General features: G+C 35.1%; 1 protein-coding gene across 2 annotated transcripts; it reads left to right on the forward strand.

The window, feature by feature from the left end:
* The first annotated feature begins 17,870 nt into the window (after nt 1-17,870).
* Nucleotides 17,871-37,697, forward strand: LOC132300554 (cytochrome P450 72A397-like). Of its 2 annotated transcripts, XM_059797685.1 has the most exons (8): nt 17,871-18,265; nt 19,806-20,005; nt 24,289-24,918; nt 26,875-27,025; nt 30,881-31,042; nt 31,559-31,719; nt 31,994-32,026; nt 36,977-37,115. In XM_059797685.1, exons 1-7 carry the CDS (start codon nt 17,986-17,988, stop codon nt 31,997-31,999), a joined length of 1,590 nt encoding a protein of 529 aa, XP_059653668.1. In that variant the 5' UTR covers nt 17,871-17,985; the 3' UTR covers nt 32,000-32,026; nt 36,977-37,115. The 2 variants fall into 2 exon arrangements, with proteins under 2 accessions (XP_059653668.1, XP_059653667.1); XM_059797684.1 differs by lacking the exon at nt 31,994-32,026 and having other exon boundaries at nt 17,874-18,265; nt 36,977-37,697.
* Nucleotides 37,698-72,089: the final 34,392 nt, after the last annotated feature.

The following is a 72,089-nucleotide window of genomic DNA, read 5'->3' on the forward strand; positions in this document are numbered from 1 at the left end:
GTGATGGAGGGGGTTTAAAAATTTATGTTTGGTAAAAATTGTTGGAAGGAAAGGGAAAGGTTTGGAAGGATATCAGTAAGCTTCAATAGTAACTTTCTTAACCTCCCAAAAATGGGAGAAATTGGAAGGAAATGGAAGGAGAGACTTTCTGATGCCAAATTTACCTTTACACAAAATCAAAACAAGAATTACAGACCTTGATTAGTCGATTTAGAAAAAAAAAAAAAAAAAAAAAAACTAAACAAAATCCATACATACCCATTAGCAGTTGCAGAGAGAGAGGGGGGCAAGCTTGAGAGTTGACAGAGCCAGTGGCTGAAGCTTGCGAACGGCAAACCCGAACTGGATGGGTTCTGAGTTTTTGAACAATCTGAAATGATATGCCGATATGGGTGAAGTATACAGATTTTTATTCGTGTAGATTTTGTTGTTTGCAGTTGGAGAGAAAGAGAGAGAGAGAGGGTTGAGAACGAGAATAGAGATGAGGCTAAATTGGAGGCTTAAATGACTTGCCCAATTTTTTTTTTACTTTTCTGGTGGCCCATCATCCATAGGCCTTATAGCTTATGCCCATTTTTGCCTTTTTTTTTTTTTTTTTTTCCTTTTTTGGTGGCCTTATTAAATGTATAAATTTATCTTTTAAAATATAAAAGGGCAAAATAGTAAATTTATTAAAATAATTCTTTTTCCCTTCTTTTTCCAAACATGATTATTATTCTTCCCTTTCTTTTCTTTCATTAATCAACCAAACATGATAGGAGGTTAAAATTATCATTTCCTTCCCTTTCCCTCATAACTAATGTTATCCTTTCCTTTCAAACCCACCGTACCAACCGAACCCTTAGTGAGGGTTTGAGTCTTTAAAAAAATATAATTAATTATTTAAGTGGCACGTCAAACGTTGACCAAGTCAAATACAGAAAGGAATCAAATTTCACAATACTTGCACTAATGGGAGGAATATCAGTAAGGTTCACCCCACATAATCAATAATCAAAATCCCAACTTACATATAAAATCAAGAAGGAAAATAGGGCCAATCATTTGAATAATTGATGTATAAATATATAAAGAATCAATATTAAAAGATATACAAAATAGGGATTATATATGAAGAAGCAATACAGAGTGATATAAAAAAAATAGGGGGTGAATCCCTCATCAAAACTACGTTCAGCCTAATTCTCATATGCTCCATGTAGCTAGAATATGTAGGCTACCTAGACATCCAAGGTTTGGTCGCACCATCTTGGTATTCATAATACTTTTTTGCTTTATTTTTTAGTTTAATTAGTGTAAGAGTGTTCTGTTCTTACAAGTGAATTTTTGCACGTATACTTTGGCGCTATCTGTGCAATTGATTTTCTTCTTGAAGAAATATGGTTCTTACGCGATCCAACTTAGATGCAAGCAAAAATAGGATTAACTCGTCAAGAAAACACCTGATGTCCTAGACGATCATGAATGTAGTGTCATTCCCAATACTGCAACGATCGACACAACATTTCAGTCATCCAAATAAATAAAAAACTTGATATCATCCACCAGAAGAGTTCACAGCCAATAAAGTGGTGGCAAAGGTTAGTTTTCTGTTAGATATTTGACTGAATGAACAAGCTCATGTAACCCAGACGTGCCAATGGAAGGAAAAATGTATGTCACCGATTCAAACCTCTTTTGGTAGATATTTTTATCATTAAGCCATCACAACGATGAATTTGAAACATGATGCATGCCAACCGGGGGCAAAACATGATCTTTGAAAATATAGGTAAAATCATTACTACTAAAACTACAATTTATTTTGAACAAGTTGTTTTATGATTGATTCCCAAATCTTCTTATTTATTTATTATATACATACTTTTCTAAAGAAAAAATGGCTAATAAATGTTTAACAAACCGTATAATTCAGGTTTGGTGCTGAACAAGGGCGACCAAAGTCCAATGGAACGTGCCACAAGGGGCTGATCGCCAAATTACGAAGTAGCAGTAAGCTAACGGAGGATTAAATGCCACAAAGAGCCAATCGGCAAAATACAAAGTGGTAGCAAGTTAAATGAGGGTTAAATGTGCATGTGCCACAAAAGGTTGATCCCCAAGCTATGAAGTCGCAGTAAGCCAAAGGAGGGTTAAATGCCAAAAGAGTGGCATGTGCAACAAAGAGCCGATCGAAAAAAGGTCCAAGTGGCACTAAGAGCCGATCATTGAGACTTAACAAAAATTCCAAGTCTAAGTGGCAAGTGGCACCAAGAGCCGATCACCAAGACTTAGAAAAAATTCCAAGTCCAAGTGGCAAGTGGCACTAAGAGTCGATTGTCAGGACTTGACAAAAATCCAAGGGGCAAGTGGCACTAAGAGCCAATTGTCAAGACTTGACAAAAACCCAAGTGGCAAGTGGCACTAAGAGCTGATCGCTAAGACTTAGAAAAATTAGCTAAGTTGCAAATGGCACTAAAAGCCGATTGCTAGGATATACCAAAAAATAAATAAAAAGTCCAAGTGGCAATTGACACTAAGAACCGGTCGCCAACACTTACAAAAAAAAAAAAAAGGTCCAAGTGGCACTAACATCCTATCACCACGAATAACAAAGAAAAAAAAAATCAAAGTGGCAAGTGGCACCAAGAGCCAATCGCCAAAGATAAGAAATATTATCAAAAGGTTGAAAGGTAAACATCGCTACATGCCAAAGTAGGCTCAACACCATGGCAGAAGGCACAATACAAGTGGCTGACCTTCATATCTTCAATCCGATGCTCTCCTGACTAAGCTATGTTGTTTTATCAAAGCATGTGGTGACAAAAGACAATAAGAAATAATAGTATGCGGCAATAATCCAAAAAGATTGAAATGCGACCATCGCTACATGCCAACTGAAGGCCATAAGGCGAATAAAAGTGTCTGGCCTTCAAATCCTTAATCTTACGTTCTCTCAACTGAGCTATGCAACTTAATCAAAGCATATGGTGACTAATAATTAAAAAAATTGGTGACCAAATTGCCGAAAAAAGGAAGTGGTGATCTTTGCAAAAACGGATTACCAACAACGTAGGTGGATTGAGAAAAAAATGGCAGTAGGCATGAATAAGCCGGTCGCTAATAAAGTGCGGACATGATGAAGCCGATTGCCAACAAAGGTGCTGAAATCCCAATAAAAAGTGTCTGACCTTTAGATCCTCAGTCTCTGACACTCTTCTAACAGAGATATGTTGCAAGTGACAACCAAGCAAAAACTGATCACCAAAAAAGTACGCTGATCGCCAACTGTGACGGCCCAAGTTTTTCAAACCCGGTACGTCAGCGAGTGACCCGAAACTGACCCGATAAAGGGATTCCAATGCAGAAGCAAAAAAAAAAAAAAAAAATGAGGTCTCTAGAGACGTACGTCATCTCTAAGACAACAGTGTAACCTCCCAAGAAGTTACGAGACCAAATGGAAACAAATGCAGAAACTAGGATTTAAAACGAACAAAATGAACCACTAGGGGTAAAATGGTCATTTTAAATAGAAATGGATGTTACTGTGCATATCATTGAATAGACAATGAAAAATTAATAAATTTAGACTAAAAAATCACTTGATTTGGAGTCCGGATGAAGAAGATATGATCAAATGAAAAAATGACGAAAAAGTAACACAGGACCATCTAACCATCTAATCGATTAGATCATCCATATAATCGATTAGATGACAAAATAGAAAGGAAGAAAAACTGCAGGAAGCCATCTAATTGATTAGATGACCTCATCTATCATCTAATCGATTAGATGGTTAATCTAACGATCAGGTGGGTCTCGCAGCCAGGAAATGATGGAAAAATGCACTGTTTTGAGCGCCAAGATGGATTTTTTTAGAAAACATTGTGAAGTAACCCCCCCTAAAAATGTGTTTTCTAATCAATCATGGTCCAAACCACAATGGGAAAACAAAGCAAAATGATGAAAATGCCCCCAACAAAAACTATGTCATAGAAATAAAAACAAGTTGAAATTTGCATTCACTCTATTACATAAAAGTGAATGGCCCTTGGCCTCATTACACATATGTTGAAGTATAATCAAAATGATACATTCAAGTTACATTTCATGCCCAAATGGAAGTAAGCTATGCTTCTAAACAAGTTATACAATTACTACAATAAAAGATGAACAAAAAGGAAGCATGCTAACACCTGCATGTCAAATGTACACAAAAGTAATTCAAATGCTACCAAGCCAAGCAAAGGATGGTGAGCATCCAAAAACAATGTCTCATTTCTTAAAAAAGACCGAATTAACTAGGGTGAGTAAACGAGTTACTCAGTAGGATGAAGCGCATGCGTATACCCTAAAGTTTCAATGATTCTTTGTAAGTATAATACAAACCAAATACATATGGATAATGCCACCTAATGTCTAGTTTCAAGAGGGAAGCTAAAGGATCATCCTAAGCTATATTTGAAACATTATAAAAACAATCCACAATAGATGAAATAATCTATTACAATGGTAATATTCCATAAGATACAAGAAGTTACAAACCTTGGGTTATATCTACTTGTAAATGAACGCGAAATCAAACCATGTGGAAAACTTAGAGGCGGTATCTAGTTGTGAACTCACAACACAAGACAATAAAAGTTGTTTTAGGCATTAGCCCTCAAAGAACTACCTAAGTGCACACTATATTGTAGGGAGAACTCATATCCCCTGTACTAGGGCCTTACCTTAGCCATGTCACATTTTCATTGCCCCAAGTATTTCCAAAAATCAATCAAGTAAGTTATAACTATCAAGTAATGCGAAAAATGCAAGTAATCAACTTCTATACACATCCAATTTCGAACTACACACAAGATATGCTCTAAGTCCTCAAGCTATGATGGCATACTCAATGTCAAGTCCACAATGAATATCAATTCAAGTCACTACAACATTATCAATATATAAAATCAATTCAAGCTAATATGAAATGAGCTCCAATTCCTTGAATTTAACAACAACATAGTGTTAATTACTCAATTAAATCATTGACAATAATTTAATAAAATCTCTAAAGTTACACTAACAAAATCATGTGGTTTCAATCATCACTAAATGAAACAAGGAAATTAACATAGAGATTTTAGTCATACTAACATGGTATTCATTAAATCCCTAACTTAACAATGATATAGTCAAATACCACAACACAATAATGACTATAACAATTTTAAAGCAACATAGTAACAACAAGTTATACTAGAATTTCATTAAGTACCAAGTAAAATAACAACAATACAAGAAGATAATCACATATCAAGCTTGTATAATAAAGACACCCTAGGTTAGATGTAATCAAAATTCATTTAATACAATCCTAGAATATCAATTTACATGCATACAATGTATATCAACCACAAGGGAAACAAGAAACAACAATAAAAGTATAAACATAATACAACCCCTACCTCACTAGAGGATTGTTCCTCTAGAATCCAAGGCAAACGAACTCAAAATGTAAAATTGGAAAAAGGTGTTCTAGATCAAGAAGAGAGGAAGATTTGATCTTCAAAGTAGAAGACTAAATTCCCAAGGGAAGGGGGTTGAATTTCAGAAATGGTGGCTGAGGTTTATGGTTTTTCTCAAACTGTTCACTAGAGGTTTGTCCCTCTAGAATCTGAGCCAAACAACATCAAAATGAAAAACTGTAAAAAGGTGTTCTAGACATGGAAGAGAAGAAGATTTGCTCTTCAAAGTGAAGACCAAATTCCTAAGGCAGAGGGTTCGATATTGAGAAATGGCAGTAAGGGTTTTGTGGCTCAACAATGGTGGCTTTGGGAGGAAGATGAAAAATCCCATCTTTTCCCACTAAACCTAAGCTTTGTTAACCAAACACATACACGCCAACACTACTTCTCACACACATACACATATCCACCCTCCACTTGTCACCCATCTAGGCCTCCTCACAAGGTTTGATCATGGCCTCGCACTTATCACCAAATTAGGCTTCCAAGTGTTACCAATGGCAAGTCAACACATGGTCCAATTGGAGAGTGCCATTTGTCACTCTTTCCCTTATTTGCAACTTAGACCCTCTACAAAATATCTCAAAGAATCTTTGCACAAAAGTCCCTAAGACAAAATATCTCAAAAACTTAATTACACAAAGCACCCCGAAAAACGAAAATGTTTCCGAAGAAACTTTACATCCATACCTCTACAAAATAAAATAAACGAACATACTTTTCTACAAAATTAAAGAGTTACGCAGACAGTAAAAGATTATATAACGTAATGTACGTGGTGCCAGAAATCGCTTCCGAGCACTGAAGCCTATCTCGGGTGCAACAAAACCCTAAGGCAACTCAAAAAAGAATAAATCAAGTAATTAACTAATTAAAAAATTAAATAATAAATAAAAAAATAAGTGTCAGAAAAAGGACAAAGATGACATGATCATAACAACCTACCCTCCTTAAAGAGATTTCGTCCTCGAAATCAAACACAAACTATGGGGAAACAAAATAAGGACCAGACACAGGTCAAATGCAAACACATCATCAAGTTCTAAAAGTCAACTCCTAAAACCTAAAGATTAAACAAAAGAATAGGGAATCACTGTAATACCCCTAATTTTAAAAGGATAGTCTCAATATTTAATTAATTATTTAATTGCATTTTTATTTGATTATGTGATTTTTTGGCTAATTGGTTATTTGTAAAATTGATTTAATTGTCTAATTGTTTATTTGTTGTTTTATTTGAATAAATTAATTAATTAAATGATGTGATTAGATGATGTGTGCTAAGTGTTTAGTTATAATTAATTATCTAAATTAAATGTTTATTCTGTTTATTTTATTTTAAAGGAGTTGGGCTTAGAACTAATGGACCAGCCGTTTGGATCACATGGACTACTTAGATGTGAGATTAAATGAGTACAGTTATTACCCATAGATAGTGGAACATATATATATGGGTATATATGTATATAAGGTTATGTTAATTATTAATTATTATTAATAGTTACATTAGTAGTGATATTTAGTATATACTATACATTATATAATTATAATGGTTGTTGTGTGTATATATATATGATATCACGGTTAGTTTAGGGTGCAGATATATATATATATATATATATATATATATATATATATATATATATATATATATATATATATATTTATTTATTTATTTATCTTTCTTTTCCTTCTCCTTAGGTAATTAGAATTAGGTTAAACTACATTAGCCTATATATACTTGTGTATAGTATGTCGAGGCTTTATAACCCTATTCACACAACAGTGGAGACAGAAAAATACAGAGAGCTTTAGAGAGAAATGAGAGAGAGAGAATTAGAGTTTTGGCCAAGAACAAGGGCTGAACCAAAGAAGGGTTATTGAAGCTTCCTCGTGGGTTGAACTAGGAGCAACATAGAGTCTTGAAGGCAGGCCAAAGTCGCCGAAAAACCTAGGAAGAAGACGGTTAAAGGTTTCAAACTGAAATCTTAGAGACAAGTTATTTTTCTATCTCCTTCCCTTAGACTTGTGTTCTGTAATGCCTAGGTAATCTCCAGGATTAATCAAACATTAAAATTGGTCTTGTATGCATGTTAATTCAGAGTTTAAACTTTACTATTTGTTTTTCATTGAAATTGATTTCTCTTATAAATTGTTTCATGATTATATGTTTAAATTTTTGTTAATGATGCATACTGGGTTTATATGATTTTTTGGAATATTTTGGGACATAGTTCAGACCTTTAGGAACCTTAACAGAGGAGTATATAGAGATTTAATATTTTCGAAGGTGAAGAATGATGATGGAAAGTAGGGACAGAGCCGGCTCCCAAAGGGATGGAGCCGACTCCCTTTTGTTTTCTGTAGACGGCTCTCTAGGAGAGAGAAAGCCGGCTTTCTTTTGTTTAGAGCCGGCTCCATGAAGTGAGAGCCGGCTCCCTTTTGAGGAGAGCCGTCTCCCTTGTTGGGAATACAACAGTAAGTGTATTTTTGATATATTTTTGGGTCTTTAGGGGCTATAATGTGATTTTGAACTTTCATGGGGGTTTTAAATGATTTAAATGAATATGTTAAAATTTCAGAATGATTAATCTATGTTATTATGTTGTAATCTTGAACATCATGAAATTTAAATTAGATTTGCATGTTGTTAATGGTTATGAATGATTTAATTGCTTGTCGTCATGCTAGCAAGTTAAATGGGTGTTTATAAGTTTACTCTTGTATATTACAGTATAATGTGCTCAGTTAAATATCTGATTTTTTCATTATACTCTTCTCTGGATTTTAATTGATGAATTACTTTATTTTGTTCTATCAATTATTGGATCTTGTGGATTATATGCACTGGTATGGGACAATGGCATATTAGGGACAGATTAGCTCAAAACGCTACGCCCTACCTATTCTGGTATAAGAGAATGGATTAACTACAATGCTAAGTCCTACTTATATTCGTGTCAGGTCGACGAACTATTGAATGGCATATCATAGTTGTGGATTGATTTATATATGTATAGATATATGCCATAATATGAGCTTGAGTCTCAAGATCAATGGTTTGGGAGCGTATATGTAGTGGGATGCATAGTTGGCTATAGTGGTTAGTGATGTACCTGTTAGGTCTAGGTACTCATGCCCACTTCAGGTGCATTTTGCATGTTGCCTACTAGTCAGGTTGAGACCGCCTTGTAGTCTAGTGAGAGTCCCTTAGTGTGTATGTATATATATATGGACTATATACTATTGTTGAGTTGTCTAGGATGTATATGTGTATTGGGTCTCTGTTTGGATTGTAGTACAGTAGAACTTGTTCGTGGGCTTGACCCACTATTTTTTTTTTAGGTGTTTAACAGTTCCAATCTTAGAGATTGTTTGTGCCTAGTAAAGACAATCATTCACTCTTTCGATTCGACATAGGACTTTATCTTATGTTTCTTTTCATTTTCAATTTTTTTTTTTTTTTTTTTCTAGTTGGATATTATTAGGGGTCTACTGGACAGATTCCCGAGTTGTAATGATATCAGAGGCTTTGGATATGTTTTATTGGAGGATTATTTATTAATTCAAGGATTATCATTTAGTTTCTTTTCAGTAAATTATTTATTCTTATTATTATTTTTGTATTCTGTGTTCGATTTAAAATACTTAATTATTTGGTATCCCTCGGATTTGTGCTCAGACTTGATCACCCGTGGCTCTAGAATAGAGGGGTATCACAAGTGGTATTAGAGCACTCCAAGTTTATGTGTCTCTAGGATTCTTTTGTTATAAGACTTTTGCGTAGCGTATTCTTTTGTTTAGAGCCTAAGTTTAGGATTCATTGTATTCCTTTAAGGTCTGCTTAAATCGTACTGATGGCTATCTTTCTGTGTTAGCAGAATGGTTAACGCTAGAAGAGGACGGAACATGTAATGAAACAGGCAGCAAAAGATAGCGGCACGCAAGCAGCAATATCTCCTACAACGTCAACGAGTTACGGAAGAGCAACAACTGCTTAGGTTTCAGGAGGAGCAGGAGGACGATAGTCAGTTGCACATAGAGTATGAAGAAGTTCAGCAGACTCAGGACTCTCAGGATCAGGGCTACAATCAGGGCAGGGATCTAGAGTATCCTACTCATATAAATGATCTCATTGCTCGGGCTATAAAAGTAAGTGTAGCAGCTATACTTCGGAATCAGCTACAAGTTTAGCAGGCACCTATACCAGCACTAGTGATTCAGACAGATCCTTGAGGGAAGGCTAAGAGTTCTTTCACAAAGGGGAGCCCACCTGAATTCTCAAGCTCCATCGATGCGAAAGCAACTCACCAGTGGAAGAAGGACATCGAGCGACATCTTTGCATGGTTAAGTGCACAGAGGTTCAGAAACAAATGTTTGCTACCTTCAAGCTTGTCGGAGATGCACTCCAATGGTGGGAGTCAGTTACCACCGCAGAGGAGATGAGTTCATTGACCTATGATCAGTTAAGTACTAGTTTTGATGAGAAGTATTTTCCATATGCAGTGAGGACAACTATGAAGGCAGAGTTCCTTAATCTAGAGTAGGGGAACATGACAGTGGCAGAGTATGAGTAGCAGTTCACGCGCTTATCTCTTTTTGCTCTAGAGGAGGTGGATACCGAGGAGAAGAAACGTAATAGCTTTGTTAAGGGAGTTATGTGGTCTATTACAGGTAATCCAACCTATACTACTTATGCTCAGGTGGTAGACGCCGCTCTATAGCAGTATCAATTGACTGTAGACTTCAGACAGGCTAGGGGTGAGAAGCGGGGTGACAGAGACTCTGCTAATCAGCCAGCTGAGAAAGGGAACGACAATGGGCACCGACATAATGATAAGGGCAGATTCCAGGACAGCAGCCTTGGAAGAAGCACAAGGGTGGTTCAAATGCTTACAGAAATGGGGTACCTATTCAGAGATAGCAGAATGGGGGACCACAGGCAAAACGGGATCAGCCACAGGCTAACTGCAGAGGAGGCCGTTTGGCACTTTCAGGGGTACTTGTTATACTTGTGGAGAGCTTGGACAAACTTACAGGTAGTGTCTTAGAGCTGGACAGGGATAACATGTGCAACAGGGACAGAGGACACCATTACCTTTACCCGCTCCATAGATTCCACGGATTCAGGGACAGACATATCCGGCTTTACCAACACCGCCGCAATAGCAGCCGTAGGGACAGGCACCACATCAGTTGCATTTTGGTAGGGTGTATAATCTCGTGCCACATGATGTTCAGGCACCTCAGGCTGTTGAGGGTATATTTCCTATTCATGGTACACATGATCGTGTTTTATTTGATATGGGTGCCACACATTTTTTCATATCTAAATCATTTGTTGCATTATCTGGGTTGCCCATGCGAGTATGTGATTGACCTCATGGTATTTCTACACTTTTAGGCAATACTACCATTTTACATGAGAGTGATGGACCTGTGACACTAGATATTGGTAGACTTAGATTTCTAGCCAATCTATTGGTCCTGGACATGCACATTTATGATGTGATACTTAGGATGGATTGGTTATCTCACTACCATGCCCAAGTTAATTGTTATGATAGGTCTATTGTATTCATTATACCTGGTCAGGATATGTACATCGTTACTATGCCACGTTCTAACAAGGTTTTTAGCACATATTTGTTTTACATTGAGGAAGAGACTGAGGAGGAGGTTACAGTATCATTGGATAATATAACAATTGTACAGGAATTTCTAGATATTTATCAAGAGATTCCAGGGTTGCCACCTAGTTGAGATATAGACTATTTTATGGACTTAGCTCTAGATACTACGCCTATTGCTAGAGTACCATACAGGATGACACTAGTTGAGATTCGCGAGTTGAGGGATCAAATTCAACAATTACTCAGTTAGGGTTTTATTTGTAGGAGTACTTCACCCTGGGGAGCATCGATTTTGTTTGTAAAGAATAAGGATGGTTTACTTCGCTTGTGTATAGATTTTCGGGAATTGAAAAATGTTACTATTCATAACAAGTATCCTTTACCCAAGATTGATGATCTTTTCGATCAATTGAAGGGAGCTACTTATTTCTCTAAGATTGATTTATGTTCTAGATATCATCAACTTTGGGTTAGGGAACAGGATGTTCCTAGGACAACATTTCTCACTAGATATGGTTCTTATGAGTTTCGTGTCATGCCTTTCAGATTGACTAATGCACCAGTAGTGGATTTAATGAACAGAGTCTTTAGGACTTACCTGGATCAGTTTGTCATCATGTTCATTGATGATATTTTGAACTATTCTAAGTCGGAGGATGATCATGCTAGACATCTTCGCATAGTGTTGCAGACGCTTCTTAAACACCAGTTATATGCCAAATTTGAGAAGTGTGAATTTTGGCAGCGAGAAGTAAAGTTTCTGGGTTATGTAGTGTTAGAGAATGGGATAGCGGTAAATCCAACCAAGGTTTCAGCAATGGTAGAGTAGGGAAAGCCTACTTTACCTATAGGGATTCAGAGTTTTCTGGGATTGGTAGGATACTATCGTAGATTCATTCAAGGGTTCTCGAAGATAGCGAGACCACTCATTCACTTAACTAAAAAAGGCGTCCGGTTCTTATGGGATAAACATTATCAAAAAGCTTTTGATGAGCTAAAGAGTAAGTTAACTTTTGCACAGTTTCTATCTACTCCACAAAGTAGGATAAAGTATCTTGTCTATATAGATGCTTCTTTGTAAGGTCTTGGGTGTTTTTTGATGTAGGAGGAATGACTAATTTCGTATAGATCTCGTAAAATTAAGCCTCATGAACTTAATTATCCAACATATGATTTGGAGTTGACAGCTGTGGTCTTTGCCTTACGTATTTGGAGGCATTATCTATTGAGATAGTCCTTCAGATTATTTAGTGATCACAAGAGTCTGCAGTATTTGTTCACTCAGCGGGAACTAAATATGAGACAACGCAGATGGTTAGAATTTGTGAAAGACTATTATTTCTCTATACAGTACCATCCAGGGAAAGCGAATATGGTGGTAGAGGCACTCAGTCATCGACCCTATGCAAGTCTTTCCGCATTATTCGCCACTGAGTGAGATGCTTTGAAGACAGTTGATGAGTTATCTGATACTTTTTTGGCTTGTATGATAGTTACACCTTTTATCATTCACAAGGTCCTGAAGGCACAACTGACGGATCAGTAGTGCATTGACAAAGTTGCAGAGATAGCTTCTGTGAATGTTCTATTTTACTATGTTGGGACTGATAGAGGCTTGAGGTATAAAGAGCATTTAGTGGTACCTTTTGCTAACGATTTGATGAAGGATGTGATGACTGAGACTCATTATTCTAAGTTTTCTATTCATTCAGGAGGAGACAAGATGTATCAGGATATAAAGCAGTAGTTTTGGTGGGCAGGTATGAAGAAGGACATTGCTATCTTTGTCTTTAATGCAGTACTTGCCAGATGGTCAAGATCGATCATCTAAGGCCACCAAGACCTCTACAGCCACTACCTATACCGGATTGGAAGTGGGAGAGCATTTCTATTGATTTTGTGGAGGGATTGCCTAATTCATTTAAGGATCACAATTCCATTTGGGTCATTGTTGAAAGGTTGACCAAATCAACTCATTTCTTGCCTATTCGCACTGATTTTACTTCAGAATAGTTGGTGAGACTTTACATTACAGAGATTATGAAGTTACATGACATTTCGTTAAAATATTAATAGTTTCCCACAACACTACAATTGTTGAAGATGTGGACAGTGTGAATGAGGAAGAGGATCATGCAAAGGATTATGAGCAGGATCATGCAGAGTGGGAAGATAAAATCTTAGAATGGGCATATAAGGATGCAAATAGTAATGTTGAGCTTCTAGTGGTTAATGATAAAGTGGAGAATGGGTTAAATAACATTACTAAAATTGATGATGTGGCAAATGGTGATGTGGAAAATGGCGTTACTCAGATGAAGCATGATTTGGCAAATATTGATGTGGCAAATGACAGTACTGAGATGGAACATGATGTGGCAAACGGCAGTAGTGAGATGGACACTAATGTGGCAAATGGCAGTACTGAGATGAAGCATGATATAGCAAATGGCAGTAATGAGTTGGAGACTGATGTAACAAATGTTGAGGCTCATGATGATGTTAATCCTGAGGTGGAGTTTGAGTTACATACAACATATTTCAATTATTCTGACATTGATACAACTTATGCACCAAGTGATGACCTATAAAGCTTAAATAGTTTATCTGAGGATGATGATTATGACCTACATAATCTAAGAAGGGTTAATGTTATGGTTAATTGTTTTGAAGTGGGTAAAAAATTTGTAGATGCTGCAACCTTTAGGAAGGCACTAAGGGCTCATGCTATAAGTGAGAAGTATGACTTCAGATTTGTAAGGAATGAGAGGGACATAATCACTGCTAAATGTGCTTCTAACTGTGGCTGGAGAATTAAATGGCAGTTTTCAAATCAAAACATTCAGATATACTCATAATTGCACTTATAACAAACTCAATAGGCAAGCATCATCAAGTTTCTTGGCAAACACATACATGGAGGTCTTGAAAGATGAACCTAAATAGAAGATTGGTGCAATAAAGAAAGCAGTATTAAGAGACTTGAATGTGATTGTTTCCAAATACAAGGTTTATAGGGCAAAGAGAAAGGCAGTTGCACATATTCATATGGACCATGGGATGCAGTTCAATAGAGATAGAGACTACTACCACTTGATTCAAAGCACTAACCCTAATAGCATTGCAATGACCACTGTCAACAGACCTACACTTGATGACCCTGTAAGATTTGTGGGGCTATTCATATGTTTTGAAGTAATGAAAATTAGAGTTTTAGGAGGGTGTAGGCTATTCATTGGAGTGGATGGTTGTTCTTGATGGCAAATATTTTATGTATAGTTTTCATTTATTACAGTGTAATTAATATTTGTTTAAAAGTTGGTTTAACATATGTTTTTTTATTGAAGGGTTCCTACAAAGGTCAATTATTAAGTGCAATTGACAGGGATGAAGACAATGGTATTTTCCCTATTGTCATTGCTATGGTTAGAGCTGAAACCAAAGAGTCTTAGAAATGGTTTATGGAATAGCTAAAGAAGGCATTGGTTCAAGTACAATGATTTGCATATATGCTCGATAGACAAAAGGTATAAATTTTAAATAATACGCATACTAAATGTTAGTTGAAAACATTTATATTTCATTGAATGTTTGTTTAACATATATTTATTTGAATATTTGTTTCATAGGGTTTAGTGGAGATATTTGAAGACATGTTGCATAAGACTGACCATAGATATTGTGTGAAGCACATGTATGATAATTTCAAGAAGAAGTTTAAGGGGGTAAAGCTGAGAAATGAGATGTGGAATGCAGCAAGGGCACTGACTACAGTGACTAGTGATGAATTTGAATATCACATGCATATCATAAAGAAGATTGATAAGGATACGTATAAATGGCTTGCAAAGGTTCCTGCTAGGTTATAGTTAATGTCAAAATTCAATGATAATTCCAAATGTAAGTTGATTGTTAACAACATGCTTAAAACATGAAATGATAACATTGGTGAAGCTAGGGATAAGCCTTAAATTCCAACGTTGGAGTGGATTCGTGGTTATTTGATGCATTGTTTCCAATAAATTAAAAAAAAAAAAAAAAGGAGTGGATTTAGAAGAAGAGTGGCTTGTTGTACCCTAATTTAGCATAGATTTTGGAGAAGAGGATGTATGACTCAAGACATTGCAGTACAAAAAAAAAAATCAAATGCTTGTATATTTGAGGTTCACGACAAAGGGATGATGAGGGTGTGGATTTGGAAAAAAGAACTTGTAGTTGTAGGGAATGGGATGTAACTGGGATACCATGCATTCATGCAATTGTATATATTATTTCAAATAGGGGGCAACCTAAGCTATTTGTTGACAACTCTTATGATAGGGATACCTATTTGGGGTTATATAACCCTATCTTATTTCTTATGCCCCTTAAACACTTGTAACGTGAAGTTGGCACTGATCACATATAGCCACCCATTGTTAAGGCTACAAGCAGACCTAAAAAGGCAAGGAAGAAGACAGTTAGTGAGGTTAGTAAACCTAATGTACTTGGCAGAAAAAGGCAACGTATTAGATGTACTAAGTGTGGGGAAACAAGCTATAATGAACTTGCAAAGCAACTGAGGCAACACCTAAACCTAGGGGTCAAGTAAAAGGTAAATGAGGTAGACCTATATTGCCTCCTGCTTCTGGTATACCAGCTGTATTATTAGACATTGATGGGACTGCAAGTGGTTCTACTAGAGAAAGAGTTAAACTTAGGACTGCTAGAGAAAGAAGTAATGGAAGTGCTACAAGAGGAAGAGGTGATGGAAGTGTTGTTAAAGGAAGAGGTGCTGATAGTGATGCAAGAGGAAAAGGTGTTGGAAATGCTATGAGAAGAACATGAAGAGGAGGTGGAAGCAGTGAAAGACAATTGCAAGAAGTATGCACAATGCTAATGCTAATGCCATTGCATTTATCCTAAAATTATGAGTAATTTAAGCAAAAATGCTAATGCCATTGTATTTTTTTTTATCTACCATAGGTGATTTCCATACCATCAAGGTATGGAAATATGCTGAACAGCTTATCTCAGTCTTCTTCTGTAGATTTGAATGTCTTATGGAGTAGTCAGGCTTCATCCTCAAGGTATAAAATATATTATTGTCACTTTAGACATTGATATGATTTGAATGGTACTTTTAATAGTGTTGTCATTTGAATGGTAGTTTTATTCGATATTATTCTTTATTATAGGACCAAAACAATGAACACATCACTTTAGACATGTTTGGTATACAGAAAGGAAAAAGGTAAAATGGCTTTAGAGAACAACAAATTGCAAGAAATTAACAGCTTTTGTTTTTTGATTTTTCCTACTTTTTTGACTTTTGTTGAAATATTTAGATAGTATCAACTATTTTTTGGCTTTAAACATCTCTTTAGACATGTTTGGTGTAAGGACTTGTTGAACTTGGTTGTTGGTTGCAGAATGTGGATATTATGTTGCTGTTAAAGGGTTATATGGTTATGGTGTAATGACAGTTTTTTTGATGAAATGACAATTCATATATAACTATTTATGTTGCTGTCGAAGGGTTATAATGATTGTGGTGTAATGGCAGTTTATTTATTTTTATAATGTGAGTTGGTATATGAAAATTTATGTTCATGTTTAAGGCTTATAATGGTTGTGGTAGTTATAATGATTAGGTTTCTAGTGCACTATTTTTATTTGCAATCCAAATTTGTTTCATGCATGCTCACATACACAATCTTATGATAGCTAAGAAATAGGTACTTTCATTACATTAACTTATCGTTGCATTGGTTTAAAAAATCACACAATCAACATTCCAACAACACAAGAAAAAAAAAACCAACATGAATGTAACTTATTCTACCATTCATATTCCTCATAGTTGGTACATTTTGTGTACCCACATAGTTGATAGTGTCATCATTGTGCAAAGGTTCCAACTCCATATTTCTCATTATAACTTGAGCTCTTAAAATTGAAATGGTCCTCATTGCCATCTCTCTCTCCATATGGTTCCAATTAAGTTCTCTTTGAACTTCATTGTGTTGGGGATCAACCCTTCTAAAAAATTCACGACATCTTATAGGATAGCTTCCACATCCATAAAACCTGTGTCCTAGATTTTAATGTGTCGTTATTGTTCTCAAAGGCAATTTCACTCGACAAGTTTCTTGATGCCATTGAGGGCTCCATATCCCTACAACAATAGGAAATATATATATATATATATGATAATAGTAGTATGCACATGTCATACACTAGATAAAATACTAACATGTTGAATGTTCCAAAATTGCCCTCCATGATGACCATTATACCCTTCAATCTTGTGTATAAACCTTTGCCTTTCCTTATACATATATATATATATATATATAGCAATAGAAATATGTATACTGACATGGGAGAGTGAGGGCAAAGAGATAGTAGAAATGGCTGAAGACTGAAATGAGTTTGATTTGGTACAAGGAAAGGCAAAGGTTTATATACAAGATTAAAGGGTATAATGGTCATCATGGAGGGCAATTTTGGAATTTGATGACTATTTAAATTTAGGAGATTACACTTTTAACTTTAATTTTTCAAACTTTCCAACATTTTTTTTACAAAACATTCTTTTATATTTTTAATAACAAGTTTGAAAATAATATACTCTGAACACACTCTGAAGCAGGAATTGTGCTTCTACTTCGGGTCAAAGGAACAGGACAAACTAAAAACCGCTGCCAAACGGTACAAAATGTACACACTAACGCATGCATTGATCTCTCTCTCAAAACTGGGAAGTCTGTTACTTTTATTTTTACGGAGCATTTTTACGGAGTGGAAGTCTATGAACTGGAAGTCGTAGCTGTGTCGCTCCCTGTTCGATTCGATTAATGGTTCTCTTGAGAAGAAAATGAGTTCATTGGGCGATCGGTACGCGATGCTTCTGACACAACATTTGACCCACGACGCAGAGGAAATTGGCAGACCTCATCAGTCTCAGGTCTTGAGAGACTACGTCACGAGGCAGATCAATGTGTTCCTGTGGATATCTCTCATCACCATCACTCTCCTCTTGCTCAGAAAGCTCGCGAAGCTCTTCGGATTGTGGGCCAAAGGCAGCCTCATACCTGGCCCACCTTGTCCCTCCTTCTACGGCCACTCCAACCTCATCTCCGGAGCGAGTCTCACTGGTAGGTTTTCAGTGATTACTCCTCCTGAATTTGTTATCACATGTTTGGTTACTGAGAAAATTGTGTTATGTTCTGAGTGGTTCAAACAATTGCATAAACTCCCGATTAATTTCCTGTCACATGATGGTTGCTGAGAATTTGGAGTAGAAGGAAAGAAAGAGAATGACATAGCCAAACTCTTAGGTGGGAATTTTTTTTCCTTCTTGGGTCCAAGGCCTTACAAGATCGAAAAATTTTGATATTTGTTTTTTCTTTTTCTCATTTTCTCTACAAGCAAAGGGTGTAATTTTAAAATTTTAATCAGGTGTTGTTCTTTGTTGAATTTCAGTATTTTAGGTTTTTTGCATTTAGAATTCTTGATTTTGGCTGCAAAGAAAATGGTGAAAATAAATGAAATAAAGGAAATTTTCAGGCCATCTGCTGCGTTATCACTTTGAGAAAATAAAAAATTCTATGGATGGTTAACAATGAAATGGCATAAAGAAGAAAATTGAAGTAGTGTTTGGGAGCTTCATGACACCAATATTCCTTCTCCAGGGAGGCCTTTTTAGGAAGAAAATGCTGGGAGTTTAAAGGGACAAAATTGTTTGGTAAATACCGTTTTGATAGTCCTTTTAGATTAAGAAGTACTTGGCTCACGTGTTTGGTGACAGTGTATAAGAATCCCATTTAATTAGTAGAATAGCTTTTACTTAAAAAATCTTTAAAATACTTATATTGTAGTTGTTATGATCACAAGAATAAAACCGTTTACATAACTAATTTCGACCCGACAAAAAAATGACAAGAAATTGTTTCAGACAACTAATGATGAATGCTTAAAATAATAAAGCCCAGACAACTGTTTTCAAAACAATTATTTTTGACTTCTCTTAAATGGACTTCCTTATCATGGACTTGATGAAGAAGTCCTACCTGTGTACTTAGCCAAATATCACAATATATATATATGTGTGTGTGTGTGTGTGTGTGTGTGTGTTTGTTTTCTAAACACAACCTGAATTCTTATATGTTTCTCCTGCTTTGGCTTCCTGAAAATGGAAAAACCAATTCCACCTAGTTAACTAGTTACACTGGGCTCAGTTCATGTACTAGATTCCTTGAGTCTCAAATGGTAATAAAAAGTTAAGGTACTGCCTGGATTGCATTCTTATACTACCTTTTCCTAAAAGCACCATATGCCTATAATTCTTGGGTCACGTCTGGCTCCTCCGCTTTACTAATGTAATAGAAAGTAAAGGGTTTCCTACCTCTCGATATTATTATTGTTATTTTTTAAAAAGCTTTTGAACCCTTTCGTTGGTAATTTAAAGGAGTTTTTGCATCATTTGTCAAGTCCTCGTAGTTCGATTTTCTGTTGCTTGCTTACTTCTGTTGAAGCATCATCATAATCATCACCATCATATCCATGATTGGATCTATACAATGAACTATGGTGTCCTTGAGGCATGTTTTCTAATGATTGCACACATCAAATCTTAAAATGATTTTAGTTTGACATTTTTATTCAAGCACTGAATTACAATACTCTGGTTTTCAGATCTTTTGTCAAAATCGCATGAAAAATATGGACCAGTTATCAAGCTGTGGTTGGGTCCTACTCAGCTTCTAGTGTCAATGACGGATCCAGAACTCATTAAAGAGATGCTCTTAAAAGCCGTGGATAAATTTCCCTTGACAGGGAGGGCATTTCGTTTAGCCTTTGGACAATCAAGCCTTTTTGTTTCTTCTTTCGACAAGGTACATGCTTCAAAATCCTCTTCCCCCCCCCCCCCCCCCGCACACACACACATCATGTGTCATTCACTGTTTCTCTTCACCTCATATTCTTAAGCCTGTGGACAATCAAGCCTTTTCGTTTCTTCTTTTAACAAGGTGCATGCTTCAAACTTTTCCCCCATCATGTGCCATTGACTGTTTGGCCTCACCTGATATGAATGTTGTTCATTATCTAATAATTATGCGATGAGATTGTTGTAGTTTTCAATAGGACTATTTATTTAAAAGCTAAATACATATCCCTATTTCATGTTAACAGTTCAATAACATAAACATTTGTTTGTATTCTAAGATTATTTGAATTTCTGCACTTCTGAAAGAAATTTTAGTGTTTTTTTTTTTCTTCTCTGGTTTACACACATGCACACTGCTGAAGTTCTCTAAGTTAGCATCATGCCTTCTCAGAAATGTCTTGGTTTAACAACTTGAATATTGCTTTTGAATTTGTGCATCTTTATACTTGTCAAAAAAAAAAAAAAATTGTGGATCTTTATTTAAAGTAACATAAATAGAAAATTGCATCTTTTTTACTAAACAAGTCATTATCACTATGCTGCGGTCGAATACACAAACTTCTTCAGGGTAGGGAATGTGTGTCCTCCCCTCCAACCTTTCTCTATTGTCTTGTGTCAGTATTCTGGTACTATGATAGATTCTCGTGTCACTCTCACCCTATGATAGATTATTCATTTTGTGCCTCTTGACTAATCAGTGCATTACTGATTTCTTTTGCACAGTAGGAATCCTTCGTGACCGGTGGTTTTTTTCTGTCTCCAACTTGTGTGATCTCTAAGACTCATGGAAATAATCATTTTCATCCTATTTTCTTTGTCCTGTCATCCATTGCACTTGTCAGAATACGCTATTCCCAATTAAACCTGGAAAGAAAATGGCGGGTGGGGGTGGGGAATTAAGGTCTTTTCTCCCCTGACAACACTTAATTTCTATTTTAACAATCAACTGAAGTTTAATTATCAATCAATAAACATTTAATAGTATGTAAAGTGCCGAAATATAAAGTAGAAAACATCCACATGCATGAAACCAATTTTTACATGGCAAACCACAATGGGAAAAACCATAGGACCTAATCCAAGCAGATTAAATCCACTACGAGAAAGAGGTTTACAACTAGGTTAACACTTTCTGAACTCTAGAACTCTTAGTTATCTCTTAGCACATATTGATCCACTAAAAAAAAAAAAAAACACTTTTCACTGAGTCTCAAAGTACACAATCCACTTCGTTAACTGATCTGCTCCTCATGATTGCCGTCTCTTACCACCTTGTTAATGGTATGATGACATAGGATGTGGAGGAACATTTTTTTCATCATCTTGCAGGAAGCACTTCTTAAACTCATCTTGGACGATATCGCCATTCTCCTAGCCAAGAGGGCAAGGTCAGGATTGAGAATTGGTCCAATTGGAGGACATTGTTGTTCTTTTTAGTTGCTATATAATTAGGAGGGGGAGGGGGAGGGGGAGGCTGAGGGAAGTAGTTGGGTTCTACCCATGGAAGTTTTAGGGTGAAGTATTATTATCAGATTATTCAAATTCAACAGCCGTCTTCTTTCCCATGTAATGTAGCATGGATATCTAAAGATCCTCTCAAGGTGGCTTTCTTTGGGTGGATGACGACTATTGGGAAGATTTTGACGCTGGATAATTTTTTTATTTTTATTTTGATAAGTATTGTATTAAAAGCGTTCAAAAGGGGAACGCATCCCTCAAAAGCTACACAGGGCCAAATAGGGCCTTTAGACCCTCAAGGAGTGTAAAAAATCAACAACTTGCTCCAAGAATTTACAATTTCTCCCCAGAACTTGACGCTGAATAATTTGAGAAAAAGGAGGTAGGTTGTTAGCTGGTGCTGCATGTGCAAGAGGGACAAGGAGTTGGTTAGTCACCTCCTATTGCATTGACCTGTGGCGTGAGATGTGTGGGCTTTGTTCTTTGCAAATTTGGTGAGCATTGGGTCCCATCGGATTTTATGGCTGAGATGCTTGAGAGTTGGCGGGGGTGTACAGTGGGATGCCATGCTCAAGACACTTGGAGAAAGTCCTTTTTGTATTTGGTGTGGGCTATGGCGTAAAAGGAATAGATCTTTTGAAAGGATTAACCTTTTCTGGTGAACCTGACCGCACATAGCCTGACTCCATACACTTGTGGAGTGGTAAAAGAGACTTGAAATTAGGCATATACTATATTGTGGGATAACTTACCAAATCTAGTTTCTGAATATATAAAGACAATTGAAATTCGTAAGAATTTTAGTTTTAATTATTTTGTAAGACACAAAAGCCAATTTTTAGTACTTGAAATCCTTACCGAAAACAACTTTTAAATTGGTTTTAAACTTAAACTCAAAATCTAAGCTTTCTAACCAACATTAAGCTTCTCAAATTCATTCTTAAATAAATAATATTCAATTTTAAACTTTATGTTTATATCAAAACTAATTTATTTATTTATTTATTTTTTTGATAATCTATATCAAAACTAATTAATAATTAGCTTCAGATTAATTCCATTTTAATTCAAGTTTCCTAATTTATTCACTCCGAATCTTATGCTCTTTTAGGCCACCTACTTTCTTTATATTGTGTAATTGATGAAGGTTGAAGCAAGATGTCGATGCAATCCTTCGGCTTAGTCTTCAATCCACAATCATAGCTTCAATGTCAATGTGAACCTTTCACCTTTCTTTGAAGTGACACGACAAATAGACCATTTATGGAATATCCAACACATGGCACTTTTTCCTGCCAGGTTTAATGATCATAGGCAATTATATTATAGAGTTTTATTGCTAAGGTGCATATGGTCATCTCGTCTCCTTGTTTGCACAAGTGATTTCTCAAAAAAAAAAAAAAAAAACAGAGGTAAAAACAATAATTAAAAATTAAAAAATCTCAAAAGTATTTTGTTTTGATGTGTTTTAAGATTTTAATTTGTTTAGAGTTCTTATTTTTACTTTTCGGTATTTTGAAGTGTTCTAGAATTGAGATGCTTTAAAAATGAGTGTATTTTGAAGAGGCCAAAAACATATCTCTGCAGATCATACATCAGTACAAGATTTTGGGTTTATTGTGTTTGTTATCTCTAAAAAGCTTTCCATATACCCAAAATAAATTCTTTTTGTTTATAAAAGAGACAAATTCCTTATAACTCTCACACTTTTTTCATGCTCTCAAGAGTTCTTGAAGCCATAAGCCTCCAAGAACTCCAAGCTTTTCCAGTCACTCAACACGGCCTGCCAACTTTTCGTCATTGTTCTAGTATTCTTGATGGCTGGAGGCAGAACCAAATGAAGGTGTTCATCTGCCGGGCCTTCACCTTCAACTCCAACACATCTTCCCAAAGGACCCAAACTACTTGGGGAACTACTTCAAAAAGCCTCATCAGGACAGTTGTATAGTGGGGGCCCAAGTCAGTGATTTTTGGAGGGCTACGCCTCTTTGCATTTGGTGGTATTTATGGCTTGAAAGAAATAGGAGGTCCTTTGAAGGAAAGGAGACTCATATTGGGGAGTTCAAATTCTCTATTATTAGCACTCTTTTTTGTTGGGTTATAGGGAGATATTGTAAATCCATGGAGGAGATAGTTGATTTTTTGGATTCTTTGAGAGTTTAGAGGCTCTATTAGGCCTTGTGTATTTTCTGAGGGATGCGTTCCCCTTTTGAACGCTTCTTTGTTCAATCTTTTCTTATTAAAAAAAAAAAAGCCTCATCAGGACACTCTTAAACAACACCATCAAAGAAAGTCACGTTAGTGAGATGTGCATCTTGGATAAATTTTTGCTTAAAGGATACCCCCTTTTTCAACAATACAGTGATAAGGCATGGATATCACTTTGCCACACCAATGGTTTCCAAATAGAAAACGAAATCTATTTGGCTTTGTTGTTAACTATTTAGGGATTCCTAGAAAGGAGGAGGGTGTGATGTGTTACTAATTGTCTTTTTTGCTTTTAATGATTTAGATGGAAAACATTGCTTAGCTCAGTAATTATGATTGCATTATGTTTGGGATGCCTTTCTTGTTATCCTTAAACCACTGATTTGTGATCTTATTCTGTTGATATGATTTAAGATTATTTAATAAAATAAGATGTTCTTCTTATATATATATATATATATATATATATATATATATATATTTTCCCTGTTGAACTTGTCTGTGGTTGCATTCATTTTTCTCCATTAATGGTTCATATGTTTATACTTTTCCTATTATCTGCAGGTACAGAAGAGAAGGGACTCATTGGAAAGACAACTAAATGGGAAATTGCTTGAAAGAGCAAATATTATTCCAGCAAAAGTTGCAGATTGTGTAATGGAAAGAATTCAAGATATAATGGCCAAAGGAAATTTTGACTGTAAAATTATTTCTCAACATTTGGCTTTCACCATCTTGGGAGCTTCCCTCTTTGGTGATACATTTTTGTCTTGGTCCAAAGCAACCGTTTACGAAGATCTTCTGATGATGATTGCCAAGGATGCTTGCTTTTGGGCCTCATACAGTGTTACTCCCTTCTGGAAACGTGGATTTTGGAGGTACCAATATTTATGTACGAAGCTAAAATGCTTAACCCAAGACATTATCCAACAGTGTAGACAAAATTACGAACTATTTACTCAAGTAGATCAAATCCCTCGTAATGTTGGGCGGGAGGCTGCATCTGGTGCACCACCTTCTTCTGTTAATGCAATGCCAAATAACTTGTTTCTGCAGCAGCTTGATGACCATCCTGATACAGGAGAATCATGTGGGAATATTACAAGTGTAATGTTTCATGGGTGTCTAACTACTGCAGGTCTGATCGGTAACATGTTAGCAAGACTTGTGGCACATCCAGAATTACAGGATAAGGTAGCTGTATTCTTTTTACCTAGTTCTTTTTTTTATAATTTTGAGAGGTTCAACACATGTTGCTTTTTCATGTTTCCGTATTCATTGCTTTGAAAGTGATGCCAGATATACTGGGAAAATTCTGCCACCCGTCCTTGGACAGTCCCTAGTATTTATATCATATCAATGAGTGATGGAAGTGACTTTGTAAAATCTGACGGCCTTCGAAATGTCTGATGGTTGATTTGGTTATTCTTGCTATTTTTTGTTGGTAAGAGACAAAAGTGGAAAGATTTCTGATCAACTCATACTTGTTTGCAAAGGACTGAAATTTTTAAAAACTCCTTAATGACAAATGTAAAAATTTAAGTTGCTTTACTCTGATCTATGGGTTTTCTTGGTATTATAGTAGAGAAGAAGATTCAGGATAATAATATGTGAAACCTCATCAGGGAATAATGGTAGAAAAATGTTTTTAAAGCAAAAAGTCTGTTCCGGAAGCAATGATGTCGATGCAGTTTTAAATTTGCTTTCTTTTCCAGGATAGCCACAGTAAGATGAATGTAAACATTGCTTACTTTTCATCTCCTAATATACCAGTTGCATAACTGCCTGAGATAGCCTATTACGTCACAGCTTGCTTTCATATGTAAGATAAAAAGGGACGCATCTTCGATGTGTTTGGCGTCATGCATAACTTTCTTGCAAATCGTAACCAATTCATAACAACTTGCAGTTATGCTTGAAGAATAGGAGGATTCCAGTCCTAAATCTGGCATCATCATAACACAATGCTTTTATATAGTGTAGCATTGGATTTTAAGCATTATCGAGGCAAATATCAAGGCAGAAACTATCTTGAGTTGGTGTCACAATTTACATTCGCCATGTAAATAATTGCCAATACGCGGTCTTACTAAATAATTCCAGTGTATGGCATACTTTGATTTCTTACCTTCTGATAGATAGTGAAATTTCTGAAGGGCAATTATTTATTCTTTTGTAATCCTCTCTTGGATAATAATATGTGAAACCTCATCAGGGAATAATGGTAGAAAAATGTTTTTAAAGCAAAAGGTCTGTTCCGGAAGCAATGATGTTGATGCAGTTTTAAATTTGCTTACTTTTCCAGGATAGCCACAGTAAGATGAATGTAAACATTGCTTACTTTTCATCTTCTAACATACCAGTTGCATAACTGCATGAGATAGCCTATTACATCACAGCTTGCTTTCATATGTAAGATAAAAAGGGACGCATCTTCGATGTGTTTGGTGTCATGCATAACTTTCTTGCAAATCGTAACCAATTCATAACAACTTGCAGTTATGCTTGAAGAATAGGAGGATTCCAGTCCTAAATCTGGCATCATCATAACACAATGCTTTTATATAGTGTAGCGTTGGATTTTAAGCATTATCGAGGCAAATATTAAGGCAGAAACTATCTTGAGTTGGTGTCACAATTTACATTCGCCATGTAAATAATTGCCAATACGCGGTCTTACTAGATAATTCCAGTGTATGGCATACTTTGATTTCTTACCTTCTGATAGATTGTGAAATTTCTGAAGGGCAATTATTTATTCTTTTGTAATCCTCTCTCGGAGCTTCTTTGATTCCTTGGAATCAAAATTAACAGTCAGTGTCAGGTGTAACCTGGGTAGTAAGAGAACAAGGAAGGATCAAAATAATAGGAAGTGAAGTTTTGTTTTGATAAGTAAGAATATATTAGAGCGCGTTCAAAAGGGGAATGCATCCTGAGAACTACACAAAGGAAGTGAAGTTGGTACTCAGGGAAACCAAGGCAAAACCCAAATTGTTATGGATCTTGGTTATTTGATTGATATTTGACATTGCTCTTAGTTGCTTGTTGGATGATTAAGCTTCTGATGATTGTGATATATGTGTGACACCCTAAAGCATTAGTGGGTTGTAGATTGGAAATTTATGATTCTACTATGTTAATTTTCTGCAGATCTATTCTGAGATAGTTATGGTGCGAAATGAATCAAAGCAGCAAGATCAACAAGCTGTTGATCAGATGCTCCTTCTATTGGCTACTGTATATGAATCTGCTCGTCTTCTTCCAGCTGGGCCTTTGCTGCAAAGATGTTCTCTAAACCATGGTAACAAGTTGCTTGTAATTAAATTTAGTATTGGCTACTGTAATTGGATTGATGATTTGTTTTGTTAATTGAAACTTGATAATTAAATTTTTTTTTTTTTTTTTCTCTCATAAATGTGAAGGTGTGCTCTTTATAATTGAGAATTTTATTTAAGAATCAAAATGATTATGGATCAGAAAAAATCATGTCTCGTGTTTGACAGTCAAGAATGAAAAAGAAAACAATAAGATAAGACTGTTAAAATCATTGAAGGGGCTACCTATGAGATTAGTCTGAAGCTACCTAACATAGGAAAAAAGGAAAAATAAAATAAAAGAATAATAATGAAAATGAAAATATATGTGTATGCTTAAGGAGTGAACTGGGCTTTATGAGATGAACTTGTGTTTTACAGATTACACTATTTGAGTTCTCTAATATTTATGTTTTAATATTTAAAAAATATTTTTTTTGGAGAGTTACTTTGTTAATTTTCTTATTTAATCAATTTAATACTTGAAATATATATATATATATATATATATATCTATTCAAGGAGCAAATTTGAAAAATAATTCCTCTACACCTTTAATACCCTCAAAGAAATTTATTATTATTGTTATTTGTAAGTAAAGCATTCATAGAAGAAGCACTCAAATGGGGAGTGCATCCTACTTACAGTAGCAACTCTCGAAAATCAATGTCCTGGGATGTGTAGTTTCGGCGATCCTTTCAGGATTGGGAGTTGGATGACGTCACTGGGTTGCTGGCTCTCTTGTATAGACAGGAGGTGGATGGTTCTGGTGCGGATTCCTTGACTTGGGTGCCTTCTGCGCAGGGGACTTTTCAGGTCCGGTCCTTCTTTTTCTGTCTCTCTGGGTTTCACGGTACCACTTTCCCGTGGTAGACGGTTTGGCAGTCGAAGGCGCCTCTTAGGGTGGCCTTTTTTGTTTGGACTGCAACTTGGGGTAGGATTTTGACTCTGGACGATTTGAGGAAGAAATGACAAATCATTGTCAATCGGTGTTGTCTATGCAAGAATGATAGAGAGTCCGTGGATCACCTCCTTCTGCATTGTCCTGTGGCCCATGACTGTTGGAGTCTTATTTTGGGACTTTTGGTGTCCAGTGGGTCATGCCCCGAACCTCAAGGGATTTGATTGACATTTGGAGGGGCCAAAGGGTGGGGGCGCATGTTTGCGATTTTTGGAGGGTGACCCCCCTTTGTGTTTGGTGGAGCCTTTGGAAAGAGCGGAATAGAAGATCTTTTGATGGGGAGGAATCTTCTATTGGGGCGTTAAAGTTTTCTATTATTTGTTCTCTCTTTTGTTGGGGTTGGGGGAGAAATTGTTCATCTTTAGATGAAATCGTGGACTTTTTGGGTTCTTTGGGTCCATATGTCTTTCCACCTTTCTTTTTTTTGGGTTTTGTACAGCTCTTGGGATGCGTTCCCCTTTTGAACGCTTTCTAATACATTTTTATTTATCAAAAAAAAAAAAATTGCTTTTAAAGATCAAAAATGTGATTAACTCTTTTTGACTATATATATGGTCTTTAGGTTAGATAAAAGTGAAATCTTTCATGCTTTAACACACATATAAACAATTTGAGAGATTTGTGAAAAGATCTAGAGTGAGTTTTTGGGTGGTTGCATATTTTACACTCTTGGAGATATTCTCCACATATTCAATCTAGGAACCACATAGGTTATTCTTGAGTGATTGATTACAAAATAAAGGAACCGATAGATCGGTTTTGATACGGTAAACCGAGGCAACATAGAGACGGAGAGCAATCAATAGAGAAGCAGGTTTGTGTGGTGCGGATGCTGTTGACAGATCAGAAGAATGACCTGGAGATCTTCGAGGGTGTTGAAAATTAGGTATTCTATTGTGTCAAGAATCAATTAGGAGTTTGAGCGTACTGAACTGTGACCTGATTGTACATCTCTTTCTCTATCCTGGATTGTGCCTGACTGGACGAGGTCCCTTGATTTCTTACTCTCTTTTGAGGGGTTCCCGTGATTTCTTACTCTCTTTTGAGGGGTTTTCACGTAAATCTGCCTCTCTTCTACTTGCTATACTTTATTTATTTACTGCTCACTGCATTTTTGTGAATTGGAAATGAATTGCAAACTTATATTTTCACAAATATGAAGGTAATAATTTATTAGTTAACTGTTTATCAAAATAATAATAATAATAATTGGTTAATTGAGAATAAATTTTGTAGAACAGAAAAATATCCATCAGAATTCAGACCTATTCACCCCCTCTAGGTCTATAACATCGGGAAGATCATACTTATTTATATGTATTTGTTAGAAAATATTATTATAGGAACCCTTAAATTACTCGATAGAATATTTGATATGAGAATATGATAGGAGAGATTTTAGCCTATGATTGAATATTTTATTGCAATAATTTATGGTATTAATTTTAGAAATCTTCCATCAATATATTTTCCATATTTATCACTTGTATTCTTTCACCTAAGATGATCATTGTATAGAAAGATTAAGAGAGTATAGAAAGATTAAGAGATTATAATAAAGATATGTAGCTCTATGGGCTTTTTGTGTCGTGGATACAAGTCCTAGTGGCTGAACCACGTTATATTATTGTGTTCTTCATGTTTTAGTTTCTCTCTTCAACTTTTATATCTTTCAACATGGTATCAGAGCAGGTTTCTCATACCCTACTCTATACTATACTCGTCTTGGATCTCCGGATCAACTGATCTTGAATCTCCAGATCAACCCGTCTCATCTCGGATCTTCAGATCAACTCGTGTCAAATTTACTCGTCTTAGACTCTCGCAACTTCATATTTAGTTTCAAGTTGGACTTGAGTTAAAATCTCCGTGTACCAACTTGAGGAGGGGTGTTGGAAAATATTATTATAGGAACCCTTAAATTACTCCTTGATAGAATATTTGATATGAGAATATCATAAGAGAGATTTTAGCCTATGATAGAATATTTTATTGGAATAATTTATGGTATTAATTTTAGGAATCTTCCCTCAATGTATTTTCCATATTTATCACTTGTATTCTTTCACCTATAAATAGAGGTGATCATTGTATAGAAAGATTAAGAGAGTATAATAAAGATATATAGGCCTCTGGGCTTTGTGTGTCGTGGATGTAAGCCCTAGTGGCTGAACCATGTTGTATTATTGTGTTCTTCATGTTTTAGTTTCTCTCTTCAACTTTTATATCTTATATCTTTCAACAGTATTCAATTGGTACTGGACTGTATCAGTTGAACCCATCAAGTTTCATTCATTCATTAATTGATTCGGTACTAATATTTAATCTACCTTAATTTCATATCAAACTCTTTCTATGGATATGTTATTAGAGGTCAATCTGTAATGTTTCTAAAAATGTGATGACACATGGACATATATTCCTTTCTGAGTAAACTATTTTGTCTATTGACTAGAGAACCTAGGTCAATTTATTCATGTGCTGCTGACATTTACCTCCAGTGATTAATGGTGGCTTCTTTTATGTAATTGTGGATTTAATTTCCTTTCCAATGCCATTAGTCCAGGTTCTGTAATTGATTTGGAATGTCTGTGAACTATTTTGACATTAATTTGTAGTTAATCATCATCATTGTTGATTCCTCTGAATCATACTTGCTGAATCATTGTCGAATTTCAGAAGAAGATTTGGTTAAGGTTATCCTGTTAGCAGCAAATTTTAAATTTATCTAAGCTAGTAGTTTTACTGTTTTTTAATATGCTGTCAAGCTATCATGCTTACTTTAGTGTTCCTAAATTTTATTTCTAATATTTGCTTCTCTTCTGTGCTTCACACATAATAATTGATATAATTTATTTATTTTTTTTGTTGATATTTGAAGACTTGAATCTTAAAACTGGTGTTACAATACCTGCTGGAGCTATGCTAGTTGTGCCGATTCAGTTGGTACAGACGGATAATTCCAGTTGGGGAGCTGATGCTGGCCAATTTAATCCCTTTCGTTTTCTGTCAAAGGCCAAAAATGGATTAACATTAAGCACAGGTTTACTTCTGCCATCACCTTTATTATTTGTTTGCATTATGCTTCTGAATTTCTTGCAATTTGCATCATTGCATTTAATTTTCTAATTGTGATATTTTGGCAAATATAGGCAAAGCATATCTAATAAAAGCCATATTACCTTGTTGCATGTCTATCATGTTGGTGGCACAAGGAACTTCTTTTGCACTTGACATTTTTAATTTATTTGTATGATACTGGATGTTATCTCGTGGTCCATACAAGATAGTTAATTTAATTAAAGATGGCACTTGACATGACTTATCAAAAAAAAAAAAAAGATGACACTTGACATGATGTGCATTACATTGTTTTAAAGTACAAATGGGGGCATGTTCATCTATGTTGCATTTGATTCACTTGCACTTCTCACCTTTTGTACAGCTTAAAAAGTTGGCAAATTTAGATTTATAGTAAGTATTACATTTAGCATGACATTGAACAATCGAGGTTGACAAGCATAAACTGTATGGCAATGATTCTTCTATGGGTCTGCAGAGGAACAAATGGATGGCGCACGGAGCTCATATGTTTTAAATGAGCCAAATGAAAGTTCAGCATTTCTTCCTTTTGGATCTGGTACGCGAGCATGCATCGGCCAGAAATTTGCAATCCTTGGAGTTGCTAAATTATTTGCGTCTTTGCTTGAGCATTATGAGGTTCGTTTTCTCTATATTCAATTTTCCTATCATTACCTTTACTAGTAATGTTGCTTGTTACATATTAGAACTCAATGAAAGTATGCCTAGCAATGTTATTGTTGCCTGGCTGAGGTTTATGTAAGGGAAGACTTCATGGTTAACAGTGAAGGGAGTATCTACACTACAGGCTATCAGAGTACATAAAATCTCAACTAGATGTATAGGGGGTTGACTGAATCTTGCAAACTTTTAACTACCATTAACTGATCTTCTTTTGACCTGGAGGTCGCAGGTTTGAAACCGGAAATAGCCTCTTCACATGAAGGTAAGGTTGCGTACATTTGACCCTCCATTTGAATAGTTTCTATATTTTATTTATAGGTTTCATATTTTTACTTGTGGTCTTTTTAAGTTGATGTAGTGTGGAGGGAAATTTCCCACCAATAAAGGTATGTCACTTGTACGAAGCGCCAACGAAATACAATGCGACACGTAGCAAGTATACGTGCCAGCTTGGACAGCACACGTGGTTGGCTGAACGGACCAGGGAGGTCGATCGGCCCGCCAAATTAGCGGACTGATAAGCCAACATCCCATGGAATCAGTAAAGAACCGAATTCGGATTGGCATGACCCAATTGCCTACCCAAAAAGGGGGATTAGCCCCGATCCCTAAAGATCAGGGATTGGATGGGTGGAAAATTAGGAGCAACTCTCTGTATAAATACACACAGAAAACACTAGGAAAAGGATATATGTAAAACAGTGAGAAAGGACTGTTAGATTGATTGTCGTATTCAAAAAGTCCTAGCCTAAGCAATAATAAGAATTTGGATACGTTTCTTGAGTGTATTTGGTGTGAGTTGTCTTGTCTTGCAAATTTTTGGCCTCAAGTGGCTCTGGACCTTCATACATGCCAGAAGGATCGATCTTCATCCCAAATCCAAACTGATCAGGGCCTACGAATTGCCACCTTCCGGAAGAAGAGCCTGGCTGAAACGAAACCTGAAAGCCTCAGCACTCCTCAACAAAGAGATCCCGGTGAACCTGGATAAAAGGGGTTTCGCCTCTTAAACCTTTTCACCAGAGCTTCAAGCTCCTCATTGGATTCCTTCAACTCTTTAACTTGGGCTTCAAAGCCATCGCTATCTTTCTTCAAGCCACAACAGTCTTGTGCAACTTGTTATATTTGTCAGTCAACCCCATGCGTCTTGGCTATCTGGATTATATTATCTAGATTCTAGTAAACCTTATCCTGTCTTGTCATCGGCTTTGAGTGCTACAGGCTCTTCTCTTCGGTTGCACTTTCGTTTGGGTCGTCCATCTTTAGCAAAGTTACAATTAGCTATTCCTACGTTGAGTCATATCTCTTTTCTAGAGTGTGAAGCTTGTCAGTTGGGTAAGCATCATCGTAGTTTTTTCCTGAGTCGTAGTCATAGACGTCAAGCCGAGTCCTTTGATTTAGTCCACATGGAAATCTGGGGTCCTTCTAGAACTGCTAGTTTGAACGGATTCCTTTATTTTGTTATCTTCATTGATGATTATTCTCGAATGACATGGTTATTTTTTATAAAAGAGAGATATGTGTTACCTCGTATTGTTGCTAAATTTTACAATGAAATTCTTACTCTATTTGGTAAGCACATTAAGAACTTTCGATCTGATAATGCCTTAAAGTATACAGAGTCTATCATGAATTCCTTTTGTGCTGATCGTGGTATCATTCATCAGACTAGTTGTGCTCATACTTCTCGAGAATGGTGTTGCTGAGCGAAGTGGATGTTGCTCGTACATAGTATTCTATATGCAAGTGTCAAAACATTTTTGGGCTGATGCGGTTCTTACTGCTTGTTATCTCATTTTCCGTATGCCCTCTACTGTTGTGAATAACCAAACTCCTTTTTCTCTTTTATACCCTAGTGTCTCTCCTTTTCAACTCACTCCTCGTGTCCTTGGTTGTGTAACCTTTGTTCATATCTTGGATCCTGGTCTAGACAAACTCTCTTTGCGTGCTCGTAAATATGTTTTTCTTGGATATTCTCATACTCAAAAGGGGTACAGTTTCTATAGTCCCGAGTCTCGACGATACTTTTGTGAGTGCCGATGTTACTTTTTTTTTTTTTTAATCCCATGTTTTCTTCTCATCATCTGGTGAGCGTTTGTTACTAGATCTCATATATGCTCGTGAGGGGGGAGCCTTCCTTATCTTCTCCTATCCTTCCAATGCCATTGGATCCACCTTCTAATCCTCCTTTACAGGTTTATCAACGATCTCGATCTTGTCACATTGTTTCTTATAGTCCAGATATGACATCTTCGCAACCAGAGGTTCTTATTCCTCCATCTTCCACTTCTGCTACTGATGATTTACCACTTGCCTCATCTTCTCAACCAGAGGTTCTTGTTCCTCCATCAGAGCAACTGCTTGGATAGAGACTCGTTCATCAAAGCCTCCTGATTGACTTCAGTCATGGCCTTCTTGCCTTGGGCCTTCGGATCTGCTGCCCTCTTCTTCTCTTCCTCAGTAAGTGGGGGAGATGTAGGAGGAATGAAGCGAGGGATGTTCATCTCTGCAGACTCTTCGGCAACAATAGACTTCAAATTATTGAAGGAAATGAGAGATGGGATGGAAGGGACGTTGTTCCACACATTTTGCTGAAGTTAATCTAGTCTATTCTTGACTTCAGCAGAAGGAACACTATCCTCAACTGTACCAGTAAATTTGCAAACAAAGTTAAAAAGATGGACGTCATACATAAACCAATAACAATTCCTAAAGCGGGGTTAAGACTAGGAGGGAATTCCTAAAGAGTGGAACGCCCTCAGGATCTTCTAGTTATAAGAAAAACAGACCTTCCACTAACCCCCAACAACTACAAGATGGCTCTTCAGTTCTTCTCAAAAGAGGAGTTGCCAAAACCAATGATCCTATCCTTCGAATTTTGGTAAAGGTGATACCTATCTGTCTCATCTTGAATTCAGGACACTTTATAGTAGATGAAGAGGTCTAAAGATCCCAAGATTAAGATTCCTCGTTTGGTTTAGAACAAGGAGGGTGGATAAGATCCTAAAAAAGTTAGGGTTTAATTGAAGAGGAGACATATTCAAGCTACACAGGACTTGGTGGTAGAACGGAAAAGTGAAAAGTGAAAAGTACTTGGCTTGAAGATTAGGGAAATGCAAAAAGAGGTTATATTAGGGAATGGAGGGACACAACGATTAGCTACTAGGTGCCGTCCTTGGGCGAAACGCTCAAACTTCCCAAGCGACACGACCCTTCGATTGCTAGAGTTAATGGTTGAAAATAAAAAAACGTACGGGTGCAATTAATTCCCTGTAATTGTGACCGTTGGATCAAAATAAGAGGGAATTGGGGCAAAGTTTGTAGGTAAAATTTTCACAAATAAAGTCACGACACCTATACAAAGCGCCAACGAAACACAATGTGAAATGTAGCCAGTGTACGTGCCAACTCGGACAGCACACGTGGCTGATCAGCCCGACAAATTAGCCAAGTGATAAGCCAGGACCCCATGGAATCAGCAAAGAACCGAATTGGGATTGGCATGGCCCAATTGACTCCCCAAAAGAAAGGGGATTAGCCCTGATCCCCGTAAATCGGGGATTGGATGGTCAAAAAATAAGGAGCCTTTTCTGTATAAATACACATAGAAAACACTAGAGAAAGGATATATGAAAAACAATGAGAAAGGACTGTTAGATTGATTCTTGTGTTCAAATAGGGCTAACCTAAGCAATAACAAGAATTTTGATACGTTTCTTTAGTGTATTTGGTGTGAATCTGTTTAGTTGTCTTTACTTGCAAATTTTTCCACCTACGTGTAGCTATAGTTACTGAAGCTGTAGTGGTATTGTAACTATTGTTGAAGCAGCTGGTCATCCTATTGTTGTGAACTAGTTTAGTTATCTTGCTTTTTCTGGCTTTCTTATTACTAGAGTCCAAAATCTGTAACAGCTTGCAATCATGTCCCGGAATTGGTAAATATTAAATTGATAAGCTGAAGACTTTTGTGCTTTGCTAAATCAAACCACCATTATTTTTACAATCCTATAACCCCTAGTTCTCTTCCCAAACCCTATTTTACCAATTCTAATCCGTCCCTAGTTCAAATCTTGACTTTAGTTCCCTTTTAAGGTGTTATAATTTCAAAACATCTTGCACAATCTCTTTAGATCTAGAGAATTGCTGGCAATAGTGCTCATATATCACCATTTTATAGTTGTGTTATCAGCCTTCAACCTATATGTATGTTACTGCTAATGTTTGGCTACAAGCTTGTGGATCTAGTTGGTCTTAGTAAAAAATAGATGACATTTTCATTTATTAGTTTCTTTTTGTGTTATTGGAGTTCGTACATTAAAGAATTATAACTCACTAGCTACTAGTTAAATGAAAATATGGATGTGTGTTTTTACTTTTTCCTTTATTTAATTTATATTTTTCCCATGTGGCTGCTGAGGGTGTTGAATGGGTTTTTTTTGTTGAACTTTGTTTTTAGAATTACCTCGCATGAAATTGGTTCCTCTGTTGCCTTCAGCTTCCCTTCCCTCTGCCCCACTGAAATTACTAATCACAAGCAGCCAATTCGTGGGTTGCTGCTGCCTCACTAAAACTTTGAAAATTTGAGTTACTAACGTTCAATTGAGTTCTCTAAGACATTTTTCAAGAATATGAAAACAGAAAACAATTTGTTGAGAACTAAAAAAGAAAATGGGTCTTTTCTTAACTCTGCTTTCGGAAGCTATCAGACAAATTTTGAAACTTTGTACTGTTTTTCTGTTCTCCAAAAGCACATAAATTGTTCTCAAAAAACATAAAAAATAAAAACTGAACTAGGCATACCCTTACCTTGCTTTTGATTGTGATGCTGATGATACTTTATATTCTGATTTGGCACTGCTAGTGAGACAGTAAATGAGTGGGAGCTATGTGCTTTGCGAGAGTTGACACCTGGTGGGGCCTATATATTAATATAACTTGCTGACATGGCAAAGATTTTGTTAAACAGGAATACAGGATATTGCTTGCTGGCTTACACCGGGATAAATGTCTTGGTTCAAGTTTCTCAATTCTAAGCAGTTGAATTCTCATGTTAATAGAACTCTTGTGACTCTAGTCACCTCCTTTATTCTTCAAATATCTGGATTAATTTTCACAGATTAACTTGTCTAGACAATAAAGAAATAAATTACATAAAACCGTAAAATACGTAATTTTGTGCTCTAATTGTGCTTTGTTATATTCAAACTTGCAGATACGGCTTCTGCCAGGGTTTGAGAATGATCCCAAACCGATAATGAATAATTGTGTTCTTCAGCTTCTTCCTAGCCCGAAGATAATTTTCGTGAAGAGAAGCAGTGTTTGCACAAATAAAGAAGTGTAAAGTGTTCTGTGTAAATAGGAGTATCTATGTTTCATATTTTGGTGGAAAGAAGGCTCTTTTCTTTTGGCTTTTTATGGCTAGATGATGGGGAATGCAACTTTTTCGGGGTCAATTCAGCAGTTGAAATGGAGAATAGTACATGAGCGTGATTCATAGCTCATTTTTTTTTCTTTCTGCTTCTAAGTGCCCCATTTGGTTTCATCTGTTGTCATTTAAGCACTGGGCTATTAATTAATCAGCCCTGTGGTTTTTTTCCCCATCTTTGAGTTCGTAATGTTCTTGTTACCCCCTTTTTTCTCCAAAGGGAGTTAACGAGTTTGTAATGTTCTTGTTTACTCCCTTTCTCTCCAAAGGGAGTTAATGAACTTGGAATATTATTTTTTCCTCCTTTTTTTCTCCAGTCGGAGATATTGAGCTTGTAATGCCCACAGAATAATATACGTGGTAATATTAATTGTCCAAGTGATTGTGATTGGGATATTTGAGTCTCTGTGTGTGTGTGTGTGTGTGTTTGTGTTGACGCGTACTGTCAGCCTTGTCTGCTGAATTTCTAATATTACATGGAGAGGAGTGATTTTGAATTCCTGTAAAATGTTTTTGAGTTTGTGATGATGGTTAATTTTTCTTTAGAAATGTGATACCGATGGCAGATATCTAAGAACATTGTTACCAGGAAAATTTAATCTTGTTTTGACTAGGTGCGAAATTTCTAACCTGAATGGAGAGGAAGAAATGTTTTCCATTTTGATAACTCATTCAGCATTTTATTATGAATAATTTATATAATTATTCAATTAGGTCCCAATTCAGGCCATGAAGGGCTTTGATACATCTGGTAAACAAATAGGTTGGTGTCACAAGGCGTATTTGTCCCACATTGGATCCGAATGGGAGAGTGATTGGGTATAAATAGATAAGTATGTAATATTATTCAATAACTTGAGTTTTTGGGTAAATAAAAAAACACTCACCCGTTACGGTTGGTATCAAAGTCAGACTCAATCCTTGTCAAACGTGTGGTCTGGAAAGTGTTATAAATTATTATTCAATAATTTAAACTTTTGTTTAAATAAATAAGCGACCACTCGTTGCAGTTGGCCTCTTCAACCTTAGGATCAGTCTCTTAAACAACAATGATATATTAATTGACGAGGCTAACCTATTTTATTGGGCCGAAAGGATGAAGGCTCTTCGCTGTCTGAATTGGTAACCAAGGAGCCTTTGATCATTTCGGTCCAATAATTAGGCTAACCTCTTCGGCTAGTATATCACTATACTTTCGATAATGCTTTTTGGAGTGAGTGGTATATTAAATAATTAATAATCCACTAATTGAAATTTGGATTTGTTAAAGAGAAAATGGTGGTGTGGATAGAATTTCTCACTTTGCTTAACACCATAAAAAAAAAGTTCCAAAATAAGCACTTATCAAATTCTTCTTGTGATATTCTTCAAAAAAAAAAAAAAAAATTGAGGTGCCAAATGTCAATTTCTTTTTATATTTTATTTTAAAAATATAAAAATATGTAATTATGTATGAAGGTTTCACAAAAAATTTGGGAGGTCGCCCCGGAGTACGTTGCAATTACTTATATATATTACACATACATACATATATATGTATGATGGAGTGTGTGGGAGAGATGAGGGTATATTTGTTTTCGACTTAAAATGGCATTTCAATCCTAGTGAGCCTTTCCGGAAAGCAAATTTAAAAATTCCAATTTGGATAAACAAGAAAAAGCAACTTCTAATAAATTTCAAGTCCCACAAAATCTGTTTTAGGAGCTGACAAAATTCCAAGGCTTTTTAGTCTTTCACTTATCGGCCCTCCGTGACCTTACCTCATTTCACACAATCCTCACCAACTCTCCACCGAGTAACAATTGGTCCCACTTGCACCAAATGGTGGTTGTGTGTGGGTAAAAAAGGTCTTGAGGCTAAGCATGGCCTCGTTCATCGCGTGGGTGATTTGGAAAGTTTTATAAGGAAGAAATCTTGTACCCAAATGATAGTTAAAAGCAGGACGGAAGAAGTTAAAGACTAGGGAAAGAAATCTTTTTTCCAAATGATAGTTAAAAGTAGGTATGGAGGAAGTTAAGATCAGGGGGTGCACGTGTCCCCTCTAAATTTCTCCCTCTTATATTCTATATATATTTTATAATAATATATATATTTTTTTAATAAAAAGATGGAAAGTGCCCTCTAAATTTTCTCATTCTTCATAAAACTCTATATATGTTTCAAATTTTTTTCTTAATACTTATATTTTATATCTGGAAATTAATTTAATTTCAAAAATATCACCATCACTTTATATATATATATACATGTACATTATATTATAAATATATGTTACGGTATATAATACTTATAATGTCTGCCGGAAAAAATTTTCTGGTTCCGTCATTGGTTGAAAGAGCTGTGACAACTTTCTGGTAATTCAGTGATGCATGTTTGAATAACCCGGAGGTTCATAGGGGCGGTATTTCGATGGTTGATTCAATTTGTAAAGCTTGGACGCCTCCGGCTAAGGGTACTTTAAAGTGTAACATGGATGCTGCTTTTTTGGCCTATAATGGTTTTGGCTGGCGGAGGTCTGGTTTTTCGGGACCAAAACGAAGTTGTAAAGCGAGTGGTTGTGCTTCAACAATTCTATGCTTCTTCGTCTCTTATGGCCGAAGCATATGTCATGCGAGCAACATTAATTTGGGCTTTGGGCTTTCAATTCCAGAACTTATGTTTTGAAAGCGATTTGCTTATTCTCTGTGAGGTTGTGCTGGGTGAGAGAGCTTCCCTCGAAAATCTCTGCAATTGTCCTTGATATTCAGAATATAATGGATACCGTTCAAGTTGCTTGAGTTGCCCATGTCCAAAGAGAAGCAAATACTGTGGCACATGAAGCAGCTAAACTTTCTAAGTATCATCGTTTGGAGGATCAGGTTTTCCATGGTTTGCCTCGTCAATTGTTTGTATGTGCTGCTCTAGGCAGACTGACTTATGTTTTTTAGTGTTTGGTGTGCTTGTTGTTTGCCTTAAAAAAAAAAAATAAATAAATAACTTAACCACAAGAAGCTAGTGGGTCTATGTAATACCCCTATTTTCCAAAAGTATAAAATTAGAATTTAACGTTTATTTTTGTGCATTTTTAATTGATTTTTGTGTTTATTTGCTTATGTGTTTAATTGTTTTATTTCTATTTGATTTAATTGTTAATTGTATATTTGAATTTGCCTTATGTGATTAATTATTCTATTTAATTGGAATTAATTATTTAATGGCATTATTTAATTTATTTGTATTACTGGATTTAATTAAATTATCTGAATTATTTTTATTATTTGAGTGTCCTTGATTTATTAATATAGATGTTTAATTATTTAATTACGTTAATAAAGCCTTTAGGGATTTCATAACTGAAACTGTTAGAAGTTCTATAGGTGGAAGCAACAAAGTTTCTAATGAGGGTTTTATCCTATGGGCCGAGTAGGGTTTAATTTAGATTACGGTTTCTGTCGCGGATTAGCATTGGAATTAGGTTTTATCTGTGCCTATATATTTATGGTTATAGTCTGAAGGAAGGGTGGGAAACAGAGCAAGTCTGTGAGATTTCCTACTGAGGCTTCAAAGCCAGACCTAGGAGAAGGGAAGAACATAAGTAGAAGGAGGCTAGACAGTAACTCGGTGTTGCCGGAACAGTGGACACGACGCCGGGATTTCAACTGAAATCATAGGCAAGTTCTTTTCTTCCTCCTTCCCTTTAGCTTGTGTTCTGTGCACCTAAGTATGCTCTAGGGTTTTAATGGATCAATAACTGAATCGTGCATGTTTTTATATGTCAAATTAATCATATTTTTGCCTTGAATTAGTTCTGAGATGATTTTTGAAAGTTTGGTTACAGTACTTGTTTTTATAAGCATACTATAATCGGTAGGTGTTAAAGGATTTTAGTAATGCTATTTGGTATGAATAATGAATCTGGATGATACTGGACATACTTGGAACATCTAGGTTCAGGTTTAAAATAAACAGAGAGGGTTGGAAGCAGCCGAAGTCGGGGACGAAGGTCGTAGAATTCACAGAATCACGGACGGCTCTCAGAAAGGGAGAGAGCCGGCTCCCCCCAATTGTAGAGCTGGCTCTAGGAGAGGTAGAGCCGGCTCTACCCTCTTGGAGACGGCTCCAGGAATTCTTGGAGCCTTCTCTTTTGTTTTTTAGAGCCTTCTCCTTCGTTTAGAGCCTTCTCTTTTATTTTTAGAGCCTTCTCCATTTTTTTAGAGCCTTCTCCTTCTATTTTAGAGCCTGCTCTCTTTTTTTAGAGCCTTTTCCTTTTGTTTTTGGAGCCTTCTCTTTTTTGGTTTTGGAGCAGTCTCTCACGAGGATTGATTTTCTGAAGTTTTAGGTGATGTTTGGATGTTTTTAGTTTGGTCTGGACTATGTGGTGAGCATACTGGGGTTCTTAATACTAATTTCAAGTGTGGTTAAAGCCTCTTGTTGCATAATTTATGTCTCTACACTAAAGGATGGACAGTATAAAACTATACAATTTAACATACTGTTAACGGACGGGTGGAACTGAACTATTCTGGAAAAATTCTAGGTCTACACAGAATGATTAAGAAGTTAATTTTAGGTGTTAATAGGACTTGAATTGATCAAGGGTTACCCCTAAATTAACGGAACAAACCGTATAAAATTTATGCATTTTTTTTTATACGGCTAATGGATGGAAGAAAACTTAAATTGCCTAAGTTTAATTTTAGCAATCCGGTGGGATCTAGTATGGTTATAAATCTTATTTTTGGTTGCATGCTAGGGTCAGTTAGTTATCAAGTTTGCTCTAAGCATACCTTGGATGTTAACTGCTGAAATGCTAATTCTGTTTTGCAATACATGGATTTAAGCTGGGATTGTAACTACAATAATATTAAGCACTATTATGCAAATACTTGAGTTATTGAATTAGACCTAAATTGTTAAACTAATACTTGGGTCTCGTCAATCTAATTGGGTGATGGCCTGGAATTAATTATGTATTCTTTCTCAATTAACTGGATGGATGCTGGACTTTAATTTGATGAACTATTAAACTTAGTCTCGTTAAGTTATGTGAATGGATTCTGGATTGGATGTTGATAAACGGTTTAAATTCTGCATTTATTAACTACTTGGATTAGGTGGATACTATTTGATGTACTGCTTAAAAATGTTGCATCTTTTACGGATCATATGCATGGTATGTACCGGTATGGGACAGTGACATACGGAGAGACGGATTAGATCAAAACGCTAATTCCAACCCATTCATACATACGGAATGGATTAACTAAAACAGTTAAATCCTACATGGTTTCATGCCCTGTCAACTAAAATAGTTGAACGACATATTGGATGGTTGTTTATATTTTCTGTTAATAGGAAGGATAGGGATTTAATTAAAACATTTAAATCCTAATTTTATGTCATGTCATGGCAACGAACAGTTGAGCGGCACTACATTGGTTTGGATGGGAATTTATATCTATAAATTATGGTACCGCGATATGAGCTTGAGTCTCAGGATCGTTGGTTAGGGTGCGTATATGCAGTGGATGCGTAGCTAGCTATAGTAGGTTGAGGTATACCCTGTTAGGTCTAGGTACTCATGCCCACCTTTGGGTGCGTTTTCGCATGATGCCCTCTATTCAGGTTGAGACCCCTATTGTAGTCCAGTAAATGTCCTTAGTGTGGATATATATATACTTATGGACTAAATAGGTATTGTGAGGTATCTAGGGTGTATCTGCATATCGGGTCTCTGTATGGATTGCAGTTAGATTAGAACATGTTCATGGGCTTGACCCACTATTATTTTTCAGGTAATGAACGGTTCCATGTTGTAGAGCTTGTTCGTGCTGAGCATAGACGGTTACTCATTCTTCCGACGATGTAGAAGTTTTCTTCATGGTTTAGCATTGGGTTCTTCAGTTGTTATTTTTCCAGTGTTGGAGTTTATTAGGGGTCCATCAGATGGATTCCCAAGTTGTATTAAAAATGGAGAAGTTTGATGTATCAGAATAATTCTTTATTTATAAAATTTATTCTGAGCTTTCAGTTTTTGGGATTATCGTTCTAGTTTCTTTTCAGCAAATTTTATTTATTCCTGTTTATCCTAATTATATTCTGTGCTCATTCATTGCGAATTGGTTTGATATCCTCGAATAGTCGGGCGTAGGCCTGGCCAGCCCGTATCTGGAAATTCGGGGGTATCACAGTTTGTATCAGAGCACTCCAGGTTCTAATGTCCTTAAGAGTGTTTTTCGTTATAGGACTTCCGCATTGCGTCTCCTAAAACTTAGAGCCATATTAGGATTCGTTGTACTATTTTTACGATTCGCTAGGCGGAGCTGATGTCAATTATATTCTGTAGATACAGAATAGTTGACACTAGGAGGAAGATGGGGTCCAAGGCGAAAGCAATAAAGACCCTAAGGAGTAAAGGAGTGCGTAGACGAGTTCTTTGCCAGAAACAAAACTGGGAATCGAAGGTTTAGTTATGGGATTAGCGTTACTTAGACAGTATAAGCCAAGAAAGAATTAAGGTATAAGTGTTAGGTCACCGCATACTGGGACCAACACAACTTCAGTTGTTCTCGAAAAAGGAGACAAGAGAAGAATAGGAGACCGAAGAGGATCCGAAGGGAAAAGATTTCAGCGTATCCAAGAAAGAGGACACTGAATCTTGAAGATGAAGGATCGCACGAGGGTGCTCTCATTCAACAGTAGTATAGTGAATGATACTAGTAGAGTTTGTGTGAACCAATCTGCATATAGTTAAATTTGCGTATCATCTCTCCGTGAGTTGTTTGAGAAGTATTCTTTTGGAGGGTCGGAATATGGTGGAGTTCTTATCAAAACGAAGACGGGATTTTATATCACATTCCGGAGTGTATGGGGATTAGGTTGTGACGTTCTAGGTTGCTTTATAAAGTCGTGCTGGACGGTTTTCATTTCGCGTATAAGGAGGATGGGTATTTGCTTAGGCAAACGATTGTGCAATTAAGCTATGTTTAGCGGAAAGGTTTCAAGGTTGGATACTTACCAATGAAACTATGAAATGAACTTAGGTGAGAAAATTTGGCAACTTGAGTTCAAAGGAGGTTTTCTTCTCTGGAATGGAGGATGTCTTAAGTAGAATTATATTTTGGTTGTTTTGTTGTATTGTGTGCATCTACGTGTTTCATTTTGTTGTTATGTGTTGCATTATGTTATTACGTGTTTCATTTTTGTTACTTGGTTCAGGATTTAGAAAATGGTTTAGTTGGGGGCATAAGTATGTGATCAGCCGACTATGATTTTAATGACATGGAGTAATAGCGCTATATGCGCTAGGATTTGTGGATATATGGTCATAGGATTGGGTAGAGAGACAAACTTCTAGCCAATCTATTGGACCTGGATATGCATCAATATGGTATACTACTAGGGAAGGGATAATTAAACTACCAATACGAGTCAAATAATCTACAATGATTAGTTTGATATGCTCTATGCTAAGTAGGGATTTGTTTTTACAATGCTATAAGAATGGTGGTTGTTAATGTTTTGGGGATTCGTGGAGGTTGTGGTAGGTAAAGATCACCGTAATGCCACTATGGTTTGGACGAAGGATTTTGTACTGGTAAGTACTTATTTTAATGATGCCAGGAGAGGAAAGCTTCCTCAGTCTATTCTTAAACAAGACATTATTCTCGAGAGTGTCATTTGGAGGGGTTGCTGAAGTTGCACTTGGAAGAGGAAATGATAGAACCTTTTCACAGATTTGGATGAGGGGTTACTAATTTTTACAAAGGGTCAGGATTTTGGTAGGGATGTTGGTTAGTTTCTTTATTAAATCAACTAAATTCTGGTTTATTTCGAACTGGTGGGTCATCAGTTCATCTGAATAGAGGGGAATACAAGACGACTTAGATGCATCAAAGTGGTGATTCAAACTTTGCATTAAGTTCTGTTCTAAGGAAAGGAATATGGAGGTGGACGCTCTCAACAACCAATCTTATATTCATATCTTGCGACTCATTATTGAGTTCGTAGTTGCAGTTTCGCCTGTATAATAATGACACTAGCTATTATCATGGAAATTAAGGAAGACAACTGCAAATATTAAGGTTGATCTTCGTGGAGGACTTACTTTACTCAACTAGAGCTTAAGGTACTGACGGAGGTTTAGTGGTTTCTGCTAGGGTTGTCGGAATGAATTGCGATTTAAAATTTTTAGCTGCTTCACACCAATAATTTGTCGGAGGAAGACAACTGCAAATATCACGACTTATTGGCTGCTTCACACCAATAATTTAATAACAATTTAGAGTTCTATTAATCTATTTGTATATATATATACACACACACACAATCACACATTTTATACAGAGTATAAATTTTTTAAAGAACAATGCTGGAATAAAAATAAATAAAATAAATAAATAAAAACCAAACCGTTCATTTAAAATAAAATAGTGCTTGATTCATCCTTCATTCCTCTAACATCATATACAAAAAGAGCCTTGACATAATACAAAAGAATAAATTATGCTAATTATGTTGTACATCTCTTAAATTAGGGATACTGTTTTCATCTTCACATTGTTACAGTGATATAAATGTAATTGTGTGTATCTTACAGGGGTTAGGCATGGTGGATTTCGATCTCGAAAATGATAATAATCACCATCTATGAGTTTGTGAAACTATGGTGTTGGGTCGTATTGTGACCCATTTTTGGTCATGGATCGTGGACCCTAATTAGTACTGTCTTGTAGCCCAATATATAAAGACGCTTAAGGTTTGAAGTATATGATCAAGAGACATTTAAAATCATACAGTGAAGGAGTGAAGGGTTAAAACTTGTAATCTTAGATTTTACACATAGTAAAGACTTTTACCGGATCTCCATCGTGGACATAACTTTTACCGAACCACGTATAAATCTTACCATACTTGAATTGATTTTTCTGTATAGATGAGGGGTCTACAAAGGAGACCATTGAATCATGTGATAGTACCCTAGTAATATAGAAGTTTTATGATGATTCTTTAAAAATTCGGAGTTGCCATCAAGTCAAAAGATGGGTTTTGACATCGACTTTGAGAAAGTTATTTAAAAAGGAATATTTTCACGATAGGAAATAATGGTGTAGTGTGTATTAGGAAAGGGATACTGTAATACTCCTAATTTTCAGAGGATTTGTTTAATTATTTTAATTACATTTTATTTGATTATGTGGTTATGAGTTTATGTGATTATTTGATTTAAATATTTAATGTGAATTATGCAAATTAATTACTCCCTCTGTTCCAATTTAAATGTCGCTTTTGGGGAGTAGCAATTTTTAAGGGGACATGTGGGACATGCCTTGTCTCTATAGAAAGTTACTAATTTGCCCTTCTAAGTTTTGAATATTCAAGTTCCAAATTTTAAACTCCAATGACATATATGGAAAGACGTAAAATATATTGTTTGAAAAAGAAAAGTGACAATTATTTTGGGACGAACCAAAAAGGAAAGCATGACATTTTTTTGGTGACAGAGGGAGTATATATATTGTTAGGTTTAAATGCTTAATTATTGTGTTTATTTTATTTTATTTTTAATTTAGTTAAAGGAATGGATTTGGGTTAATACTAATGGACCAACCAAATTGGTCTCATGGACTACTTGGAATAGAAGCCTAGATGGGTAAGGATTATTGCCCATGTGTATTAGTTATATATATATATATATATATATATATATATATATATATATATATATATATTGTGTGTGTATATATATATGTGTGTGTGTGTGTGTGTATGTGTATTATTATTATTATTAATATTATTATTATTATTTCTTTTTCTGATAGTTGAATGTGAGTAGGATTAGGCTATTATTATTATTATTATTACTTATTTATTTATTTCCTTTTCATTTTCCTTAAGTCAGTAGGATTAGTATTAGGGTTATTATATGTAGCCTATATATATTTACATGTATCAAGCCTGTAGAGGGTTTTTTTATGTGAGTTTTATAGAGGCAGATAGAAAGATAGAAAAAGAGAAAATCGTGAGGGATTTTGGAGCCAAAGCCAAAGAAGAACAAGGTTGAACCAAGGAAGAAAAGGAAGAAGGTTGTTCGTGTGCATGTGTAGACCAAACCAGCAGAGAGATCACGATAGTAACCAGAGGCTACTGCATTGAGGATTAGGCCGGAAAGGAATGTATAAGGTTTTTAATCCAAAAATTTTAACGCAAGTTCTTTATTCTACTATTCTCTTTAGATATTGCATTCAACACATGCATAAGATGGCTTTAGGATGATCAAACAAGATTAATAAATCTGTTTGCATGTTAAATTGGATTAAAAATAGAGAGTTTATATGTCTACATATATGTTTACATGTTTTATGTGATCTTGTAATTCAATGTATGATTTGTTGTTTAATCTTGATCTATGCATGTTTAATCAATTTAAATAAATTATTAGGGACGTTTAGGATTTAGATTTGATGATTACAACCCTTAAAAATGGAGTTGCAGGCGAATTACAGTGACCGGAGACGAAGAAGATGACTCGCAACAAAGATGAGTCAACTCAGTTGGGAAGGAGTCAGCTCAGTTGTTGAAGGAGTCGACTCGGTTATAAATTGAGTTGGCTCAGTTGGAGAAGAAGTCGACTCATTCTAGAATGAGCCGACTCAGTTAGGAACTATGTCAAATTTTTATAAGAAGAAGTCAACTCAGTTTAGCCTAGGATTGGATTTTTCAATTCTTGTTTACAGATGATGTTATAGTCTATTTTAAATGATTTAAATGGACTTGGTAAATTCCCAAAATGCATAATATACATTAATATGCTATGGTTTGAGACATAATGGATTTTAAATAACTTATAAGTTGTTTATATGATGTTTATATTGCTTAAATTATTATAACAATTGCAATGGATGCTTTTAATGATTATAATCATGTTGTGGCAGTAGTATTTGATCTTATACATTTTGATCTATTATTTATTTGTTTGTTTGGGAACCATTGTCAGGATATGATTTCGGATTATACACCATTGTCAGGATATGGTTGAATATTAAAGGTGAACTGGCTAATAAGTTTAGTATCATTCCTTGTTATGCCATTGTCAAGATATGGATGACTTGTCATTGTCAATATATGGTTTTTATTTTATATTGTTGTGCCATTGTCAGGATATGGTTATATATATATATATACCATGATACGAGTTTGAGGTCTCGGGATCGATGGTTAGAAAGGCTATATTGCCCTTGGGATGCATAGTTGGATATAGAGGATGTGTGCCCTGGTAGATGATGGTACTCATGACCAATTCGTGTGCGCTTTGCATGATACCCACTATCCGGTTAAGTCTACCTTATAGTCCAGTGAAAGTCTTTAGTGTGTATATATGTATACCGACTACATAGTAATAATATAAGTTGATTAGAATGTATTCGTTTATCAGGTCTCTATTTGGGTTGTAGTAGAAAGGACTTATTTGTGGGCCTGACCCACTATTTATTTTTCAGGTCATCGTTAGTAGCAGGCGTAGATCTTGTTCGTGCAGAGCAGAGACTAGTATCATCACTCTTCCAGTCATCTATGTAGGATTCTATCTTTTATTTTAATATTTAGATTTAGACATTTATTATAGTTGTTTATTTTAGTGGGGATTATTAGGGGTCCAGATGGTATAGATTCCCAAGTTATATTTTGGAGGATTATTAGTATCAGAGAAGTTTATTATTTATTGGAGATTATTCAGAGGATTTAATTATTATTTAAAATATCATTTAGTTTTCCTTTCAGTATTTATTTATTCTTAATTCATCAATTTGTATTCTGTGTTTGTTTTAAATACATAATTGTTTTGATATTCCCCAATCTCGTGTGCAGACCTGATCAACCCGTGTTCCGAAATTGGGGGGTATCACAAATTGGGATTTAACGCTCTTGTATAATTTCAAAGGGGTTATCCTAGGTCACGATTTACAATAATTAAAGGTTACCTGGAATTGATGATCATTTGTTTGTCCAATTGAGAACAATCCATTTATTTTTTAGAGATGGACTTGCATAGACTAGATTGTAATGTCTTCATAGATGACGTTAGGGAATTACTCTAATGTAAAAGAAAAGAGTATTTTTTGGTGGACTGTAAAAGGTAACCCGGTATTATGGGACCGATCAATCATATGACTAAAAAGGGTTGTATGGTTTGTATGGGAGGATCAGGGAAAGGAAACTTTTGATGAGTTGAAGAACAGATTGGCTTTTAGAATTGCTATAGCCATTTTTCAAGCGGAATTGTGTATTCGGTATTTACCAATGATTCTTTCCAGGATTGAGATTTAAATGAAGAAAGAAATGACCTTTCTTCCTAATAAGTCTTGTAAACTTAAATATGTTTTGAGTTTGTGATGATGGTTAATTTTTCTTTAGAAATGTGATACCAATGGCAGATATCTAAGAACATTATTACCACGAAAATTTAATCTTATTTTGACTAGGTGCGAAATTTCTAACCTGAATGGAAAGGAAGAAATGTTTTCCATTTTAATAACTCATTCAGCATTTTATTATGAATAATTTAAATAATTATTCAATTAGGTCCCAATTCAGGCCATGAATGGCCTTGATACATCTAGTAAACAAATAGGTTGGTGGTACTGGGGTATTTGTCCCACATTGGATTCGGATGGAAGAGTGATTGGGTATAAATGGGTGGGTATACAATATTACTCAACAACTTAAACTTTTAGGTAAATGGACAAACGTCCACCCGTTACAGTTGATATTAAAGTCTGATCCAGTCATTGATTCGGTGCCATGCCAAGCGCCCGGCCTGGAATATGTCCGGGTGGACTACCCGGATAGGAAGTATTTGTCACATATCAGATCGAAATGGAAGAGTGATTGGATATAAATAAGTAAATATGCAACATTTACCCAATAACTTATTCTTTTGCATAATTAAGCAAGCCCATCCGTTGGCCTCTTCAACCTTAGGATCAGCTTCTTAAATAACAGTGATATATTATTGGTCAACGAGGCTTAACCTATTTATTGGCCTGAAAGGACTGGGTCAAATGTATCCTCCTTTTTTTTTCTTTTTTTTTTTTGTCTCATTACTTTATATATATATATATATATATATATATATATAAGTGTATGTATGATGGAGTGTGTGGGAGAGATGAGGATATATTTGTTTTCGACTTAAAATGGCATTTCAATCGTAGTGAGCCTTTCCGGAAAGTAAATTTAAAAATTCCAGTTTGGTGAAGCAAGAAAAAGAAACTTCTAATCAATTTCAAGTCCCATAAAATCTGTTTTAGGAGCTGGCAAAATTCCAAGGCTTTTTAGTAACCACTTATCAGCCTTTTGTGACCTTACCTCATTTCACACACATTTCTCATCCTCACCAACTCTCCACTGAGTAAGAATTGGTCCCACTTGCACCAAATGGTGGTTATGTGTGGGTAAGAAAGGTGTTGAGGCTGTAAGCATGGCATCGTTTATTGAGTGGGTGATTTGGAAAGCTAGAAGGGGAAAAATCGTGTCCCCAAATGATAGTTTTTTTTTAGTTAGTACTCACACATTTTTCTTCTAAGATTTGAACTCCTGACCTCTTTTCAAAAAGTAAGAGGCTGATACCATTAAGCACTGGCCCGTTGGTTTGTCCCCCCAAATGATAGTTAAACTAGTTATGACGGCTTTCTGAAAATTTAGTGATGCATGTTTGAATAACCTGGAGGTTCACAGGGGCGGTAATCGGAGGGTTGATTTAATTTGTAAAACTTGGACGCCTCTGGCTAAAGGTACTTTAAAGTGTAACATGGATGCTGCATTCTTGGCCTGTAATGGTTTGGCTGGCAGAGGTTAGGTTTACAATTCTATGCTTCTTCAGCTCTTATGGCTGAAGCGTATGTCATGTGAGCAGCATTAATTTCGGCCTTGCGCTTTCAATTCCAGAACTTACGTTTTGAAAGCAATTCACTTATTCTTTGTAAGGTTGCGCTGGGTGAAAGAGCTTGTTCCTCGAAAATCTCTGTAATTGTCCTTGATATTCATAATATAATGGATACCGTCCAAGTTGCTCGAGTTGCCCATGTCCAGAGAGAAGCAAATACTGTGGCACATGAAGCAGCTAAACTTTCTAAGTATCATCGTATGGAGGATTAGGTTTTCCATGGTTTGCCTCGTTAATCGTTTGTATGTGCTGCTCTAGGTAGCCTGACTTGTGTTCTCTTAAAATTTTATAAGTTATCCCTCTTTTTATTTTGGGAAAAAGATATTCTTCCATCTTATAAAAATATATTCATTTTTTATTTTTTTTGACTATCTCAAAATAATAATTATTTTTTTTTATTGGTACACACACATGTTTCCACTAATGCTCGAACCTGTCACCTCCCTTTGTGAAGTTGGGTCTGGTACCATTAGGCCATTGGTATCCCAAAATAAATATCCCAATTCAAAATTTAATATATTATAAAAATTTGTGGACTCACCGTAGAAGGGTATAGTTTTAAATTCATTCCCCACCACTACAATAATTTTTTTTTTTTTTTTTTGGGGGAGAGGGGGGGGAGGGGGGGGAAGGGATCCTTCACACCAATAATTTAATAACAATTTAGAGTTCTATTATGTATGTATATATATATATACATATTATATAAATTTTTGAAAGAACAATGCTAGAATAAAAAATAAATAAATAAATAAAACGTTCAATTAAAAGAAAGCAGTGTTTGATTTATCGTTCATTCCTCTGACATCAGATACAAAAAGAGCCTTGACATAATACAAAAGAATAAATTATACTGATTATGTTGTACATCTCTCAAATTAGGGATATTGTTTTCATCTTTGCTTTATTACATTGATATACATGTAATTGTGTGTATGTTACAGGGGTTAGGTATGGTGGATTTCGATCTCCAAAATGATAATAATTGTTATGTTGTGGCCCGAATTTGGTGTTGGGTTGCATTGCAACCCATTTTTGGTCATTGGTCGTGGACCCTAATTAGTACTGTCTTATAGCCAAATATATAAAGGCGTTTAGGGTTTGAAGTATATGATCAAGAGACACTTCAAATCGTACAGAGAAAGAGTGAGGGGCTGAAACTTGTAATCTCCGATTTTACACATAGTGCAGACTTTTCCTGGACCTCCACCGTGGACGTAGCCTTTGCCGAACCACGTATAAATCTTACCATACTTGAATTGATTTTTCTAGATAGATGAGGGGTCTACTAAGGAGACCACTGAATCATGTGACAGTATCTCGATAATATAGAGTTTTAGGATGATTCCTTAAAAATTCGGAGTTGCCATCAAGTCAAAAGATGGGGTTTGACATCGACTTTGAGAAAGTTATTTAAAAAGGGATATTTCACCATAGGAAATACCAGTGTAGTGTGTATTAGGAAGGGATTGTGTAATACCCCTAATTTTCAGAGGATTTATTTAATTATTTTAATTGCATTTTATTAGATTATGTGGTTATATGTTTATGTGATTATTTGATTTAAATGTTTAATGTGAATTATGCAAATTAATTATATTGTTAGGTTTAAGTGCTTAATTGTTGTGTTTATTTTATTTTATTTTTAATTTAGTTAAAGGAATGGATTTTGATCAGTAGTGTGTGTGTGTGTGTGTGTGTGTATATATATATATATATATTATGTGTGTGTGTGTATATATATATGTATGTGTATTATTATTATTATTATTTCTTTTTCTGATAGTTGGACGTGAGTAGGATTAGGCTATTCTTAATATTATTATTATTTATTTCCTTTTCATTTTCCTTAAGTCAGTAGGATTAGTATTAGGGTGTGTATATATATATGTATGTGTATTATTATTATTATTATTTCTTTTTCTGATAGTTGGACGTGAGTAGGATTAGGCTATTATTAATATTATTATTCTTTATTTCCTTTTCATTTTCCTTAAGTCAGTAGGATTAGTATTAGGGTTATTATATGTAGCCTATATATATATATATATATATATATATATATATATATACATGTATGAAGCCTGTAGAGGGTTTTTTTATATGAGTTTTATACAGGCAAATAAAGAGATAGAAAAAAAAAAAAAAAAGAACCGTGAGGGATTTTGGAGCCAAAGCCAAGGAAGAACAAGGCCGAACCAAGGAAGAAGGTTGTTCGCGTGTGTAGACCAGACCAGCAGAGAGATCACGATGGTAACTAAAGGCTGCCGACGTTGAGGATTAGGCCAGAAAGGAAGGTATAAGGTTTTAAATCCAAAACCTTTAAGGCAAGTTCTTTATTCTACTCTTCTCTTTAGATATTGTATTCAATGCATGCAAAAGATGGCTTCAGGATGATTAAAAAAGATTAAAAAATCTATTTGCATGGTAAATTGGATTGAAAATAGAGAGTTTATATATTTACATATATGTTTACATGTTTTGTATGATCTTGTAATTTAATGCATGATTTGTTGTTTAATCTTGATCTATGCATGCTTAATCACTTTAAATAGATTATTGGGGACGTTTAGGACTTAGATTTGATGATTATAACCCTTAAAAATGGAGTTACAGGCGAATTACAGTGGCCAGAGACGAAGAAGATGACTCGCAGCAAAGATGAGTCAACTCAGTTGGGAAGGAGTTGGCTCAGTTGCTGAAGGAGTTAACTCGGTTATAAATTGAGTTAGCTCAGTTGAAGAAGAAGTCGATTCATTCTAGAATGAGCCGACTCAGTTAGGAACAATGTCGACTTTTTCTAAGAAAAAGCCCACTCAGTTTAGCCTAGGATTGGATTTTTCAATTCTTGTTTACAGATGATGTTATAGTCTATTTTAAATAATTGAAATGGACTTCGTAAATTCCCAGAATGCATAATATACATTAATATATTATGATTTGAGACATAGTGGATTTTAAATAACTTATGAGTTGTTTATATTGCTTAAATTGTTATAACAATTGCAATGGATGTTTTTAATGATTATAATCATGTTGTGGCAGTAGTATAGGATCTTATATATTTGATCTGTTATTTATTTGTTTGTTTGGGAACCATTATCAGGATATGGTTTCGGACTATACACCATTCTCAAGATATGGATGACTTGCCATTGTCAGGATATAGCATTTATACACCGACTGCAAAGTAATAGCATGAGTTGACTAAAATGTATTCGTTTATCAGGTCTCTATTTGGGTTGTAGTATAAAGGACTTGTTCGTGGGCCTGACCCACTATTTATTTTTCAGGTTACTGTTATAATAGGTGTAGATCTTGTTCATGCAGAGAAGAGACCAATATCATCACTCTTCCAGTCATCTACGTAGGATTCTATCTTTCATTTCAATATTTAGATTTAGACACTTATTATAGTTGCTTATTTCAGTGGGGATTATTAGGGGTCCACATGGTATAGATTCCCGAGTTGTATTTTGGAGGATTATTAGTATCAGAGAAGTTTATTATTTATTGGAGATTATTTAGAGGATTTAATTATTATTTAAAATATTATTTAGTTTTCCTTTCAGTATTTATTTATTTTTAATTCATCCTTTGTATTATGTGTTCGTTTTAAATACGAAATTGTTTTGATATTCCCCGGTCTCGTGTGCAAACCTGATCAGCCCGTGTCCAGAATTGGGGAGTATTACAGATTGGGATTTAACACTCTTGTATAATTTCAAGAGGGTTGTCCTAGGTCACGATTCACAACAATTAAAGGTTACCCGGAATTGATAATCTTTTGTTTGTCCAGTTAAGAAAGATCCATTTATTTTTTAGAGATAGACTTTCATAGACTAGATTATAATATCTTCATAGATGACATTAGGAAATTACTGTAATGTAAAAGAGAAGAGTATTTTTTGGTGGACTGTAAAAGGTAACCCGGTATTATGGGACTAATCACTCATATAACTAAAAAGGGTTGTACGGTTTGTATGGGAGGATCAAGGAAAGGAAACTTCTGATGAGTAGAAGAACGGATTAGCTTTTAGAATTACTATAGCCATTTTTCAAGCGAAATTGTGTATTCGGTATTTACCGGTGATTCTTTCCAAGATTAAGATTGGGATGATGAGGGAAATGACCTTTCTTTCTAATAGGTCTTGTAAGCTTAAATATGATGAGCTTAATAGTTCAAACCACGATCTGGAGTTTGTTGTAGTAATTTTTCCTTATATAATTAGAGGTATTATTTATTGGAGAAGCCTATTGAATTGTTTAGACTACAGAGGTCTACAGTACACGTTCATATAGAGGAAACGGATGCGAGATAGCGTAGATAATTGATTTGTGCGAAGTTATCACTTCTTCATTTAATATTGTTCAGGGAGGACGAATGTGGTAGCAGATACTCTCAATCGTCAACACAATACAAAATGTTTAACATGTTGATGAATTATCTGATATGAGTATATCGTGAATGGCAGAACACCTGTTACGATTCACAAAGTAATTTTGAGGTCAACTTAAAGTTATGAAGTTGACTTTTAGAGGTGTTTCACTTTACTTAGTGGAATCCGATAGGGTTGAGTTATAAAACTTGACTAGTGAGTCTTGTTGATAGTTTTGAGAAAGGTACTGAGGACTATGTTCATAAGTCTCAGCTCTCAATTCCTCATGAGGGGATGAGATGTAACATAATATGAAATCTCGAGTTCGGAGGACAGGAATGAAAATGGCCATAGCCATTATTTCTAAGTGTAGCACCTATTAAACGGTTACGATTGACAATTAAAGATCACCATGGTTGTGCAGCCACTTCTTATGTTAAAGTGGGAATAGGAGGGTACTTTCACAAATTATACTGTAAAAGTACCGACGTTACACTGGAATTTTAATTCCACATAGGGTATAGTTGATAATTTGACCAAGTTTATTTATTCATTGCTACAATGATTAGATGTGACGAGAATGCATCATAGATAGTAAAGACAACTGAGAGCATTAAGTAACACTTTCGGAGTTTGTCTATAGCAATGGTTGATAAAAGATAATTGGTATGTCATTGTTTGAGGATTTGTACGATTAATCGTGTATATGGATGGATGGTGTTGAATTTTGGGTCTTACATTTATTCAAGACTTAACGAAAGGGATTACTCTTATTAGAAATTTTGTGTGGGCTACCAGAATAGGCAGAAAGATTATATTAATAGTAAACTCGTATATTAGAGATCGGGAATTGGAAGTGAGTTTATACTCAAAGTATCTCCCAAAAAGGGCAAAATGTGGTTCATGAAAGAAAGAGAGGTTATCACCTTTTTATGGGGGTTCTTCATGTTTTGATTGATTAGGAAATAGCCTCTAGGTTGATGCTACTACATTATTCGTGTCATGTGTATGGTGGTGTTCATGTGTTTGCTACAAAACTTCGTAGATATGAGGATGGTTACCAACATATAAAAGTTAATGAGTTTAGGTTGCAAATAGATGCAACAAGTGTAGAGTAGCTTTTTTATGTTCTTGATAGTAGGAACCATATGCTATGTTTGATATTTATAGGTATGATTGGTGGATCTATAATAATGGGCAAAGTCTACTTGGGTAAGGAAAATGAAAATTTGGGATAAATAGACAGTGTTTTTATTTAATAGATTTGGTGAATTTCGAGGATATAATTCCTTTGTTAACGCCCGCCGGGGGGGGGGGGGGGAGGGGATGTAATACCCCTATATTTTAAAGGATTTATTTATTTAATTTAATTATTTTAATTTAATTTAATTGGTTTATTTGATTTTAGTGGGTGTTTAAATTGTTGATTGATTATTTGGCTTGTTTTTTTTTCATTTAATTTGTATTTCTTGATTATTCAATGAATTGGTGTGTTTGTTTTATTTAATTTGTAATGACCCGGTCATTTCCCTTCCTTTCTTTTTTCGGTAAATTTCTTTTTTCATCTTTTCCCTATTTCGTGCTTTAGTCGTTTTTCATTTTTCTTTGCATAACCTCACCTTTTGCACTCGGATTTGATTCCGGCTTCGCATACATTCATGATATTTCATTTCCATGATATCTACATTTTCACTTTTGTAGAAAAGCATATTAAATGTTTAATTTTCTTGTAAAGGGCATAAATGCATCACTTTTGGTAATTACTCTAAACTTGAGGGGTTTTGCGTAATTAAATAAAGTAATTATTTTTTATCTTAGGGACCATTTTGTAATTTAATTTGGAAGATATTTTCAAAAAGGACCTTTTTACAATTTTCGAAAAATGTGACAAATGTCACATTCCTAAGGTGCCACTTGTTGACATTGTGGAAGAACCACTTGGAAGCCTTGTTTGATGACACATGGAGGGTGGAGATTGACCCATTTGTTGGCCTAGGATAGGAGCACTTGTTGGCATGGATGGTTGACAAGTGTAGGCTCAATGTTAAGTCTTGGAAGTTTACATAGGATGGTGACAAGTGTAGGCTTCACAATTGGTCTTGCATTAGTGTGTGTGTGAAAGGTAGTGCAAGAGCACCTAGTGAGTAGAGAATCCTACCATTTTAGCTTAGGGTTTACACCTTTGTTTCATTTTATCTCTTTCCTCTCAAGAACCCTAACTTAGCCACCATTGGAGAAAAGCTTGGTTAATAGCTTTCTTCTTCATTTTGGCCTCCTTCCGCTCACCTTAGACCAGTAAGCTTGGAATACTTTACCTTCCTCTAACTCTCCTCTACAAAACCCTAGTTTGGTTTTTCATTTTAAGCTTGGTTGCTTTGGATTATAGAGATTCAATTCTTTATTGAGGTAGGGGTGGTTGTATGTTTATCCTCTTTGGGTTTTATATATATTGGAGCTTAATATATATTGATTACATGCTTTTTAAATTCTTGTATTTGCATGTAAATAAAGATTTTATATGCTTGACTTAGGATTTGTGGATTAAAGTATTTATATGACTATTAAACTATATAGGTAGGTTATTGTTTAATGATTTGCCTAATACTTATGATTTCATTGAGGGTTTATTATGAATATCTTGAAATTGCATTTGTGTTGTTAAGTAATGAAGATTTCATTGAAAGTCTAGTATGAAAATATTATATGTAGCACTTGTAATTACTTATAGGTAAATTACTATATTGCATGATTAGTAATTATGGCCTACATTAATATTAAATTCATATGGCATAATGTGTAGTATCATTAGATTGCCACTTTAGACATGCAACCTTAGGGCATGGTTTGTATGGTTTCACCCTACTTGTGCTTGGTCGGTAGTTTCATGCATTGAAATTATATAAATTTCATGGACTTATTGATTTTTGGAAGCTTGTAAGGATATGAAATGTTTGATGGCTAGGGTTTGGCTCTAATACGGAGGGTAAGAATTCTCCTATGTCATAGTGCGCACTAGGTAGTACCTTGTGGGTCGTAATTACCCAAAATAACTTGTATGGTCTCGTGGCCACATATCCTAGTCTTTCCATTATTTGATTTCGTATTACTTTCCAAGTTGTAAATTATGGATTTCTTGTAGCTTGTGATTTGGTAATCTTAGTTTTAATGTGGTTAGTGTACTTGTTTTGTATACTTGGATGCTACGTGTTTATCGTTTCAAACATTTGTATAGCTTGAGATGATCCATTAGAGTACCATGGATACATAGACGTTAGGTGGAATGCACCCTTGTGATGGTCTATGTTTGGTTCGCATTATACTTGAAACTATAGGGTATGCGCATGCACCACATCCTACGAGTAACTTGATTACTCACCCTAATTGTTTGGGTTATTTTGTAGGTAAAGAAACTTTGTTTTGGGATGCATCACATCCTTAAGTTACTTTGAAGTCTTAATGTAGTTTGTTGTATTTTTGAAAACATGCAAGTGTTAGCATGTAGTTTCATTTTGGTGTAAAATGCTATTTTCGTTTTGAAATATGTATGTGTACCTAAGTACACTTTTTGATGCTTAAATAGCATGTATGTATTGAGGCCAAGGGCCACGCATGTTTAATTTAGCACTTGTAGTCATTTGGTACCATCTTTTGCTTTAAGAATGAATTTAAACAAACTTTGGAGGTTTAGCATGTGAGATTTTTTGTAAATGATGTGCATGAGGCCATGAGCCGTTGTTTTACGTATAAATAATTCATATTAAAGTTATTGGCATATCCACACATCCATATCTCATTAGAAATCAATAACATTCAATTTTGAACCAAATCATCATAGGATTCAAAGTATAGGTTGAACCTTAACACCTTGTGCTTACAACAGGCCTTACAGCAGCTTTTCGAGGAGTTTCGGTCGACCGAAACTCTATTTCGATCTACCGATGTCCTCAAATCGGTCTATCGAACCAACCAACCTTTAAAAACATGTCTTCAGAAAGTATTCTATCCAATTCAGTCATCCAAAACTTTATTTCGGTCGACCGAAACTCCCCTCATACACCTGTCTTCCAGATTTTGTTCCAGCACTGAAGTTCCGACTTCAAATGGCCATAACTTCTTCTTTTCTAACCCAAATGGGGTGATTCTTGAACCTAAACTCAAGGATTTTGAGTCATATTTCCAATGATACCAATCACATTCTCAGATTCAAATCACAGTGAGAGTTATTTAGGTTTTAGTGGGAGGGTGTCAGTTTTCACTTAAACCGAGAAAGGCCATTTTTGTGGGATTCTTGGCCAATGTTCTTGGAACCTCTTAAAAGGTTGTGAAATGATTAGATTACATTGTATTAACCTTATTTGACTTGTTTAGAGTCAAATTTCCCTTCTCAATTGTAAATTGACCATTTTGCCCTTGATTGACGAATTTTACCCATTTTGACTCCTATTTTTTTTTTTTTTTTTTTTTTTTTTTTTTTTTTTTTGCTCTCTTTAACTTCTGTGGCTTCATGGAATGTCACGTTGGTGTCTTAGAGATGATTTATATCTCAAGGGACTTTAGTTTCATCTTTTGCTTCCGCATTTTGAATCCGTTATCAGGTTAACTTTCAGGTTATCACTGACACACCGGGTTGAAAAACTTAGGTCACGACATAATTTGTACATAATTATTTGGGCGATTAGTTGATTATGCTTGTGTATATGCATGTGTGTTTGTAGTTGCGAATTGTATGTAATTAATCTTTTAATTTAGTTGTTTATTTATTTAAATTTGTAAAGGACTGGATTTATATTTGTTAGCCAAAGGATTTGGTGTTGGACTTTGGAAGAAGGTCTTGATGGGTTAATTTGACTCAAGGCCTAAGGTTGTGAATGTATATATGTATATATACATATATGTGTGTGTATACATATAATTATAGTTATTGTGGATTAATATATATATATATATATATATATATATATATATATATATATATATATCACATGATTTATATATATATATTTATATGTATTTCGTATATACATATATATGCAATTTGATTAGTGAAGGACTAGGGTTAGTACATATATATATATATATTGTATGTTACAAAGAGTTTCACGTTGGCAAGAGAAAAGAGAAAAAGAGAGAGAGAGAGAGAGAAGGGGAAGGAAGAAGAGAAGGAGGTCGAGCAAGAAAAGGCCAGACCAGAGAAAGACGTTAGCAATGACCAAGGAAGCTGCTAAAGTTGAAGGAGACGACCAGGGAAGCTTGGTTAGACAGTTGTTTTCGTAACGAAAACACCAGGCAAGTTCTATTCTACTTCTCCTCATAAGACCCATAAATCTTACACCTTAGATACCAGAATCTTAGACTTAATTTGCATGCTAATTCACATAGACGTAGGGTGGTGTAACCAATACCGAGTTGCAATGAAGTGTGTAGTGTGGCCAAGTTTAAATTTAGAAATTGCCACTACCACTTCTAACTAAAAATATAGATAGAGTGAGTAGGGATCGTCCCAAGGGAAAGGAGATGTATTTGTGCTTGGAAATTAATGTCGGATTAATATGTCAAGTGATCAAAGATGGTTGGTGATTGATTAAGTAAACTAAAATGCAATTAAAAACAATGCAACTAAACAGCAACCTAGAAAATAGGGAAAAGATATAGGAGAGAGGTATTGGGGCTTAGAGTTCACCACTAATTTTCACTCTACCAAACACTAGCAATTGTAAATTAATTGGGACATTTAAGTTGTAAAATGTGTGTGTGTGTGTGTGTGTGTGTGTGTGTGTGTGTGTCACTAATTGAAAACAAAGCATGAATGGCAAATAAGTATAGATTATCTAGCCAATTTAATGAATAGAATAACCTATCAAATGAGACCAATGACCATTCAATTAAACCACATTTAGTGCACACACAAAAGTCTAGAGAAATGTACTATTTGCATTCACAAGTACGGAACATCAAGACACAAGAATGAATTGTCCACATATCTAAGAAATTAAAGCAATTACACTACATCTTGGCTAGAGACATGCAAATTAAACTAATTAAACTAAAGGTGTGGTACAATCCATCAAGAAACAAGTGTGAACCATCAAATAAATCACAAGAGTATTCAATTAAGCACTATGTTTTGACCATCACTAAATTAACAATATCAATACACATAGACATGCATTAATTCTATCAAATCTAGAGAAAAGCACATGAACATCTATTCTAGCATAAATAGACATATGGATAGAAATAAATAATCAATTGAAAGCATTAATCCATACAAATCAAGTAGAAATCACAAGATCTATATTAATTCAAGATCAAAATATTTTAAAATCAAAACACATATCTAGACGATGCAGAAAACATAAAAAAACATAAATGAGGAAGGAATAGGGTTGTCAAACCCTACGGAATGCACTAGTCTTTAACGTCTCTAGCAAGACATTAGGCTCTTTTAGCCCAGATCAAAAATCTTGTTTTGCATCCCCTCCTTGGTGGGGTGAATGAAACTTTGAATCCCACACAACAAATTGTTCCCTAAGGAACTTGTTGGATTTGATTCAAATAAGATTAATGGTCCTTTGTCAACTAAACTCTTGGGCGTCCATGCCCTTTCAACACTTGTTTTGAAAACAACATCCTTTGAAATCATTTTGGAAGGTAAACCTTTTGAAATTTCATTGTCAAACAAAGACTCATGTTTTTCAAATTTATTTTCAATGCATTTTTCCACAACATAAACATCTTCATGCTTATCCATTAAACTCTGGGTTGGATTAAAATGTTCAACATCACTTTCATGTAGCCAAATGAAATTTTTATTATCCCCGTCCTACAATTAATGTTGGCATTAGCGGTTGCCAAGAAAGGACGGCCAAGGATAACAAGAATTTGGCTCTTAAGATTTAGAACTGGTTCCGTGTCAATGACAACGAAATCGACCAGGAAGAAGAATTTATCAATTTTAATCAACACATCCTCAATAACACCCCGGGGCTATTTGATGGATCGGTCGGCTAGTTGCAAAACTACCGACGTCGATTTTAAGTCTCCTAAACCCAAACATACACCGAATATAGAAGAAGGTTCACACTTACTCCTAAATCAAGAAGAGTCCGATTAATGACATGATCACCAATAATGCAAGAAGTAGTGGGTCTTTGAATTTTGGGAGAATGTTATGTTGCAAAATGGATCTTACTTGCTCTGTCAAAACAACTTTCTTTGGTGCTTGGCTTTTGTTCTTCCTCTTTATGGTGCAAAGATCCTTTAAAAATTTGGCATAAGCCGGAATTTGTCTAATTGCATTCAAGAGATGAAGATTTATTTTCACTTGCCTAAACACATCAATTATTTCATTTGCTTTGATTTTTTGCTTTTTGAGAGAATTGGATTCTTTTAAGGTATCCAAAAATGGAGATTTTAGCTCAAAAAAAAATTCAAAATCCTTTTTGGAAACATTTTTAACACAAGAATTTTTCAAATCATTTTGCAAATCTTTCTCAACAAAGGGTTCATGCACATGCAATGAATGAAGAATAGAATGTGAAACGGGACGGGTGTCAACTTTTGGTTACATCGGTTCACTCTCTACATTTTGAATACCAACTTGATTGTCAACAATTTTTTCATTTCTTAAGGTTGTCACTGCATTAACATGTTCAATTATGGGACCTTTCGAAGAGAAATTGGTCTCCACAACAAATTGTTGCTTTAGCGGTAGATTCAAAGGCATCTTTCCCTTTTCCCTAGCATTCAAGGTGCTTGCTATTTGCCCGACTTGGGTTTCTAGCTTAGCAATGGATTGGGAATGTGGTGGTGCTTAAGCCGCGGTGCACCCCAAAGCTTGCAAAGGTGATGTTGGACTAAGATGCGTGTGGCCAAGTTTTACATTTATAATTTGTCACTACTACCTTTCACTAAAAATATAGTTAGGGCGAGTAGGGATCATCCCAAGGGATTGGTGGGTCGTATTAGGTTATGGAATTGAGATTAGGGTTAGTAGGTCGAGTGATCAAAAGATTGGTTGGTAATTGAATTATACTAAGATGTACTTTAAACTAAAGTAAACAATTAAATGCAATAGGGAGAAAATAAGAGAGAGAGAGAGATCTTGGGGTTTAGAGATCACTACTAAGTATAGCTTTTCTACACCCTTAATAAATGATTAATGAGGGGGAAAATATGTATTGCAACAATAGTGTGTGTGTGTGTGTGGTTGTTTCAACAAGCATGGATGACTAATTAAGTATATATTGTCTAAGCAACATGGTGGATAACATAATATATCAAACTAAGCCATTAATCCTTTATTTAAGCTCACAATCCAAACACATCACAAGGTTAGAGACATATACTATTTGCTTTTATTAGTATGCAACATCAAACAATAAGCATAAATTGTCCTCCCATTTAACATCTAAACTACAACTACATGACAATTAAGCTACTGTAATGAAATTAAACTAATTAAACTAAGGGAGAGGCACAATCCAACAAGAAATGAGTATGAACCATCAAATAGACCACAAGAGCATTCTATTAAGTACTATGTCTTGATAATCTCTAGATCTATAGCATCAATACACATAGATATGCATCAATAACCCAAAATCTAGAGACAAACACATGAACAGCTATTCTAACATACATAGACATATGGATAGAATGAAATGATCAATTGGAAGCATTAAACCACACAAATCATTGAATAAATAAGATCTATGTATATAAATATGTCAAAACATGTATCATAATACAAATCCCCTCAAAAATACATAAATCGGGATGTATAAAGCATGCTTAGGGCTAACTCTAGCCCCAAGAGGATGTTTAATCACTCATAGATGGTGTCCTCCAACCCTCAAGGGCTAACTCCATGGTATAAATTGCCCCTCTTCTTGGTTGATGGAAGAACTCTAAGCTTGTGTCTCTAGTCTCCTCTCTTCTTTTCTTCCTCACTAAGAATATGATATGGAAATTGTGTCTCTAGTGTATGTATGTATCTCTCTCTATAGAATGGCTCATATTCCTTATATAGGTAGGTTAAATGTCACCCCCAATGACTTGGGCTCGTACACCAATATTCCCTCCAATGATTGGATATGAGACAACTTTTAATGAGCTGGAAATTGAATTTTCTTGCACTTGAGGAAGTTCGATCGATCGAACTTATGGTGAGATCGATCGAACATGGCTGAGATCTATCGAACTTAAGCTAGATCGATCCTCTATGGCGGCGCCTTTTTGGATAAAGACAAATATGAGATATTTTGGGGAATGAGACAAAAGTGGTAGGTGGGGTGGTACAACAGGATAAGATGGAATCTTTTCGATCGATCGGAAGAAAATTGGATCGATCGAACTTTGTGGGATCTTTGGATAAGGAAAAAATAGCTTGGATCCATCTTGAAATGTCTAGATCGATGAACTTTCGATCAATCGAATACTTCCTAAGATCGATCGAACTTGCTGAATTTCCACCACTTCCTTCATTTTGCTCCCACTTTGCTCCTTTCTTTGATTCATCTCAAGATTGCTTCAATTATGCTCTTATTTAACTGAGTTAGTTTATTTTGGGGATAAGTACCTGAAAACGGAAATAATACAAAATCAATCTAAAGCTGGAAAATAAGATAGATAAAGGTTCCAGAATACCTAAGCTTAAGGGGTTTAAATGCGCACTTTTCAGCGCTCATCAGAATGAGAATGAAGTAATTGGGTGTTCGCCTCTAAGGTACCCAAAGCGGTCAACACTTTTTCCTCAAAAGCAGGACTCCTAGAATTTCCTTGAGAATATGAAGAATGATTTGGAAAGTGAGAATTTGAAAATTGGTTTCCATGTGATGATTGAAAAGATGATCTATAACCTTGGAAACCTTGGCTTTGCATTGGGAGCGGAACATACTTGCCTTGAAAACCACTTTGGGGAGGGTTTGAGCCTTCCCCTTAGCTTTGCCAAGAGAAGTTTGGATGGTTCCTCCACCCGAGATTATAATGAGTGCCATAGGAATTATTCCCTTCGTTGACAAATGCGGCATTCACTTATTCATGGTGCTCACTTTGCACATGTCCGTGGGGACAATTGGAAGTAGAATGTAAGACCCTAGAACAAGTCATGCAAGCTTCATTGGAATTATGATGATGATGACTAGGGGAGGAAGACACTTGATTCACCGAATTTTGGTTGATCAAAAATTGATTAAACCTTTGAGCTAAAGACTTGACTTGGACGACTATGTCATTGGAATTGTCAACTTGATATAAGCCGACATTCTTCCTTCCACCTAGATTTGTACCATTTTTTGAAGACAAGGATTGATGCATTGAATTTTCACTCATGCTCTCATAAAGACGCTATACATCATCCTCATGCCTATCAAGATATGAATCACCCATGGAAGCATCTACCATTCCTTTAAAATTATCCGACAAACTTTCAAAGAAAAATTGCATCAATTTCCATTTAGGAATGTCGTGATGTGGACACTTCCTAAGCAAGTCATTAAGGCGCTCCTATGCCTCATGAAACAATTCCCTTTCCCTTTGAGAAAATTCTCTAATTAAAGTTCTCATTGCATTGGTCTTTGAAACCGAGTAATACTTTTTCAAGAACTCTTGTTGCATCTTTGTCCAAGAAGTTTTCGAAAAAGGTCCAAGATTGTTGAACCAATATTTTGAATAACCGATTCAAGATGAAAATTAAGTGGGACAAGAGTAAGATTTAATGACCTACGACCATGCATGCATGAACAAAACAACAACTAACAACAAGCAAGTAGCAATCACTTCTCCTCCGCAACAAATCAATCAACAATCCTCCACATATAATGATCCCATACTCCCATGCTTTGAACAATATGCAAGAAAAATTAAATTGTCTTCACGCGGGCTCACGATCTATCTAAGAAAATAAAAACTTTGCCTCCACGCAAGCTTATGATTTAACTAGACAAAGAGTTTAGAAAAGCTCACAAAAGGTCCTTAAGTAACTTCAATTTATTTTTCAATTTTTTCTTTGCCTTGCTTTGCTTTGCAATTTTTTATTTTTGAGTTTTTTATGCTCTTGCTTAACTTAACTTGGCTTGGTTGCTTATTTGCTTTTAAATTTCCCTTTGCTTCACCCTTTTGGCTCGATTCACCTAACCAATCAAGAACAAACACAATAAGTAACCAAAATAAAATAAAAATAAAGACAAGATCAAAAGAGTACTAATTCTTAATTAATTTCCAAAATACGACAGTGCCAATCCCCGGCAACGGCACCAAAACTTGGTGTAACCAATACCGAGTTGCAATGAAGTGTGTAGTATGGCTAAGTTTAAATTTAGAAATTGCCACTACCACTTCTAACTAAAAATATAGCTAGAGTAAGTAGGGATCGTCCTAAGGGAAAGGAGGTGTATTTATGCTTGGAAATTAATGTCGAATTAGTAAGTCAAGTGATCAAAGATGGTTAGTGATTGATTAAGTAAACTAAAATACAATTAAAAACAATGCAAGTAAATAGAAATCTAGAAAATAGGGAAAAGATATAGGAAAGAGGTCTTAGTGCATAGAGTTCACCACTAAGTTTCACTGCACCAAACACTAGCAATTGTAAATTAATGGGGACATTTAAGTTGTAAAATGTGTGTGTGTCACTAATTGAAAACTAAGTATGGATTGCAAATAAGTATAGATTGTCTAGCCAATTTAATGAATAGAATAACCTATCAAATGAGACCAATGACCATTCAATTAAACCACAATTAGTGCACACACAAAAGTCTAGAGAAATGTACTATTTGCATTCACAAGTATGGAATATCAAGAAACAAGAATGAATTGTCCACCTATCTAAGAAATTAAAGCAATTACACTACATCTTGGCTAGAAACATGCAAATTAAACTAATTAAACTAAAGGTGTGGTACAATCCATCAAGAAACAAGTGTGAACAATCAAATAAATACAAGAGTATTCACTTAAGCACTATGTTTTGACCATCACTGGATTAACAACATAAATACACATAAATATGCATTAATTCTATCAAATCTAGAGAAAAGCACATGAATATCCATTCTAACATACATAGACACATGAATAGAAATAAATGATCAATTGAAAGCATTAATCCATACAAATCAAGTAGAAATTATAAGATCTATATTAATTCAAGATCAAAACATTTATTACAACTAAAATCCTCAAAATACATAAAAGCTAGGTTTAGGAAGCAAGCCTAGGGGCTATCTCTATCCCCAAGTGAAGGATTTAGCCACTTATTGTAGTGGTCATGGAACCCTCAAGGGCTAGCTTAGAGGTTGACATCATCATCTTCATCATCCTTGCTTTCTTCCCAAAACCCTAGTTTTATAGAGGAATAAATTTTCTATAATTGGTCATATCTCTATATCTTGATATGACACAATATGGTTCAATAAATCAATTACATACTCCTTTGAGCAAGGACCAAGTCAGAATTACAGCCTATGATTAGAGGAAATTCGCAGCTACACAAGTTAGGTAGAAATCGGCGCGCTCGAGAATTAGATAGCTCACTGCCAGCAGCATTTTCGATCGATCTAACACTTAGCTTCGATCGATCGAAGCTGACATGGTATCAAAATATCTTCCAGGCCTTATCCAATTGGCTGAGCTAGCACTGCCTCATCTTAATCAATTGCAGAACTCTTCGATTGATCGAGATTCCCATCGATTGATCGAAGCTCCTCTGGTGCATTTTTTTTTACTTCTTTCCAACTTTGCTCCTAATCTCTAAAATTGGGCTAAATAGCTCTTGTTAGCCTGTTTGAACTTTATTAACCTAAAATAGGCAATAACACAAATAAGTATCTAAGACATGAAAGTAAGATAGATAAATGGACTAAAATACCTTAACTTATGTGTTAAAATGCGTCACATTTGAGTACTTATCACAGGGTTAAAAGTGAAATGAAGTGATGTGTATGTATATATATATGTGTGTGGATATAATGAACATGAATGAATTAAATCTGTTGTGATGATTTTAATTGTTGATTATGCTAGTTTGCGCTTTAAATTCATGTTATAGAACATCCTAAAACTAATTAGAATTGTTGTTAATGAATCGGAGGTAAAACGGACGAATTTCAAAGGCTGGAACCCTGTTATTGTGAACTAGTACTGAGTGTTGTGATTTGCACTCGAGCCCTGGGCAACGCTCGAGGTAGTGCTCGAGTGCTGTGATTTGCACTCAAGCCCTGGAACTGGATGTTCATTAAAAAACTTTCCCAAATGACCCCGAAACTGATTCGAGAGGTCCCAAACATATCCTCAAGCTTCGGGAACAGTGCCATAAGCTTTAAATACATGAAATTGTATTATATTCTTCGAGATTGGATGGAAAAGCTTTTAATCAACTAATAAGTTGTGAATTGATCTTTTATGATATTTAAATTGTGTAATTAAATGCATAAACCTGATTTATGATTATAATCATATATGCTGGTGTACTTATGATCTACAAACATGATTTATGAATTTACTTACATGTTGTACCATTATTAGATACGTTAGATGCAATTTAAGGTTATATGTGATGGAGTGTGTGGGCTGAATAATAACATAGTCTCATTTATACCTTGACTTAGTTAAGTAGTCTTGGTATGTGGTTAATTAGAGGCATGGTCGAATTGCTAAAAGAATAAAAAGATTACAATTTTATTTGTATGAACAAAATACATACATTAAACGCATGGATGAATTGTTATTCTTTAGTACAAACAAAAACATACTCATGGAGGCATGATAGAGTTCTAAAGACATTTTAGTTGTAATTCAGAGAAATACAGTCCTAGACTTGAATGATTTATTGTTTGTGATTAATTAGCCTTTTCATTTAATTTATGGTAGGAAGGAAATACTTTTAAGAGATGATGGTTTTTCTAATGTCATGTTGGATACATATAATTATATTATAGTTTGGGATATAAAGGATTTATCTAATGTGTTTAATGTATATCGTTATGTATCATCTTGTATTAAAGGATAAAACTTTAATAGGATGGTTCTTGGTTTGAGATGGATTATTTATCCATTTTCAAGGCCTTAGTAGAGGGAATTTGCTCGTGGGTTTAACCTACCGTTGTTTATATTTTATAGGTTTTTAGAAATTCTAGTCTCAAAGTTAAGGATTCACAGTTTGGAGACTTTTTATATCATCTACTCATTTTATTTATTCAAAGTAGGATATTTATTTATTATTATACTTTAGTTTATTTATCTATGGATTATTTGGATTTATGGGTTATATTTTTTCGGGTTCTTGGTTACGGGATTTTCGAGTTGTATTATGGAATTTAAAGATTTATGGATTTATAATTATAAGATGGGATTTATTATTTTCTAAAATTCCTTACAGCGTTTTATTTATTTTTATTTATTTCTCTTGTAATCCGTGCTTTTTATTATTAATTGTTTGATATCTCCTGGTTTTGAGTGTGGACTTGATCAACCAATGACTTGGAAATTATGGGGTATCACAATGAATCAAACTAAGATCTGCTATCATTGTTAGCGAAATGGAGTTCTTTAAAAATTAGAAGAAGGGTTTTCATCCATGGATCTTGAGTCATCTTTAGAAGTTTGTTTAATGCAAGAATAAGATAATGCTTATCACATAGAGTTAACAAACTTATAAAGAGGCTTGAGAAAACCTCACAAATCTCCACAAAAGTGATTGTTCTCAGTTATAAAAGCTTGATCTACAATCCTTAGATCTCATTCGATATTCCTTGTGTATGGTTTTTGCCTTTGAAGAATCACCAATATGCAACCATGAAAGACCTTAGATGCATAGCTTGTGAGAGCTCCTTGAAGATGAGTACTTTCCAACCCAAAATGTAAGGAGAGACAGTATTTTGTTTCACACTGTAATGGTACCCAAAAAGCTTACTAATGATACGTGGCATTCATGTATCGATATAGACAGAAGGAGTGGAAATAATAATACTCAATCTATACAAATAAAAGTGATAACTCCAATCCTTATTGGCCTCCAATATTAAGTTGGACTATTGGTGAGAATCATTTAGGCTTATTATTCTCTTGGCTCCAATGAATTAATAATTGTTGACCTTGTCCAACAACTATGAACCCATTCAATTAATTCATAAATTAAATTCTACTCAAATAAAAAATATAATTAACCTCCAATCAAATAGTAAATAACCATTAAGTCAATGTTGCACTTTAACCCCTTTATGCATAATTAGTTATCGGATAATTAAAGTCATCAATCTTACCGCACAATTAATATATTTATTTTAACTTTATTATTTCTCAGCTTGATCGCAATAAAATATTTGTTTGACAAAAATAATAATTTAGTAAATAAATACATAAAAACTATTTTGTTTAAAACACACGTAGGCCTTTGAATCTTTTTTGTGATCAGCTATAATTAATATAAAATAAATACAAGTAGCAACAATGCAAATATTAAAAATATAACCCTCTAACTATTAATTACGTAATTACCCAAAGTGCCGGTCATTGGATCCTGAATGCTCCACCAAACAAATTAAAGTAATTATTAATTAATAAAAGAATCTAAATGCCATGAAGATGATAGGGAGTAATTTCATATGATGGCTCTCGCTATATATATCAACTTATCGTGGATCCAATTCAAGTCTTAGTAAATTAAGAATTCATCCTTAATTACTGACTACAAACTATTTATGATTGCTATTTATATTTTTGTACTGATCGTAATCATATACATATAAATATCGCTTGTATTCAAGTGGATACATTCAATTCCATAATTAACTGAATTATAATACATTTACATTCACCAATTGTATAAAACATAAATAACATTTCAAATTAACGCAAGGAACATATGTCTCTACTATCGAAGTAAGAATTCGTTATGCAAGGGCATACAAACACAAAGATGGTATTGTTGGATATATAAATAAAAACTTTCTCATTGCCAACCTGTGAAGACTGGGATTCTTTTCCTTTTTTTTCTCCATTTTCTTTTTTCGTTCATTTTTGTGTTCAGGTCATGTGGGCCCAGGTCGGGTCACGTGTTCGAGAATAGTTCGCAACACTACTCATCCATTTCATTTGGGACATGTTTGTCTTACACATCATTCCATGGGGTGATTGCATCATTATCTTTTAGATATTTTCATTTTGGGGCTTTAGTGCAAGTTTGGAAGTCGGTGTGGTCCACTTTGAATTTTGGGGCAAAAGTTAGATATTTGCGTGTGATGAGAGAAGACATGCACTTTCATTTCTCTTCCTCTCTCTCATTTTTCTATCTTCTTCTCTATTTTTTTTCTTTTTGCTTCAACCTTTCAAGCTTGATTTCCTCCCTCTTCCATTGAGATTTTTGGATGGAAAAAGATTGTGGACGGCAAGGGCTTCAAATCCTTCTATAAGAGGAACAAACTCATATCACATAGTCATTGAATATCAACATTCTTCAAATACTTTTGATCAGGAATGGACCAAGACAATTATAGGGGGTGGGCAATAATGAATTTTTTTAGTAATTTCAGGAGGGCAATAGTAATATTCTATAGGCATTTAACTGAAGAAAACAAATTAACAAGGGTATATTCCAATA

The sequence above is a fragment of the Cornus florida genome, unplaced genomic scaffold (genome assembly GCF_030987335.1).
Source record: "Cornus florida cultivar Cherokee Brave unplaced genomic scaffold, ASM3098733v1 CherokeeBrave_3.0.0_Hap2_Chr03, whole genome shotgun sequence".
In the NCBI taxonomy this organism is placed as follows: domain Eukaryota; kingdom Viridiplantae; phylum Streptophyta; class Magnoliopsida; order Cornales; family Cornaceae; genus Cornus; species Cornus florida.

What these genes read in the sequence shown, in the direction of transcription:
- LOC132300554 (XM_059797684.1), top strand. Translation starts at nt 17,986, where the DNA reads ATGAGTTCATTGGGCGATCGGTACGCGATGCTTCTGACACAACATTTG. An exon ending in CTCCGGAGCGAGTCTCACTG is followed by an intron (nt 18,266 to 19,805) that starts GTAGGTTTTCAG and finishes TCTGGTTTTCAG; the next exon opens with ATCTTTTGTCAAAATCGCAT. An exon ending in ATCCAGAATTACAGGATAAG is followed by an intron (nt 24,919 to 26,874) that starts GTAGCTGTATTC and finishes AATTTTCTGCAG; the next exon opens with ATCTATTCTGAGATAGTTAT.